The sequence below is a fragment of the Gymnoscopelus braueri genome (assembly GCF_963280865.1).
Source record: "Gymnoscopelus braueri genome assembly, chromosome: 10".
NCBI classification, from domain to species: Eukaryota; Metazoa; Chordata; class Actinopteri; order Myctophiformes; family Myctophidae; genus Gymnoscopelus; species Gymnoscopelus braueri.
In genome coordinates this window covers 54,121,075-54,182,022 of record NC_137611.1, presented here as the reverse complement: position 1 = coordinate 54,182,022, position 60,948 = coordinate 54,121,075, and the positions used below count along the sequence as shown (strand labels likewise).

The 60,948-nt window shown below is 41.4% G+C and overlaps 2 protein-coding genes across 5 annotated transcripts; one reads left to right on the top strand and one right to left on the bottom strand.

Annotated features, from left to right (window-relative positions):
• Positions 1-13,121: 13,121 nt before the first annotated feature.
• Positions 13,122-16,006, bottom strand: LOC308093895 (cold-inducible RNA-binding protein A-like). Its single transcript, XM_080440291.1, has 5 exons — positions 15,936-16,006; positions 14,929-15,035; positions 14,250-14,356; positions 14,001-14,106; positions 13,122-13,483 (listed from the first exon to the last, which is right to left on the bottom strand). Exons 2-5 carry the CDS (start codon positions 15,026-15,028, stop codon positions 13,338-13,340), a joined length of 459 nt encoding a protein of 152 aa, XP_080296417.1. The 5' UTR covers positions 15,029-15,035; positions 15,936-16,006; the 3' UTR covers positions 13,122-13,337.
• On the top strand, positions 15,293-25,268 carry LOC308093894 (cold-inducible RNA-binding protein A-like). Of its 4 annotated transcripts, none has more exons than XM_080440290.1 (6): positions 15,293-15,773; positions 22,509-22,615; positions 23,163-23,269; positions 23,416-23,509; positions 24,250-24,369; positions 24,406-25,268. In XM_080440290.1, the coding sequence occupies exons 2-6, from the start codon at positions 22,516-22,518 to the stop codon at positions 24,555-24,557; spliced, it is 573 nt and encodes a 190-aa protein (XP_080296416.1). In that variant the 5' UTR covers positions 15,293-15,773; positions 22,509-22,515; the 3' UTR covers positions 24,558-25,268. The 4 variants fall into 4 exon arrangements, with proteins under 4 accessions (XP_080296416.1, XP_080296415.1, XP_080296414.1 ...); XM_080440289.1 differs by adding an exon at positions 22,054-22,098 and having other exon boundaries at positions 24,250-25,268; XM_080440288.1 differs by having other exon boundaries at positions 15,293-15,739; positions 24,250-25,268.
• The last annotated feature ends 35,680 nt before the right edge of the window (positions 25,269-60,948 follow it).

Here is a 60,948-nt window from a genome sequence, read left to right as displayed (position 1 = left end):
CCAGGAGAGGGCGCCAAAACGCTTCTGCCTTTCAGGGCCCTCTCAAGATGGCCGCTCGGTTTGCTAAACACCTCCGTTTCCGACCGGATACGGAGAGGGGGCGTTTCCAATCGGATATGGGCACCGGGGAGGCACAGCGTGCAGGGTCACGTGACCTCCTCGAATCCGTTTGTCAGTCAGGTTACGTCCGTGCTGCCTCTAGCGAGCGTCACACGTATGGCACCGCCAGAGCATGTGAGCACGACACTAGTTTCCATGACAACGCTCAGACAGTCAGGGCAGCGAGCAGCTTGTGTAGCTCGCCCCAACCCCTTAGCTCGCTATCTAACGCAATGGAAAGCTTGCCACCCCTCTCCCTGGGTACTACGCACCATACAGAAGGGTTACAAATTGCAATTTTGCGCAAAGCCCCCTATGACAGACAAAGTGGTATTCTCCAGCGCAAAGGGCGCAGCGGCGATCACGTTAAGGGAAGAGGTTTTCTCTCTCCTAAACAAGGGCGCCATAAGAGAGTTATCCCCAGATCAGAAACGCCTGGGTTTTTACTCAAAGTATTTTCTGGTCAAGAAAAAGGGGGGGTGGTGTACGTCCCATACTGGACCTGAGAGGTCTCAACAGATTTCTAACGAAATTCAAGTTTCGCATGCTGACGAACGAGATGCTTTTACGCACTGTGCGTCAGGGCGAATGGTGGACCAGTATAGACCTGAAGGATGCGTATTTCCACATCCCCATCTATCCACCGCACAGAAAATGTATGCGCTTCGGTTTCGAGGGACAGGTGTACGAATACACGGTTCTCCCGTTCGGGATGTCCCTGAGCCCCCGTGTTTTCGTGAAATGCACTCAGGCGGCTATAGCCCCCCTGAGGAGATGGGGAATACACCTGTCGACTTACATCGACGACTGGCTCCTGGCAGGGGATTCCAGCCAGGAGGTGGTGCGTCACACGGAGATGGTCATCTCCCATCTGACGTCACTGGGTTTCACCGTGAATTTTCAGAAGAGCGTGCTGGTCCCGAGCCAACAAACCTCTTTCATAGGGATTGCTTTGGACTCGGACAAGATGGTGGCACGCCTATCCAGGGACAGAATAGTCAGTTTCCTAGCTTGTGTGAGGTCTTTTCAAGTAGGAAAGAAAGTCACGTACAGGCTGTGTTTGCAGGCGGCGGGTCTCATGGCTTCAGCCATACACCTGATCCGCCTGGGCAGACTGTTCATGAGACCTTTTCAGCGGTGGGTGCGGGATCTCCGCATTCCACCTACCAAGGGGTCTCGACGAGTGCTAGTGTCTCCACAGTGTATGGAGGCACTCGAACCCTGGTCACAAGCACCCTTTCTGTCAGAAGGTGTCAGACTGGGTGTGGTGCTCTCATGGAAGGTGGTCACAACGGACGCCAGCATGACGGGCTGGGGCGCCGTCTACGAAGGCTGTGCGGCCAGGGGTGTGTGGGGCCCCGATCTGCGAGTGGCCCACATAAACTACCTGGAGCTGATGGCGGTTTTTCTCGCACTGAAGCAGTTCGAGGCGCACATCAGCGGTTGTCATGTCCTGGTGAGGACGGACAACACCACGACCATGTGCTACATCAACAAACAGGAAGGCTTAGGCTCCCGTGTGTTGGACGACCTGGCCCGGGAGTTGACGATGTGGTGCGATTCGCATCTACTGTCGGTGCGGGCGGTCCACGTTCCGGGTCTCCAGAACGGCGGAGCGGATCTACTGTCCAGGGGCAGGCTTTGGTATTCGAATTGGTCTCTCAATCCGAAAACAGTGCGCGAGATCTGGTCCAGGTTCGGTCGACCTCAGGTCGACTTGTTTGCCTCAGCAGAGAACGCGAAGTGCTCTCGCTTTTTCTCAATGAAGGCAACGGATCTCTCGTTGGGGTTGGATGCGATGGCTCACAGGTGGCCGAGGGAACTGCTCTATGCATTCCCGCCGCTGGAGCTGATCCGCCCAACGTTGGAGAGAGTCAGGCTCCAGGGCCTGACTGTGCTGCTGGTTGCTCCGGGATGGGGCGTGTGGAGATCGGAGATATCTCCTCTACTCTACGCCGAGCCCTGGTCCCTCCCTCCGATAACGGACCTGCTGACGCAGGTGGGGACCGAGATCAACCACCCCAGCCCCCGGGACCTAGACCTATGGGTCTGGCCCGTGAGAGGGCAAATCTAGATGCCTACGGCTTGCCCCCTGATGTGGTAGCTACTATTCAGGGGGCCAGGGCTGCTTCCACTAGGGCTGCCTATGACATAAAATGGAATATTTTTGTGTCATGGTGCCAGGAACAGTCGCCACCGATAGTGGCTTTTAGGGCGCCGGCACGCAACATTCTGATTTTCCTGCAGAGCAGGTTGAATCAGGGCTTGACCTTCTCGACGGTCAAGGTATACTTGCGGGCCATCTCCGCCTGTCACGAAGGTTTCGAGGTCGGGACGGTTGGCAAGCATTACATGGTACGGCGGTTCATGAGCGGGGCTAGACGGGGCAGGCCGACTAACAGGCCTCTGTTTCCGACCTGGGATCTAGCGGTGGTGCTGAATGCACTCTGCCTCCCCCCCTTTGAACCCCTCGAGACTGTGAGCCTCGAGGTGTTAAGTTTGAAGACTATCCTCCTGGTGGCCCTGGCTACGGCCAAGAGGGTCGGTGACCTGCAGGCACTCTCGGTGAGTTCAGAGTGCTTGAGGTTCTCGGGGGATGGCAGACGGGTTCTGCTGAAACCAAACTTGGCGTTCGTTACCAAGACCGGAGTGGTTGCACCGGCTCCGGTCGAATTGGCTGCTTTTCATCCTCCTCCTTTCGCTTCGGCGGAGGATGAGCGGTTGCACTGTCTCTGTCCAGTAAGGGCGCTGAAGCTCTACTGTCAGAGGACGGTGTCCAGTAGGTCGTCAACACAGTTGTTTGTCTCCTACGGACGGGGTAACCAGCGGAAGGCGGTTGCCAAGCCAACGCTTTCCAGATGGATTGTTGAAGCCATAAAGCTCGCCTATACTAGTAGTGGGGCCCCAGTACCTGTTGGACTGAGGGCACACTCGACTAGGGGAGAGGCTACCTCCTGGGCCCTCTCTAGAGGGGCTTCGATCCAGGAGATTTGCACGGCTGCTGATTGGTCGTCTCCTTCGACTTTTGCAGCTTTCTACAGCCTGGACGTGGCGGCCTCCTCAGTGGCGCACGCAGTCCTGGGCGTGGCAGCCTCATCTACTTGAGGTGCCTTTCTCCTCCTGATGTGATCCCGTGGGGCTAACGATCTGTTGGGCCTCTGGGAGCAGGGGGGCCCTGTTCCCTTATTATATGGTTGGTAGGTGACGGACCTTGTCTTCTATTAGCTGAATGAGGCAGACTTCGGTCTGTCAGGGTCTCTTTTATCTCATCCCCTGTGCCGTGTCCAGGCCCGGTGGGCCTGGGCGTCCCTGAGGCGGGGGCCGGCCGTGTGCGGGTCCCTGAGCCGGTGGGGGACGTGCGTTTTTTTCTGGGGGTAGGATGGTTTTAACGCTTCCGGGGGGTTTATAGATCCCATAGGGAGTGTCCCACTCCAAAAACGAAGAAGAACTAAAGGTTACGTAGGTAACCAGATTCTTTTAGTTTAGGAGTGGGACACTCCCCATACACCCCTTTTGTTTCGCCACTGCGAACAGAGGACCTGTGTGAAAGAGGAAGTCAATGTCACGGCCGGTGCCTCTTATGCCCTCTGCTGGAGGGGAGGACTTGACCGGTCACGTGACATACCCTCTAGCCCAATGAATGGGCCCCGGGAGCGTATTGTGTAGCTCTGTACTCATCACCAGATGGCGCTGTTTCCCATAGGGAGTGTCCCACTCCTAAACTAAAAGAACCTGGTTACCTACGTAACCTTTAGTTCTCATTCATTTTACATGGAACCTCTTGTTATTATAGTACATTTGATTTGCTGAATTGCTGTAAATACTGTATTTAGGATTAGCACACAACGCAGTATGGCTTCGGAGGTTAATAATTCTGAATTGATCTACCAACAACCTAAAGGCTCCTTTAAGAGCCACCCACACTTTCTCTACAGAGTTGATTCCATGTGTATTTAAACATGAACTTTAGGAGAATATTATTTAGGCTAATTGCCTCGTATCAAGGTGAGACAAAAGGAGACCATGGAGTAGAGCTTAATACATTTGCTCAAACATAAACATCCTAGTGGTGCAGACAGAATCTTGAATGGCCTTACTATACTATCATTTAAATAAAATGCAATACAGACAAATTGTGATCCTCCAAATATTTTTAACAGCCAACATATTTGCATATATAGCAATTTAATGTATGCATGCTATTCAGAGTCACCAGCAGAGGGAAGTGTAGACTGAGGTGGCCACTTAAAACTGATTATCTATCACTAGACCATACCCAGTGAAGTGCGCAGGCGAAAGTAGTTGCAAACGTGGGGTTATTGCAGTCCTGTCAGTCTAAATGTCCAGTGGCGTGTAGTTGAAGGGGGGGGGGGGGGGGGGTCAGTTCGCTGAAGTCAAGGCATAGACTACTGTGTTGTTGATGGACAACGGATGCACGCTTATGAGAAACAACAAAAATAAAACCTGGCAGAACAGTTGCGTGCATTAGCGCAAGATGAGGATAAAGGAAACAGTCTAAATGTCCAGTTTGCTAAAGGTAACTCCAGACCAAACAGACTCGTCCAGACTATTGCAGACTACTCCAGACTGCAACAGACTGGTATTCGGTTGGCAAAAGTTGGCATTTAAGTCTGTCAGCCGACTGGCCATTCATGTGCTAATTTGACTTTTAGCCTGCCAGCGTTGCCAGGTCTGCTTATTATAAGCGACTTTGGGCTTGTTTCCCTGCAAAGCCACTTGGACATAGGGATGTTCCCAGCGTTTTTTCTTCACTGACGTTCAGTGGTGTAAAGTAACTAGTACATTTACTTAAGTACAATTTTGAGGTACTTTTACTTTACTGGAGTATTTCCAATTGTCTATACTTGTACTCCACAACAATTATTTTAAATGTTTAGTTACTAGTTACTTTGCAGATATAAATCATTATGAAACATACATTAACCACTTTAGCTCTATTTTATACCTATAAGCTATTTGAAAATAGCAGATCTACAAGCTCACAATGTGTTGCGATGCACGCGTTCTGAGCTTGTAGATCTGCTATTTTCAAACATTTTTGTACTTTTACTTTTGGTACTTTAAGTACATTTTTATACCAATACTTTAGTACTTTTACTCAAGTAAATGTTGAATTCCTGACTTTTACTTGTAACAGACTCAGAGTACATCTATTGCATTCAAGCCTGGAATTTCGTCATTTTAGGGGCAAGGCCACTTGGCCTTTGGTGTTGTAATTTTTTGGAGGGCACAAAGGCCAAATGCCAGGGCAGGAAGGCCATCCAAAGAAATAATAAATATTTTTAAGTCCAAAAATGATTTTTAAGTCCACGGAAATAATGCATTTAACTTGAAGGTTAAGGATGATTGTATTTTTATATATTATAAGAATAGTATAACTATCTGTGAAATATAACCCATTTATTTCACAAAATAATGTGTTGGCAAATGACCAATATTTAGTTATATAGGTCTCAATATGTCACATTCAGCCCTGGACTTCACTGACTGAAGTAGGGGTCACATTAATCACATTATATTCACAGAATGTTTACCCACAAGTTATTTTCATTCAAATGAAATGTGAATGAACTTGCACTAATAATGACTTTAGTTGATTTTTCACTCTTTAAAATATAGTATTTCTTAATTATTAATAATTACAGCTTGTAGATTGGCTATTTTCACGATTTTAAATTGTTTTTAAATAATAATAAAAAAGGAACATACAAGATTTCCACCCGACAGCCATAATATATAGCCAATATATGGTTCTGTATCAGTATATGAGTCCTTTTTTGCAGATTTCATTCTAATTGGCTACTATGCCTGAATATGAATTTCATGAGCCTGGGTAGGTCACCCTGGCTTGGCGGAGATATGCCCTGTAGCGCATGCACACTCCGCACAGCATGCACACTCCGCACAGCAGCAGCAGGTGAAAGCAATTCACTTAAACGAGGGTCGTGTTGCACACCAAAAAACGGACTGAAACTGTCACATTGTTGACAAATGAACAGGGGACTGGTGTCTAAAAAAAAAACGTATTGACAGGAAAATCGCGCATTGATACTTTTACTCAAGTAAAACATTTGAGTACTTTTTCCACCACTGCTGACATGTACACAACATTTTTGAAAACTAATTTACCAGTGGTGTAAAGTAACTAAGTACATTTACTTAAGTACTGTACTTAAGTACAATGTTGAGGTATTTGTGCTTTACTTGAGTATTTCCAATTGCCAATACTTTTACTTCTACTCCACTGTATCTCAGAGGCAAATATTGTACTTTTACTCCACTACAATTATTTTAAAACTTTAGTTACTAGTTACTTTGCAGATATAAATTATGATATTATGAAACATACATTAACCACTTTAGCTCTATTTTATGCCTAGTCTATTTGAAAATAGCAGATCTACAAGCTCACAACGCTGTGAGCTTGTAGATCTGCAATTTTCAAACATTAGTACTTTTACTTTTAGTACATTTTGATACTAATACTTTTGTTCTTTTACTCAAGTAAATTTTGCATTGAGGACTTTTACTTGTAACAGAGTACTTCTACATTGCGGTATTGATACTTTTACTTAAGTAAAACATTTGAGTACTTTTTCCACCGCCGTAATTTACACACCTGCTCCCAATAAATTACATCACCACAGCGCAAAGTAGGTCAAATCAATCAATCTCTCTCTCTCTGGGAGCAACAACAAGAAACAGTGAATGTAGGTTTTCATAGACATGGTCGCTTGTTTCTCTCACATAATCTGGCAACAGCCCTCTGTTGCCACTTCTCTACCAGTCGGCTAAAAAGCTGAACATGTTCGGTCGGCTCTGGGTCGGCCGAAAAGGTCCCGACGGACCCCCCGACGGACCCCTAACCGACTGGCCGACGCTTCCCGAAGCCAATTCGGCCCAAAATCGGGCCGACTAGGATTGGTCTGGAGAGGGCTTAATTCACAACTACTGTGCCAGATAATCACCAAGAGATTAAAAAAAGAAAAAACGTTTCAGTCATTCAGTACGACTTCACTGTAGCCTATATTAGCCTTTTCATAAATTATATTTGTATTAAGCTGTTCTGAAAGTTTATAATTTTTAGAGAAAAACGGGCTTCGCAGTCCCATGCACATGGTAATGGTCAATGGCTGTGTAGTGATCCTAGCCTCCTCTTCCTCTTGTAGAAAGTGATCTAGCTTCTTAAACTGTTCCTTAATCTGCTTCATTGTGTTCTGAGTCCGGACCTTAATGTGTTCTGCTGGAGGAGCAGTGATGTGGAAATACTTGTTTATAATGTATGGACTCCTGTCTAAAAGTCTGGCGGAATTGAAACTCTCGAATGATCAGAAAATACCTTGACTCAGATACGATATTAAATGATAATAGAAAGATTTATTTACAGCGCTGTAACAGTCGCACAACATATACGTACATCACACACCATAGCAAAGCACACAGATAGACTGACTGCTGGCAGCTGTGTGACCTGCGATCTGTACTCCTTGCATTATGGCCCTTATCTAAGCAGATAGCAGACTAACGCCTGCTTCTCAGTTCACAGCTTTTTAGGAAAACAAGCTTGTCATCAATGCTAAGCAACATCATAATATATTTTCGTTCCATCAGTAGCCACCGCCTCCTCCGCCGCTCCTCCATCCGCCATCACCGCCGTAGCTTCTCTCTCCTCCGCCGCCGGAGCTCCTGTCACCGCCATAACCTCTGTCTCCCCCACCATAGCTCCTGTCCCCGTAGCTCCTGTCACTTCCGTATCCTCCACCACCTACACAGATACGAGAGGGGGGGATACTACATTTAACATGCCATCGATCAAGAATAAATGTACCAGAGCTGGGAAATCCTAATTCACCCATTGAGACCGGGAACACATCTGTGTGTCATCTTTAGATTTCTTTGGCTATTAAAAAAATTGCAGATATACAAGCTCATAGCGCGGCACTGCCGCAGAACAGCGGCACTGCCGCGCTGTGAGCTTGTAGATCTGAAAAATCTTGAACATTTGTGCAAATCCTTGAATAAATATTTTAACTCAAATCTTTGCTTCTTCAAAAGTCTTAACAGTTTGAAAAACTTATGTTGCTATAATATCAGTGGTTCTCAAACTTTTTTCATGTCAAGGACCCCCAAAATTATATGTATTTGGCTGTGGACCCCCACCCCCAATGGTTAAAGTGATTAAAATCTAAAATGACACAGATGCGTTCCCGGTCTTAATGGGTTAAGGAGTTTTGGGTAAAAAAAAACACCTTTACCTCTTCCGCCGCCTCCATATCCTCCCCCTGAGCCTCTGGATCCACCACCACCTCCGGAACGTCCATTCCCAGCGTCATCGACACGGATCGTCCTGCCATCCAGACTCTGAAATGATAGCCAATATGGCTGACATTTAATGTGGCTCACATTAAACACATTAAACACGCTATGGGCCAGAGCTAGAATTCACAGTAAAGCTGATTTTAGTTTTGCTCCGAAAGTGTATGAATGAGTTAAATTAACATCTGATGTTATTGTGTTGACATGCAGTATCATTCCTGCTGTTAAGCTCCCACACCCACTTTGTATTATATAAATAACACTGCTCCGTTTTTTTTTTGTTTTTTTAATAGAAATGCACTACTCAGCCTGATTATGGAGAACATTGGCTTGCACATATGTATGCATTCAAACCATTTAGGAGAGAATATCTCCAAAAATCTAGACTAACATGAATGTATTAGTGTTGACAGCTACAGTAAAAATGCCAACATTCAGAAAACATCCAGTAAATAAGGTTGTGTGATGGCAGAAGTGGAAGATCCACCTGGTAAAACTCACTCAAGCTCCATTTAAACAAATGTGGATTAGGCAAGATGCTTAGGGGGGAAAATAATGTAATTTGATTCAAATTATTAAAAGCAATTCTGACCCCCCCCCCTTTAAAAAACAAAGTTTGTTTTTACAACAACAAAAAGTGAAAATAACTTGCACCTTCATAAATATTTTAAAGATGTTCTGAACTCCCCCCAGACAAAATGCTGAGACCCAACCAACCCCCACCTCCACTTTGAGAAGCCACTGATAGACATGTTGATTACATTTACACTAAAACACTTTTTTTTTAACACTGTTTTTCTAAATAGTGTCCTAGCAGGGAGTTGTCATTGTCTCTCATTGTTCTACTATATTCCACATGAATATCTAGTATCTTAGCAGGGAGTTGTCATTGTCTTAAGGTGGCTGCATGCTACCATTTTAGGTTATCACCCTTTCACCTTTTAGGTGAAAGGTGATTATGATACCAGGCTGATACCAAGGCTAGGAAGGACCCAACACCCCCAAGCCCAACCCAGCCCCCCCCCCCCCCCCCCCACACACACACACCCAGACATTTCACATTGTAATGCCTTTCATTCACATTTGAATGAATCAAAGTGACTTTGTTTGTAAGAATGATTTGCATTCACACGAGCACGTTTTGACTGTGAATACCATCATTCTAGGCCAGGTCTCAAATCCCCATTAAACTTCATCTTGTCTTTTGTTATACCTTGTCTGTCAATGCTAGACTTGAGCGCCGCGTTATTTTGGCATATACATTAATAGTTCTATCATAGGCCAACTAATAACCAGTCGTGGAAAAATAATCAATACCACAAACTCTAGTTGAAAAATCTAGTTGAGTAAAAGTAGGCCTACAAAGGTATTGGCATCAAAAGAACATATAGGCTAGTATAAGGTACAAAATAGACAGAGAATAGCTGTAAAGTTTACATTATTTGAACATGCATGATACATCATTAAAATACCTATATTTACCCTTCCACGTCAACCCCAACATTACATTAATGGTTTTGAAGCAATTAGTACAATTTGTAGAAATATTAAATGCAATATTAAAGGTATTAAACAGTCTTGAAATTTTTTAATACTCCAGTAAAGTAAAAGTAAAGTGTACTCAAGTACAGTACTTTCCACCACTATAGCCTACAAGAGTGTAAAATGCATGACAAATATGATAGGCTCCTCTTCACAACATCACTTTAATATAACTTCTTCTACCTTGAAATGGATACTATGTGCTCGTCGTTGTTGATTTCAATTGCTCATTTTCTATTAAGGAGAATAAAAAACCTGCCATAGCTTCTGTACCTATAATAGACCTTACATGTTGGCTGACATACCATTTTTTTTTAAGGATGCATTTATCTATTTTGAAAATAAAAATATTAGTGTAAGAGCAGCCTTCATAGTTATCCACCCTTTCTTCTTTGATATTAAGAAATGCTATATAAAATGTTGTTGTTGGAATTTAGCCCAAAAGGGATGCCAGGGTTAATGTGGTTAAAGTACAATCTCAATAGACGGCCTAGTTCAACTCCAACTGGGAGCTGGCCTTCAGTTTGTTGGCATCCCCTGTGTGTTCATGTTCTCTCTAGGCTCAAGGTTCAAGATGTCCTTATCAGTACCCGATGCTAGAGTAGATTTGTTGTTTTAAAAGTATCATCTTAGTTCAAAAGCAGCGTTAAATTATAAAAAGAAGAAAGGTCATGACAAAGTGCTTCCACGCACGCACGCACGCACGCACGCACACACACACACACACACACACACACACACGCTAATAAGAGGGTCGTTGTGGTTTTATCAGAGTAAAAGCTGGACAGTTTTGTGAGACAAAACAAACGATGTTGTTCCTTTTTACCAGTTTGTGAAAAAAGTACTCAAATTCTTTACTTAAAGGAGTATTTTGGACTACGGTTTTATACCTTTTCTATGATGTTATGATATCTTAGGATGAATGGTAACAGTAGAAAAAAATCATAACTCCATCCCGGGTCCGCCACAGCTTAAAACGTCCGGGGATAGGCCTTGCGTTAGATCGCATATTTTAATTGCTTTTCTTTTTTTTTAGATCTGACGTTCATAGTGACAAAACACTATGCAAAAAAAAAAAACTAAGTCTCGCTAGACGAGATTGAAATCTTGAGATTTCAATCTCGTCTAGCGAGACTTCTTTTTTTTATTATTATTATTATTTTTTTAGACAGTGTCAGATTAGAGCAACCCAGTCTTGATTAGAGAGAGTCAGTTTGCTGAAGTCAAGGCACAGACTACTGTGTTGTTGACGGACAACGGATGCACGCTTATGAGAAACAACAAAAATAAAACCTGACAGAACAGTTGCGTGCATTAGCGCAAGATGAGGATAAAGGAAACATTCAGTCTAAATGTCCAGTTTGCTAATTCACAATACTGTGCCAGATAATCACCAAGAGAGTAAAAAAAGAAAAAACGTTTCAGTCATTCAGTCCGACTTCACTGTAGTCTATAGTAGCCTTTTCATAAATTATATTTGTATTAGGCTGTAGTGGTAGTAGTTGTTTAACTTATAACTGAAAAAAGCTGTATCTCCCTTCCTAAGCACTTTTTTTTTTACTTTGGAAAAAAAAAATCGCACTGGCCAGAAATAATTCTGGCACTCAGTGAGTTAAACTGTTCCTTGTTCTGCTTCATTGTGTTCTGAGTGGTCACCAGAGAATTCGACCCGGTCAGGTCGACCCGCTTTCGACCCGCTTGGACCGGACAATTCGAGAGAGAGAGAGAGACAGAGAGAGAGAGAGAGAGACAGAGACATAATAATAATATGTACATTGATTTACCAAACAATTATTATTTGTCTGTCAGGGTGAAACAAGCCCAAAGGCTTTCAAGCACAGCCATTGAGATAGACACCTCCTTACCTCAAGCCCTATTGTCTTCTTGAGGTGATAATTAATGAGCACCGAATACACTATATTATTTGTATGTGTTATGGAAATGATTATTTTGTCATTCAGTCATAAAGTGACGTTCAGTCTACACATTAGCAGCAGCTCTGTGTTGTCTGACAATTATTCTTGCACTCATTTTATTCTCCCATATAGAACGACACAATGTAACATAGCTCTGTTTACACAATGCTGTACCCCCCTCCAACTGTATATGTTCCCCATCTTAAATCTTGAATATGGAGAATTAGGCATCATATATGAGATGCAAATATTATAATTGGGATTTCATTTATATTGCATATTTCATCTTACTTACATTTTGTTTACACGGTGAATATGTACACAGCATATGACCGTGTCCTTAATCATGTTTAAGGAGGATAGGCTATCATAAGCTTTTAGCTTCAGCCTATTTCCTTTTGATCACCTCAAACACTGATGGATGTAATACTTGTATAAATGTATGCTTGTACTGTGAGTTGATCAAATAAACTAAAACAGTGCCCCACCTCCGCCTCCAATTAAGTGTGAGAATACCACCTTATTCAAGCACAGTCATTGAGATGGATCTCCCTTTAAAGTTAAAACTGTATATAGAATGCAGCTATATGCAGAGAAACACAGAGACACAGGACATCAACGATCACATTCCTAAGGCTAGCAGCCACCATCATCCCCATAGCAGAGTATGACGTTTTTTGCTACACTACCTTTATTGTGGTTGAGTGGTTAATCCATGTTTTATAATATTGTAATTTATGTCTGCAAAGTAACTAGAGTTACTATAGGCTTTTTTTTGGTTATATCATTTTAGTTGACCTTGTAACAGTAGAAAAGAAGGTTTACAAAAAAACTTCTTTAAAAAAAAAAAGTATGCAACTGGGGGAGCATGCTTACAATATTTACTCAGGACCTCACCGTCACCTTGTACCTTCAGGACCTCACCACTGTCACCTTGTACTCTACTACCCTCTAGGGGTTACACAGATAATTCGACCCGGTCGATTTGGGTCGAGCTGACTCAAATTCGCGGCTGGGCGAATTGTCCTGGGTCGAATTCTCTGGTGACCTTCTGAGTCCGGACCTTAATGTGTTCTGCTGGAGGAGCAGTGATGTGGAAATACTTGTTTATAATGTATGGACTCCAGTCTAAAAGTCTGGCGGAATTCAAACTCTCGAATGATCAGAAAATACCTCGACTCAGATACGATATTAAATGATAATAGAAAGATTTATTTACAGCACTGTAACAGTCACACAACATATACGTACATCACACACCATAGCAAAGCACACAGATAGACTGACTGCTGGCAGCTGTGTGACCTGCGATCTGTACTCCTTGCATTATGGCCCTTATCTAAGCAGATAGCAGACTAACGCCTGCTTCTCAGTTCACAGCTTTTTAGGAAAACAAGCTCGTCATCAATGCTAAGCAACATAACATAATATAATTTCGTTCCATCAGTAGCCACCGCCTCCTCCTCCGCCGCTCCTCCATCCGCCATCACCGCCGTAGCTTCTCTCTCCTCCGCCGCCGGAGCTCCTGTCACCGCCATAACCTCTGTCTCCACCGCCATAGCTCCTGTCACTTCCGTATCCTCCACCACCTACACAGATACGAGAGGGGGGGGGATAATACATTTAACATGCCATCGATCAAGAAAAAATGAGCCACAGCTGGGAAATCCTAATAGACCCATTGAGACCGGGAACACATCTGTGTGTCATTTTTAGATTTCTTTGGCTATTAAAAAAATTGCAGACATACAAGCTCATAGCGCGGCACTGCCGCAGAACAGCGGCACTGCCGCGCTATGAGCTTGTAGATCTGAAAAATCTTGAACATTTGTGCAAATCCTTGAATAAAGATTTTTTAAATCGAACATTTTAACTCAAATCTTTGCTTCTTCAAAAGTCTTAACAGTTTGAAAAACTTATGTTGCTATAATATCAGTGGTTCTCAAACTTTTTTCATGTCAAGGACCCCCAAAATTATTTAATTATTAAATTATTTGGCTGTGGACCCCCACCCCCAATGGTTAAAGTGATTAAAATCTAAAATGACACAGATGCGTTCCCGGTCTTAATGGGTTAGAGTTTTGGGTAAAAAAAAAACACCTTTACCTCTTCCGCCGCCTCCATATCCTCCCCCTGAGCCTCTGGATCCACCACCACCTCCGGAACGTCCATTCCCAGCGTCATCGACACGGATCGTCCTGCCATCCAGACTCTGAAATGATATCAATAAATTATAACAGTTAGCCATTGTTTAGTTGAGTTGTATTTGGTGCAGTACCGTGTTGCGCCACCAGGCCACCATGTGCCTTAAAAAATGGCTACCCAGCCATCTGTGCCAATATTTCATCAACTCACCTGTCCATTCATTGCTTCCATTGCATTCTTTGCATCGTCTACGCTGTCGTACTTTACAAAGCCGAATCCACGAGACCTGCCTGTCTCTCTGTCTTTGATGACATCAACTGTAGACACAAATCAATAAAAAAAAGATGAACACATTGAAGGTAAATTAAATCATGAATGTGAATGACAGTGGTGTAAAGTAACTAAGTACATTCACACAAGTACTGTACTTAAGTACACTTTTGAGGAAGTTTTTACTTTACTGGAGTGTTTTAGTGGAAAAGTGGAATTTTCAGTGCTTTTACTTCTACTCCACTACATCTCAGAGGCAAATATTGTACTTTTACTCCACTACAATTATTTGAAAACTTTAGTTACTTTGCAGGTATAAATTATTACATTACATTAACCACTTAGCCCTATTTTATACCTAGGCTATTTGAACAAGCTCACAACGAGTCGCGGTGCGACGCATTGTGAGCTTGTAGCTCTGCTATTTCCAAACATTATAGTACTTTTACTTTTGGTACTTTAAGTAGGCTACATTTTGATACCAATACGTTTGTACTTTTACTCAAGTAAATGTTGATTTCCGGACTTTTACTTTAGTACTTAAATAAACATTCGAGTACTTTTTCCACCACTGGTGAGTGAATGTGTGGTTGCTCATATGGATTTGCAAGTGGTTTACCTTTGGAAATGTTTCCGTATTTGGAGAACGCTCCGGCCAGAGAGTCCTCGTCCGTGTCGAAGCTCAGTCCACCAATGAACAGCTTACCCTCGTCCGACATGTTTCGTCTAAAGAGAACATAAAAGAACGGTCACATCATCAAAATCATGCAAAATGTGTGTAACCCAGCTATAAAATAAGTTATACTTTAAATAGTGTTAAAATCATTTAATGAATGGTTTGTTTAAAAAGTGTTAAAGGTATGTGTTTTTGTTTAAAAGTAATGTTTTCCTGTTTATTCTGACCAGCACTTATGGGGTTAACATTCCTGTAGGGAACGTAGCTAGGAGAGTGTGTTGCTACCCGGACGGGAGAGAGGGGGACACATGAAGAAAGAGAGGAAACGTAACGTCACCGAGTGGTTTCTTTCAGAGATATTCTGTATGATATTATAAGTTTGCAGTGCACATTCCTGCGTGTAATTTGTGTCTTACATGAGTGTTGGCACAACAGTCAGCATAAGAGGACAAGCTGCACGTTTGGGACAACAAGAAGACTTTCTACACGAAATTCAGAGACTGTTTTAGGTTGTGCTAAATGCTAACGCCAATGCTAACAAGCTCATAGCACGTGAACAGTCGTTTGTAGGCCCAGTTTAACTTCCACAGTTGGGCTGTTGATGTGAGAGTCTGCTGTTCTTTACTGGAGGACACAAAGAGGACAATCCAATTAGAGTTTCAGCAACCAGGGCTTCACAAATAGTTCTCTGGCAACGTGGGAGAAGATTGTGTCTGGACTGCACGTGCTAGTCTGCTACTAACCTCCTGCACCAGTGAGTGACTGTTGGAGTAACAAGGAACATTAAGGTATCACGCTTAGCCGAAGACAACACGCACCATGAAAGCTTTCGTTTTGCTTCAACGAAGCAGGTTAAATAGGCTATTGTCTGCCGAATACACCAAAAACGAAATAATTAAACACATTATGTTAAACATTAAACATACGTTTCAGAAAGCAGAAATAATTACCTTTAGTTTGTTTAACGTCTTGCTGCGAGAGGGAAATGGAAGTGAGTGCTCTGCTTTTGACTGCAACCTATTTAAATGCTTCTCAGTGGGAGGGTCCAGTGCTATGCATTGTGGCCCGTTTAATTATATGTATGAATGGGAGGGGTCAGCACTGGCAGGTTTTTTAGTTTTACCCTTTTAACTTTATTTGCAAATATGGAATAGGGCTACATTTTATTTCTCAAACGCTCGACGTCAACATACAATGCAAAAATACAACATGGAAAATGAATGCAATGACACATTTTTAAATGATAGTACTTTTTCTTTTGCCAAAAGGTAATGCAATTAAAAAATAAAATGATGTTAACCCATTAAGACCAGGAACACATATATGTGTCATTTTAGATTTTATTTTAGCCATAACCATTATTTTATACTTTGGGTTATTCAAAAATAGCAGATCTACAAGCTCATAGTGAGGCACTGCCGCGCTATGAGCTTGTAGATCTGCTATTTTCTTTTTTGAAAAATCGTGAAAGATGTGTGCAAATATTTGAATATATATATTTAAAGCGAACTCAAATCTTTGCTTCTGGGTATTCGGGAAGACCGAACAGTTCTTTTGAATAAAACTCATGTTTCTATGATTTCATATATCATATACAAATATTTAATGAATATATAGGTGTGTGTGTGTGCGTGCGTGCGTGCAGGGGTTGACACTAAGGTCTCAGAGGCACTTGCCCGAGTACAGGTCATTTTCTACTTGCCCACAGGTCTTGCCGACTTGCCCGAAAAGTAAATCGTCCTTTATAAAAATGATATAGGTTAAAATGTAATTACCGTTCAATTAAACACATTCTTTTACTTTCTACTTTAGAATTATGGGGCTGTCCGATAAAAAAATGTCATACCTCAATATTTATGCCAAATATCTAAATAGCTATGAATATGACTATGCGTTTGAAACACTTGAGACAGTGAAAATGACACATTATAGGCCAACAGTGCTCTTATTTTACATTCCACAGACCATTTTGAAGTCCATACAAAAACATAAATAATGTTTTGATGGATAAATGCAAATTATTAAATATATATATTGTCGCTGTCGGGCAGAAACCTTATTTCAACTTTTAAAGTTTTTTCATAAATGCCTTACTTCATCATTCAAGAGTGTCGCACTATAAGAGTAAAAATAGCAGATCTACAAGCTCCCAACGTGTTGAGATATAATGCATTGTGAGCTTGTAGATCGGCTATTTTCACTATTTTAATTTTTGTTCTTTTTTTTAAAGGATAAGGTTTCCACCTGACAGCGACGTTATATAGCCTATATTTTAGAAGATTTCATTCCAATTGGCTACCTATGAATTTTACAGGCCTGGGTAGACAACCTGGCCTGGCGGGGATCTGCGCACGGTGCACATCAACACAGCAGCTGCACACAATTAACTTAACGAGGGAGCTTGCAACTAGTTTTGCGCACCAAAAACTGCTCAAACAATGTCAAACTGTCATGATTCTAGCTGCTGAAAAATTCCCATTTGGATCATTGTTTAAAAAAGGAATGGAACATGGATGTCTTTTGCAAAAGGATTATATTTATTTCTTGTCCGTCAGAGCCTGAGGTCACAACATTATTTGAATGATAGCATAAACTTCTATTGCTGGCTGGATCTCTCATAAGTTTGGGATTTTACTGTATTTAGTCACATTTATTAATCTATATGCTGCTGTTGATAAAACGTTGGGTTGAACTGTTTAGCCTACGGTTTGATCTGCACATATGCACTGGCACTGCCATTGACAATAAATGTGACAGCTGCTAAGCAGTTCACTTGTGTTAAACCTCTACTGGTTAGTTCTAGTAAAATGGCAGTTCCAACGCTCTAAAAGACAAGTGTAGGGGTAATTAATGATGATAAAAAAAACATCGGGCCACCATGCCATATCAGTGAAATAATGACCAATGTATCAGTTGGGCTCTACTCCTAAGAACCACTGCACGTAGAGTGTGTGTGTGTTTGTTACACACAGTGTGTGTGCGTGGGAGGGAAGGAGAGGGAGAGAGAACGGGGCAGAGTGCTCTGGCCACGTTCATGTGTTTAGACAGATATCTCGTGTTGTGTTTATAGCGAACTAAAGATGGTTGCGTCCCTACTGCCACTCAAATGCGCACCTGCCCGGTAGGGCAGGCTGAAGGCAAACTCCACCTGCCCGCAAGTTTTATTTACCTGCACCGGGCAGGCGGGCAGGCGTTAGTGTCAACCCCTTGTGTGTGTGTGTGTGTGTGTGTGTGTGTGTGTGTGTGTGTGTGTTTGTGTCATAGCCTTGGCATACCTATTACACTGATATGACACGGAAACGGAAACTACAATAAACTACCATTACACAGCAGCGTATAGGGCCAGGCTCATTAAACTACCATTACACACTTACACAGCAGTGTAGGCTCATTAAACTACCATTACACAGTAGTGTAGGCTCAATTTACTGATTACTGTTGATACTGTTACAACTTAATGTAATAAAACAATGAACTGCTGTTGCTGCAAAGACATGTGGAATGTGGACACGAGAACAAACGAAATGTGTGCCTTGCAGTTTAATAGGCATACTGTAATCCAAGGCTTGTGATTACAATGTCTTATTACCAATGATGTTACCAATATAATTTTCAATATTAAACTATTTGATACGGCCTATTCTATCCAGAAAACAAATAAGCCCAGTAGCTGTAATGTTATATAAACCGGATATGTGGGACAGCAGTGAATCAATAAAGAAAGTGGTTTTTCAAGGAAGGGGGTTAGGGTTGAGATAGAAAGAAAACGGGTCAGATATATCAATCTGAGTGGAGTAAAATGTGCATGTTTAAGCATTTAGGGATAGCATGAGAGAACTCACATTAAACACGCTATGGGCCAGAGCTAGAATTCACAGTAAAGCTTTTAATTTTAATTTAGCGCCGAAAGTGTATGAATGATCCCTACAGGCTCACTTTCAGAGTTAAACTAACATCTGATGTTATTGTGTGGACATGCAGTATCATTCCTGCAGTTAAGCTCCCACACCCACTTTGTATTATATAAATAACACTGCTCCGTTTTTTTTATATATAATAATGCACTACTCAGCCTGATTATGGAGAACATTGGCTTGCACATATGTATGCATTCAAACCATTTAGGAGAGAATATCTCCAAAAATCTAGACTAACATGAATGTATTAGTTTTGACAGCTACAGTAAAAATGCCAACATTCAGAAAACATCCAGTAAATAAGGTTGTGTGATGGCAGGAGTGGAAGATCCACCTGGTAAAACTCACTCAAGCTCCATTTAAACAAATGTGGATTAGGCAAGATGCTTAGGGGGGAAAACATAATGTAATTTGATTCAAATTATTAAAAGCAATTCTGACCCCCCCCCCCCCCTTTAAAAACAAAGTTTGTTTTTACAACAACAAAAAGTGAAAATAACTTGCACCTTCATAAATATTTTAAAGATGTTCTGAACTCCCCCCAGACAAAATGCTGAGACCCAACCAACCCCCACCTCCACTTTGAGAAGCCACTGATAGACATGTTGATTACATTTACACTAAAACACCTTTTTTTTTTACACTGTTTTTCTAAATAGTGTCCTAGCAGGGAGTTGTCATTGTCTCTCATTGTTCTACTATATTCCATATGAATATCTAGTATCTTAGCAGGGAGTTGTCATTGTCTTAAGGTGGCTGCATGCTACCATTTTAGGTTATCACCCTTTCACCGAAAGGTGATTATGATACCAGGCTGATACCAAGGCTAGGAAGGACCCAACACCCCCAAGCCCAACCCAGCCCCCCCCCCCCCCACACACACACACCCAGACATTTCACATTGTAATGCCTTTCATTCACATTTGAATGAATCAAAGTGACTTTGTTTGTAAGAATGATTTGCATTCACACGAGCACGTTTTGACTGTGAATACCATCATTCTAGGCCAGGTCTCAAATCCCCATTAAACTTCATCTTGTCTTTTGTTATACCTTGTTTGTCAATGCTAGACTTGAGCGCCGCGTTATTTTGGCATATACATTAATAGTTCTATCATAGGCCAACTAATAACCAGTCGTGGAAAAATAATCAATACCACAAACTCCGTTAAAAAATCTAGTTGAGTAAAAGTAGGCCTACAAAAGTATTGGCATCAAAACAACATAATAGGCTACTTACAGTATAAGGTACAAAATAGACAGAGAATAGCTGTAAAGTTTACATTATTTGAACACGCATGATACATCATTAAAATACCTACATTTACCCTTCCACTTCAACCCCAACATTACATTGGTTTTGTAGCAATATGTACAATTTGTAGAAATATTAAATGCAATAATAAAGGTATTAAACAGTCTTGACATTTTTTTATACTCCAGTAAAGTAAAAGTAAAGTGTACTCAAGTACAGTACTTTCCACCACTACTAATAACCTACAAGAGTGTAAAATGCATGACAAATATGATAGGCTTCTCTTCACAACATCACTTTAACATAACTCCTTCTACCTTGAAATGGATCCATATGTGCTCGTCAACTAAGTTGTTGATTTCAATTGCTCATTTTCTATTGCAGAGAATAAAAAAACCTGCCATAGCTTCTGTACCTATAATAGACCTTACATGTTGGCTGATATACCATTTATTTTTAAGGATGCATTTATCTATTTTGAAAAAAAAAATATTAGTGTAAGAGCAGCCTTCATAGTTATCCAGCCCTTCTTCTCTGGTATTAAGAAATGCTATTTAAAATGTTATTGTTGGAATTTAGCCCAACAGGGATGCCAGGGTTAATGTGGTTAAAGAAGTAGTTCACCCAAAAAATTACTTATTTTCTATCAATTGCACACACCATGAAGCCTTGAATTCATGGATTTATTTGAGTTTTTGTCGCATTCCTAAGCCAATAATTTGATGGCCGACGGAAAGATGCTAATGTTTCCGGTAGGAGACACAAAGTAGATTCTTTGTGTCTCTTCTACCGGAAATACACCCGTCATCAAATTATTGGCTCAGGAATGCGACAAAAACTAAAATAAATCCATGAATTCAAGGCTTCATGGGGTGTTCAATTGATAGAAAATAAGTAATTTTTGGGTGAACTACTCCTTTAAAGTACAATCTCAATAGACGGCCTAGTTCAACTCCAACTGGGAGCTGGCCCATTCCAATTCAAATAAAACTATAGGCTGCATGTTGCAGGTTCTTACAGCAGCTTGTTCTGGAAATGCACTGAAAGAGTCAGACCCCCCCCCCTCGTCCCCCCGTCCTCCACGCCACACCCCACCCCACCCAGACATTTCATTTGTTAATGAACTTTCATTCACATTTGAAGTCATGTTGTGAGAAGTATTTGCATTCACACAAGCATGTTTGACTGTGAAGTCCAGCAGGCCTCCACCCTGGGTTTGGGAGGTTGGGGTTCAATCCCTGGCCGAATCATACCAAAGATGATACAAAATGAATCCAATGCATCACGGCTGTGGGATTCATGTACATCAAGCCGACCTATATGGGCCACATGCAGGGTCAGGGGTGAGCCATTAACCCATTAAGACCTGAGGCCGATTCTACACTATGCCTTCTAAATCAGTCCTTCTCAAACCTTTTCGGACCGCCCAAGTTTGACCCACCATCTGAATTGTCTTTGTGCCCCGGAGCCCCCCCCCCCCTGTGTTTAATTATTCACTCTTCCTCAATCAGTAGCTTACATACATACATGTAGAAGTAGGCAAAATTATACCCAGCTATGCTTCACCTGTCCCTCAGTCACCGGGCCTGATCCTACATTTTAAAAGTCTGTACCCAGATTAACATAATTTTATTTTTTTATTGCATTACCTTTTGGTGGAAAAAAATTGCATATTGTATTTTTGCATTGTATGTTGAGAAATAAAATGTAGGCCTATTCCATAGTTTGCAAATAAAGTTAAAAGGGTAAAACAAAAAAAACCTGCCAGTGCTGACCTCTCCCATTCATACATATTTAAACAGGCCACAGTGAAATGCATAGCAGTGGCCCCACCCACTGAGACGCATTTAAATAGGTTGCAGTCAAAAGCAAAGCACTCACTTCCGTTCCTCCCAGTTCCCTCTCACTCGACCGAGCAGCAAGACGTTAAACGAACTAAAGGTAATTATTTCCGCTTTATGAAACGTATGTTGTGATGCATTTCAACTGCTTATAGCTCTCTATCTACAATGTGTTTAATTATTTAGTTTCTGGTGTATTCGGCAGACAATAGCCTATATAACATGCTTCGTTGAAGCAAAACGAAAGCTTTCACGGTGCGTGTTGTCTTCGGCTACCGTGACTCTATTTAGCAACAGATTCTTCTTCTTTATGCTTACTGAACGAGATCATAATAGCACAGCTAATGCTAGGCTAACCAGGCCTAACCAGGCATACACATTTGACCTACTTATTTGATCAATATTGTTGATCTATGTATTGCTACGGTTTTATCTGCTTATGTAAAGCACATTTTGCATGATGGAAGGGGTTGATTCAGAAATGTGACCGTTCTGTTATGTTCTCTTTAGACAAAACATGTCGGACGAGGGTAAGCTGTTCATTGGTGGGCTGAGCTTTGACACGGATGAGGACTCCTTGACCGCAGCGTTCTCCAAATACGGAAACATTTCCAAAGGTAAACTACTATGAGCAACCACACATTCATTCACAATCATGATTCATTCATGCTATGCATTCATTCATGCTATTCACATTCCTGCTATGCAACAAAAATGTGGAATGCCCTACCAAGAGTAGTGAAGGAGTGCTAAACCCTACTCACTTTCAAAACTGCCCTATAAAAATACCTCCAGGAGGCTGCAATTCCAAACTGGCCCCTGTAAAAGTCACACCTAGCCCTCCCCCCTCTCGAACTGCTGTTTACTGTCTTTTTTTGTTTTTATTTTTTTCTTGTCTTTTTGTTTTTCTTACTTAAAAAAAAAGTTCATAATGTTCTGCATAGTAGTGTATACTGTCTGTCTTTTAATGTCTCCATGAATTGAGTACGTGAGGATCCCATTTGAAACAAACCTTTCCTGAGCAATCCATTTTATTTGACCGTGTATTGTAAACTGTACTTCTATGTGCCTTTTCTCTGCAAACTTCTAAATAAAGCATTCAATCAATCAACGATTTAATTTATCTTCAATGTAAAACATTTTTTAATTGATTTGTGTCTACAGTTGACGTCATCAAAGACAGAGAGACAGGCAGGTCTCGTGGATTCGGCTTTGTAAAGTACGACAGCGTAGACGATGCAAAGGATGCAATGGAAGCAATGAATGGAAAGGTGAGTAAATGAAATATTGTCACAGATGTCTTGCTGGTAGCCATTTTTTAAGGCACACAGTGACCTGGTGGCGCAGCGCGGTACTGCACCGAATACATCGCAACTAAACAATGGCTAACTGTTATGATTTATTGATATCGTTTCAGAGTCTGGATGGCAGGACGATCCGTGTCGATGACGCTGGGAATCGTTCCGGAGGTGGTCGTGGTGGTTCCAGAGGAGGATACGGTGGCGGAAGAGGTAACGGTGTTTTTGTTTCACCCAAAACCCTTTAACCCATTAAGACCGGGAAGGCGTCTGTGTCATTTTAGATTTGAACCACTTTAACCATTACTTTATACTTTGGCTATTAAAAAATAGCAGATATAAAAGCTCACCGAGTGCCGTGCTATGAGCTTGTAGATCTGCTATTTTTGAAAAAATCGTAGCAAGTTCTTGAATATATATATTTTTAAAGCAAACATTTTTTTTACTCAAATCTGTGCTTGTTAGGGTCCCTGGAACAAAATATTTTGAGATGGGGGGTCCACAGCCAAATACATATCATTTTGGGGGTCCTTGACATGAAAAAAGTTTGAGAACCACTGATATTTAGCAACATAAAGTTTTTTTTTAAACAAAAAACTGTTAGGAGAAGACTTTTGAAGAATGCCCAGAGGCAAAGATTTGAGTTAACATGTTCGCTTTAAAAACATATATTCAAAGATTTGCACACATTTTCATGATTTTTCCAAAAAATAGCAGATCTACAAGCTCGTAGTGCGGCACTCGGTGCCGCGCTATGAGCTTGTAGATCTGCAAAAAAAAAAATTATGAGCTTGTGTATCTGCTATTTTGTTTTATGGCCAAAGAAATATAAAAATGACACACAGACACGTTCCCGGTCTTAATGGGTCAATTAGGCTTTCCCAGCTGTGGCACATTTATTCTTGATCGATGGCATGTTAAATGTATTATCCCCCCCTCTCGTATTTGTGTAGGTGGTGGAGGATACGGAAGTGACAGGAGCTACGGGGACAGGAGCTATGGTGGGGGAGACAGAGACAGAGGTTATGGCGGTGACAGGAGCTATGGTGGCGGAGACAGAGACAGGAGCTATGGTGGCGGAGACAGAGACAGGAGCTATGGTGGCGGAGACCGAGACAGGAGCCATGGTGGCGGAGACAGAGACAGGAGCTATGGCGGCGGAGACAAAGACAGGAGCTATGGCGGCGGTGGAGGAGAGAGAAGCTACGGCGGTGGTGGTGGTGGCGGATACAGGAGCGGCGGAGGAGGCGGTGGCTACTGATGAAGCGGAAAATAATTATTATTATTATGTTGCTTAGCATTGATGAGCTTGTTTTCCTAAAAAGCTGTGAACTGAGAAACAGCTGGGGTTAGTCTGCTATCTGCTTAGATAAGGGCATTGGTGTAAAGTAACTGAGCCCATTTACTCAAGTACTGTACTTAGAAACAATTTTGAGATATTTTTACTTTACTTGAGTATTTCCAATTTTCAATACTTTTACTTCTACTCCATTGCATCTCAGAGGCAAATGTTATACTCTTACTCCACTACAATTATTTCAAAACTTCAGTTACTAATTACTCTGTATACATTTCGGCCATTTGAAAATAGCCGATCTACAAGCTCACAATTGTGAGCTTGTAGATCTGCTATTTTCAGATTTCAGATTTTTATACAATGTGGGACATTCTGCGTACTTTCTACTTGACATTTTGATACCAATTTTTGTACTTTTACTCAAGTAAATTTTGAATTCCGGACTTTTACTTGTATTTTTACATTGCAGTATTGGTACTTTTACTTAAGTAAAACATGCGAGTACTTTTTCCACCACTGGATAAGGGCCATAAATGCAAGGAGTACATATCGCAGGTCACACAGCTGCCAGCAGTCAGTCTATCTGTGTGCTTTGCTATGGTGTATGATATACGTATTATGTTGTGTGACTGTTCCAGCGCTGTAAATAAATCTTTCTATTATCATTTAATATCGTATCTGAGTCGAGGTATTTTCTGATCTTTTGAGAGGATGGATTTCCTCGTCACTACTCCTCCAGCGGAGGATGTGCTCAAACAGCAGTGGTGGAAAGTAACTAAGTACATTTACTTAAGTACAATTTTGAGGACTTTTATTTGTAACAGAGTATTTCTATATTGCAGTATTGGTACTTTTATTGAAGTTCAGTCAGATAACTCATGTCATTTTTGTTGCCTATGCTATACGTGCACGGACCACGGTTTGGTGCCCCCCGGGAGCGTTTTGTCAACGGGGGGAGGGGGGTGGGGGGAAGGGGGTGCTGCGCGGAGCCCTGCTTCTAAATTTCGCAGATTTCGTTTTTTTCTTATTCACGCCGTTTGGTGCCCCCCCCAGGTTGGTGCCCTGTGCAGCACCTCAAGTATCGTTGGATAAGCCACCACTGGGCCCTCAGACGCGGCGTGCTTGGCCAGCTCACCGGGAAGCAGCAGGCGGACGGCGGTCTGATGCCCCATTTACACGACAACGGTCTCTACAGAAAACGGCAAAATGAAGTAGTTTAGACGGCAACGGTGTTATCAGGGGTTGAAAACGCAATAAAGTGAAACCTCCTTCCAGAGTGGAATTCTTTGAAAACGCTGCGCCTCGCGTCTCCATGTAAATCGGCAAGACGGTGTTAACCAGTGTTGCCAGATTCTGCGAGAGAAATAAGCAAACAAGTCTATGAAAACTCATAACAAGCGACTAGGCTACGGCTATTTTATGCCGATCTACAAGCTGAGATCGGCATAAATAGCCGATCTACAAGCTCACAACGCATCGCATCGCGACGCGTTGTGAGCTTGTAGATCTGCTATTTTCAAAAAAGAAAAAATCTCGAGAACATAAAAAGAGGTAATTCTAGAACATTTTTTAAACATTTTAACAATCTTGTATGGGGGTCCCTGACACAAAATATTTTCAGAAGGGGTGGGTAATTTGACATGAAGATGTTTAAGAACCGCTGGTTTAGACAACATTAGGAAACAAGTCCAAATAAGCAACTACACTTTAGAAACAAGCCCGAAGTCACTTAATAATAATAATAAACGGACATGGCAACTAAACAAACGGTTGTGATAAGAAGAAGACACGTCACCGCCACCTAGCCACCTGGCATGCACACTACAGCATTTTAAATCACTGGAGCGTCTTCGTGTAAGTGCATAATAAGAAGTGACAACGCAACGGCACTTTGTTGTTTTCTGCTCTGATCGTTGCTGTGTAAACGTGGCCTGAATCTCCCTGAATGAGATAGTGCGGCGCTTGTTGTAAATGAGCCAGTTTGGAGGCTTCACCGGCGATGCGCTCAAAGATGTCGTTGACAAAGGAGTTCATGATGGCCATGGCCTTGGAAGAGATAGTGGTGTCAGGGTGGACCTGCTTCAGGACCTTGTACACGTAGATGGCATAGATCTACTTTCTGCGCTTCTTCTTGGTGACGGCCTTCTTGGCTTAGCGACCTTTTACTTAAGTAACAAATGTGAGTACTTTTTCCACCACTGCTCATGATAGATAATCAGTAAGAATGATGGTGACTGTTATAAAACATTAAGCTGCCACCCCGGTCTACACTGCCCCCTGCTGGTGACTCTGAATAGCATGCATAAATCACATGGTATGTTGGCTGTTAAAATGTTTGGAGGATCACAATTTGTCTGTATTGCATTTTATTTAAATGATAGTATAGTATGACCCTGCAAGATTCTGTCTGCACCACTAGGATGTTTATGTTTGAGCAAATGTATTAAGCTCTACTCCATGGTCTCCTTTTCTCTCACCTTGATACGAGGCAATTAGCCTAAATAATATTCTCCTAAAGTTCACATTTAAATAAACATGTAATGAACTCTGTAGAGAAAGTGTGGGTGGCTCTTAAAAGAGCCTTTGGGTTGTTGGTACTGTAGATCAAGTCAGCATTATAACCTCCGAAGCCATTCAGCGTTGTGTGCTAATCCTAAATACATTATTTACAGCAAACCAGCAAATCAGATGTACTAAGTAATAAGAAGGTGTTCCATGTTGAGAACCACTGGTACACAACTGCAATTCAAAGATTTATTAATTCAAGCAATAAGCGTTTATCACTGTAAACAATGTGCACCTCAAGGACAAATACACCCAGACATTTACATTGATCATATTATTGATTGATGATGGTCCATTGCATAATTACAGATGGTCCATTGCTTTTCTTTTGTTTTGTTGCATGTAAAAACCTTTTAAAATGGTGAAAATAGCCAATCTACAAGCTCGCAACGTGTCTCACTGCAACATGTTGTGAGCTTGTAGATCTGCTATTTTCACTACTTTTGTGTGACACTCTTGCATGATGAAGTAGTGCATACATTTTTGATAACATAAAAAGTTGAAATATGAAGATACAAGGTTTCTGCCCGATTAGTTGTAGGAGGTGGGGTGGTCCTTGAGGTGTAGATGACAACTAAACATCAGTTTACAGCGTAGTTGGCAGCAATGGATCGGTTCATCATGCACGCAGATCAGTGATGTGGACGTACTGGACACACCAGGTATGATGGTGATGCTGGAGGGTCACAGCCTGAAGGGACACACATAGAGACACAACATTATGGTAAAACACTTCATTACTTCAATACATTATGGTAAAACACTTCATTACTTCAATACATTATGGTAAAACACTTCATTACTTCAATACATTATGGTAAAACACTTCATTACTGCTGTTTGAAATCAATCCAACCTACTAAGGTGTATGTGGAATTACGGATTACGGTATTGCAGAGCATTCTGGAATTATCTGCCTATATAACTGCAAAAACAAACCAAAAAAAAAAAAACCCAACTAGGATTGATGTAGCTCTATCGATCCTGTAGAGAAACTGTATTATGTGAAATAAAACGACATCATATGGTTTCTATAGTAGACATTCTATGAATGCAGTATACGCTACGTACAGCATGTGATGTATTGGTGCTATGTAATTTATTTGACTATTTGTGTTTTATTACGCTTGTGTATATCCTGGGTTTAAATTATATTGTGTTTACTTGTATTTCTTTTACCAAAAATTCAATTAAATACAATATGTATTTATTATCATAGAGTACATGAAGAGACTTTGACTCTTATGGTCCAGGTTGGTTTGTTATGTAATGTTCTTGATTAGATAACATCTTGTGAATTTAAACACTTTCAACCTGTCATCCCTATTGTGGGCATGTGATCATAAGTGTAGATGTTCTAAAATGTATTGCATTTCATCACTGCAAACAGTTTCCACATCAAGGACCCAGGCATTTGCATTGATTGATTGATTATTATTGATTGATGGTGAAGATGACAGTTCGAGTAACAGCTGCTCACAGTTTACTTGTCAGCCATGGTCCGGTCCATCCAGGTACGCAGTGCAGTGATGCGGGCCAACCCAGCAGGCTTGCTGTGAACGCCTTTCACGTCCCAGGAGGTCACACCAACCAGGGTCCAGGGTTCTGTTCCTTTCTTACACACCAGGGGGCCTCCAGAGTCACCCTGAAACAACAAGCGGATGTGTTTTAACGTGTTTCATGTCTAAATGTCATCCTCTGTTTTTAGTTTAATAATAATAATAATGTATTTTATTTATAACGCACTTTACATTTACAAGAAATCTCAAAGTGCTACAGAAGGCAATTGCATAAAAACAGAAACATCACACCAATAAAAGAAAACAATAACTAGGAAACTAGAAGAAAACTATTAAAACATGGGGGCATAAAGCCTAGAGGTAAAACCAGCTAAAAAAATGCTTTGTTAAAAAGGTAGGTCTTTAGTCCTCTCTTAAAACAATCAACTGACTGTGGAGCTCTCAGGTGGACAGGGAGGGCGTTCCACAGTTCGGGGGAGGCCGAGCAGAAAGCCTGGTCGCACATGGTACGAAGATTTGCCTAGTTTAAGTGTGTGTCACTCACCTTGCAGGTTACAGCTCCAGAGGCTCCAGCACAGATCATCTGACTGGTGATGTTGAATTGGCTGAGGAAGCATCTCTGGCAGTCGTCGTTGGTGAGGAGGGGCAGACAAGCCTGCTGGAGTTTGTCAGGTTTCTCATTAGCTGGAAAAATACACAGCAGTCAAACGTTAGGTTAGTGCTATAGACACCAATGTGCCACTGAGAATGACACATTGTCTTTAAATAGTTAGTGGCTGTCATGTAATTGTCCTGTTTGAGAAGAGGGCATTTGATGTTTGTTAGAAAATTTGAAGGTGATGACCAAAAATATGTAGTAGCCCTAATATTGTTATTTTTGTATTAAATCGTCTGGAAGCTTTGCAGTTTGTACAGCTATATTATGAACAAGATGTTTAAAAACTGATAAAAATGATTGCCAATTGTTGATAAATCCTACTGTGAATGTTGTTGGTCTGCTATATTAGTTTGCTCAGCTTTAGCTTACTGACATCCTACTCTATTCGAAATCCATGAAGTGGCTGGTGAAATAGTCAAAGAGTGTGTTTCCTGTCATTCACTCACGGGTCCAGCCCCAGCCAGTGGTCACACACTCTGTGCCAGGAGGGAAGTTGTCAGTGTCAGCCAGACACACAGGGGACACATGACTACTCATCTGGGCAGGGCTTTGCAGCTTGATCAGTGTGATGTCATAGTCACAAGTGTTGGGGTTATATTTGGGGTGCTTGAAGACCTATCAGTGACATTTTAACTGTTAGGAGATGTATTAAATATAAAGAAGGAAAAAAACAAACAAAACAAAAGCATTTAGCTTGTTGATTGAATGCCTGCATGGAGAGGACTGTGTACAGCACCCTGATAACACATGTGACAAAATGATGTTGCGTCCCTATTATACATATTACAAAACAGAGCACCTACCTCTCCAATGCTCCTGACATGGAAGTTGTTTGTGTTTCTGTCTGTGCGGTCGTGCAGGCCCAGGACTACTTCATGTTCAGATTCACTGAAAATAAATAATAAAAAAAAAGGTGGTTGAGGCTGCTTATCTCACAGAGGTGAGAAAGAGTAATACCTGATTTATAAATGAAGTAAGCCTATTATAACAGAGATAACTGAGATCTGATTGGGTCACACAGGCTCAGTTAAGTTTAGATTTAATAAAAAAATCCCAGGAGGAGTAAAGATGTACATGTTTTTCAAACTACTGAAAACGGTGGAGTAAGGTGTTTTTTTCCCAAGTCATTGGCATTCTACTATTCTGCAAAGTTGTGTATACAATACGGTGACTACACACTACGTGCTTGGACCCCTAAAAACAAGTAATACTTGCTATGTTATCTTCTTAAAAAAGAAATGGTGAAGTCAAACGTAAAAATTATAAGTTATAGCAGACTGAGACGTGTGTGTGTGTGTGTGTGTGTGTGTGTGTGTGTGTGTGTGTGTGTGTGTGTGTGTGTGTGTGTGTGTGTGTGTGTGTGTGTGTGTGTGTGTGTGTGTGTGTGTGTGTGTGTGTGTGTGTGTGTGTGTGTGTGTGTGTGTGTGTGTGTGTGTGTGTGTGTGTGTGTGTGTGTGTGTGTGTGTGTGTGTGTGTGTGTGCGCGCGCGCGCGTGCGTTATGGCCCCGATGAAGTCACATCTTTCCCCTGACCTAAAATGGTTTCACAGTCCTGCTGTATAGCCTACTTTAGTTACTATATTCAGTACAGAGAGAGACATTATACATCATTGACTACTGTACCTGACATCGCAGTGGGCAGCAGTCACAACCCAGTTCTCCTTGATCAGTGCTCCACCACAGAAATGAAAACCGGTGCTGTTCTGAATTCACATTGTTTTTTATTAGCAACAGTAAGATTGATCTAACTTGTGATTAAGCCTATAGGCTTCCTAGCCTATAGGCTTAATTAGTCAATCACAAGACGCCATGTTGCTGCTTGCTTGTTTTTATGCTCTGATCTTCCTCAATAAAAAGTCTATACTTCACCCTGAGTGAAGTATGTTTCCCATTACAGTTGAACATAGTAAAGAAAATATACCATAGGCGTTTCCAACTTCATTATTGAATAAATAAAAGTAACACAGTAGATAGACTGTGTGTGGAGGATGAGAGTGATGATGTTGTATATATTTACCTGCAGGGACACCTGCCAGGGCCAGGAGTGAGGTTTAGCATTCTCACCGTTGATTAATCCATCACGGGGACATCCACTGACCACTGGTTTGATGGCAGGAACACCACAGCCTGAATAACCTACATAGACACACACACACACACACACACACACACACACACACACACACACACACACACACACACACACACACACACACATACGTCCGAAAGTTTGGTGCGAAGTTAAAGTGGGCGGATCAAATTCACATACGTGTATTTGGTCTGTTTTTGGACAGATGGGAACTTCAGGATTGGGAAGCGTGCTTGGGCGGCGACTGATGACGTATCACAAGTTCTTAAGGACGGAAGTACAGACAAGAACGCATATTGAGAAACGGCCTATAAGTGTCTCCAAGGACTGTCTCCTCCTCCATGGACTGGCTCCTCCTCCATGGCTGGCTCCTCCTCCATGTTTATATGAGATCATGTTCAGCTGATTGAATTCACAATCATGTATTGAATGTTCATTCACATGCATTGAGACAGACAGACAGACAGACAGACAGACAGACAGACAGACAGACAGACAGACAGACAGACAGACAGACAGACAGACAGACAGACAGACAGACAGACAAAGAGAGGGAGAGAGACAAAGAGAGGGAGCACGCACACACTCGCACATGCACGCACGCACGCACGCACACACACACACACACACACACACACACACACACACACACACACACACACACTCACACACAGAGCAACAGATCAATAATGATTGACTTTGAATAAGAAAAACGAATCACACGTTGATCAAATCACACAAAATATGCTAATAGATAACATACAGACATAAACAAATATAATTACTGATGCCAGGTTCATGTGATAATTTGTTGACCTGACCTAGGGTTTGTATAGTTTCAATTCAATTCAATTCAATTTTATTAAAGTGTCAAAAAACAAGTTGTCTCAAGACACTTTACATGTAGAGCAGAGACCCGACAGTCCCACCCTGAGCAAGCAATTTTGCGACAGTGGCAACGACAAACTCCCCCTTAACTGGAAGAAACGTCAGGCAGACCCTAGGCTCTAATCCCCCCGACACGGTCGGGGGGATTATACAATGTACAGATTATACATGTTTTCATATTATACTGTTTAGACTGCGGGCAATGTTTGCAAAACACATGTCTTGCTACAGACTACAGACTTTGAATGAAGCCTCATGTAGAGACAAAGATAAAGAAATAAAGAGAAAAAATACAATAATAAATAAAATAGGTACTGTAAAAGTTGACACAGAATTAAACATGAAAGCAGCAGATTAGGCTAAAAGAGAAATGGAGCTTTTGTAGGTCTAACATGGACAGATGATTTACAAGAAGGCTTTTCTGAACATAATTTTTTTTATGTTTTCAGAAGTGATTTAAAGGATATCGTTGCTGTCGGGCAGAAACCTCTTATCTCTATTATTATTATTATTATTATTATTATTATTATTTGGCATTATTAGTAATATTTGTTTTGGTGAGTTGTTTCATTGGATTATTTGTGGGCACCAAAGGCCTCTCCAGGGCATAATGTAGGACAGGTTTGGCCAATGTTTGAGTATTTTTATAGTATAGCTTTCTTTTGATGCATGTAAGGGTTTTATTTTCATTTTAGAGGTATTAAAAAGCTCTTAAAAGTCCTTAAATGGTCAGTTTATAAATGTGCAGATACCTTGTATATACACTTATACTGTATGTTGGTGTGTTTACTGTTGAGTGAGAAAACAATGTTGCACGTTAAGCTAATCATCTGATGGACCCCCCTGGGGTCCCGACCCACAGTTTGAGATCCACTGCTCTAACTCCTGAGCTAATGCAACAGTGACATCACTGTCAGGAACCAGAGTCGTGTAAACATGAACTAATCAATAAATGTTTAGTAACACTTGATTTTCTCCTATAGGCTGTATGCCCTCATGTGATCTGAATTCTAATATCTTCTTCTTTTTGATGTTTTATGCAACGTTTTTCACTGTTTTAGCACTTTGGGGTTTGTTTCAAATGTAAAGTGCATTTTAAATAGCATGATTTATATTATTATTAAAGGAAAATGTCACTGCTACTGTAGAAGAACCTGCATTCACTCAAAGATAATAGTATTAGTAGTCGGGTTAGTAGTAACATTTGAAATCTGCACCCTATGGCCAGAAAAATAATGTAGTCTGTGTGTTAGACTAGGGTTTGACTGGACTGCTGAATTACTACAATGCCCAGAATGCTTTGGTGCACTTTGGCACTGCCCCTCCTTGTGGGGAGGGGGAGGCTGCGTGGGGGTGTGGTCTACATGTAACTTTCTCCTCCCAGTTCCCACAAAAAAATGAAATAACATGCAGCATGCTGACCAGTGTTGCCATGACTGCTTATTATAAGCGACTTTGGGCTTCTTTTTCTGTAAAGTTGCTTGTAAATATTGGTGGTTGCATTTTTTTGGGTTTGTTTTTTAAAGTGTAGTTGCTTATTTTGGCTTGCTTCAAAAAAGAACATTGATTATTATTTAAATCAGTGGTTCAGTGTCAAGGACCCCCAAATGAATATGTATTGGTCCACGGTATTTTTTAGACCAGTGGTTCTTAAACATTTTCATGTCAAGGACCCCCAAATTAATGTGTATAAAGCCACACTAGCTGCTTTTAACTCATTTCACCATTTGTGTTCTAGGCCATGGTCCTTGGAGTGCTTGCAGAGCATTCGCTCCCCTTTGCCATTGCACCGGTAGTTGTAGAGCTTGCTCAGACTCTGGCTCTGGACAAAGTGGTTTTGAAGGGACTCAAGCTTTCGAGGACAGCAGCCACATACAAAATGGTCCATGGTCTAGGGCGGACGTACTCTGAAAGGACCAACCCTGCTCGACGTCGATGGAGACTCGTGTCACCACACGCACAACTCTGCAAAGAAGTTTACAGAGCCCTTTGAGAACTATCTGGAGCAGCTGTTCAGGGATGTGCAGATGGATCATCAGTGGTGTCCAGATCAGGTAAAAATAAATTGAATACATTTGCATATGTTTCTTTTATTTCTTTTATTACAAATCTATTGTCTGGCACATAGCCTCGTCCTCATAACCTAAACAAACGCTATAGTGGGGAGGGCCTGGGACGTTTAACAATGAGAACATTTAGGGGCAATGTAAAGAAATGCATCATTTCGTAGTCTCTCTTTTTGACAGGTGATGTATTTCAAGGAGTTATGCAGCATGCGCAACATCCCTGCCTCCAGCCCTCAGAGAGGGTTTGTTTCCCACCAGTGGCTGTAAGCATATGATACCAGTATGGCAACATTATACACCATGTTTCCAGCATACTGCTTTGTGAAAGCTGAACACATCACCCAAGTGTCACTTCGGACTCTGGTGGAGCTGGTACTGGTGGATGACATGCTGCTGTCTGCCAGGGAGATGTACGTGGGGAAGGAAGCAGACACATTCAGGACCACCAATCCCAATCAGGCTGTAAGTATGTAAGTCTCTTCTATTAATTTGAGCCTTGACATTTTTTTCTCATTGTTTTGGAAAACCTGTATTAATGTCCAGTTTTGTGTTTAACTGCATTTCAGCTGCTGAAGCCATTCATGCAGAAGGTGAGAAAAGCCTACACCACTACTGCTTGCTATTATCCAGAAGAAGCTCCCCTTGGCCAGCCAGACACTGAGGGCCCTGTCTGCTCTGGGCCCACTTCTGAGAGGCCAATCACAGGCAGCCATCCAGCTGAAGAAGTTAGGTGGAATGCTGGGCCACCTCTTACCAGCTGATGGAGACATCCACAAAGAGCTCACACGGTACAACACAGATCTGAGCCTGTCCACGTTCAAGGAGGGAGAGAGCATGGTGGAGTGGTGGGGTCAGGTATTTGATAAGGGGGATAAATACCCAGCCCTCAGTGCAATGGTCAGATGTGCTCTCTCCATCTTTCATGGACCCACCGTTTAAGTCGTCTTTCAGCCTGATGAATGAGATCATCGACGCCAGAAGTGGAAAGATGAACATCTCAACGTTTAATGCCATCCAAACAGTGAAATACACCCTCCTGTCAAGGGAGAAGACTGCTGTTGAGATGTTCAGAAGCGAGGATGTTAAGTACGGTGAGGTGGATGTCGCTCTCTGCAAATATATCCGGTCAGCAGGAGCCACTGACAAACGCCAGCGTCAACAGAATCTCCTGGAAAAGCGACAGCAGCAGAGCAAATATGATATATTATGACATGATATAAATATGACAAATATGTGCTCAGGGGAGCAAAAAGCAGGCAGCTGAACAGGAGAAGAGGGCAAGGCTGGAGCATGCAGCAAAGCAGAGAAAGCAGGCCCTTGAAACACTGGTCCAGGCCAAAAAAGCAAAAATGGCAGCAGGCCAGGATAAAACAAAGGCACCCAGGCCTCCGCACTGACAGAACTGTTCCCAACATTATTTTATATATTTGTACTTGTTTATTTTGCTGATATATTTATACACACACACACACACACACACGCGCACGCGCACGCGCACGCGCACACACACACACACACACACACACACACACACACACACACACACACACACACACACACACACACACACACACACACACACACACACACACACACACAATTGCCATACAATCCTATTGATGGAGACAATAAAGTGTCCTGGCTGAATAAGAAGGGTGTTCTCCTGGTGTTTTACATACACTGTAGCTAATACATTGCAGGCCTCAGTTCCCAGGCAAAGCAGCACTGGCTGAGGCGTCAAATTAGCCACAAATATATTCTCTGTGGGCCTTTCTATACAGCTACTGTACATATGGAACCACAGGCCAATGCAGGGGATGAACAGAAACTTAGCTGTCGGTCAGAAATCTTTCCAAAACCTCTACTGTTCAGGAAATGGAAGAAAGAACATTGTGTAACTTCAATGTAGTTATAGGTCACAAGCTCTTTTAAGTGTTACCTGTTACTTGCAGAAACACGTTGACCTGTGATTTAAATAAAAGACTGTTGTAATTTTTTCTATGATCTCATTAGGGAAATAATGTTAATATCTTGCTCAATACTGAGTATAGATTTGAGTATAGACACACCACATTGTCACCTTTTTCATCTTGGGCCTGTTTACATGCCTGAGTATAGTATGACCCTTCAAGATTCTGTCTGCACTACTAGGATGTTTATGTTTGAGTGAATTTAGTAAGATCTACTCCATGGTCTCCTTTTCTCTCACCTTGATAGGTCCGTAACTCTGAGAGTGTGCAAATGGAACCCATAAGGGTCCATTTGGTTCCATTTGTACACTCTCAGAGTTAAATAAGCACTGAGGATTTTACGGTGTAGATTCTGGTTCCAGTTAGGCCACTAATAGTTCAGTTCAGTGATTCTCAAAATGTTTAATTTCAAGGACCCCAGTTTGATATGCATTAGGCCACGTACCCTCCTTTGATACCATTTGTATCTCTGGGACTTTGTCCCTTATATGCCCATATAATATGATGCTCATATCAGCATGCCCATAGAAGCATATCGGTCGGATCGGCGGTTCTGGACAACCGCATAATCCGAATGACTCGATGGCGGGCACCACACTCCCTCGAGTCCTTGCCAACTTGTGCGCCGAGTTTGAAGTCAGTCAGTACCGTGTTTGGGTATGACCATATATGGGCATAGTGGCGGTAGGCTCTATGGCTCTGGACAACCGGACCTCCATATATGCCAATATATGGGTGTATCGGTTTTGTTCATGGTTATGTCTGAGTCATAGTGACATGGCTATGGGCATATCGGGTTGTTTAGGGTTCAAGGTTACTTTATTTTGTCTCCCTTGGGAGAAATGTGTCTTGTTGGACCAGCTGCATAAGCACACAATACAATACAGTATACAACAAGACCAGGAGACCTGGTTCTGCCAGACCCAGAATGTGTCCATATATGGTTAAAAAGGGACAAGATGGACATACTTTTATGCCCATGTATGGACGAAATGGGTCAAAGCCTCATGTAGGCCGACCCCTTGGGTCTGGCAAAAAACGATAAGACACACGGTAACAGGTAGAACCATAACAGTCAATTAGGCCTATACATCACCCTCCAGCATAATATATCACTCCAGCCAACATACCTAGTGCATCCAGAGCAACACCTTAGCACAGTGCAAATATAATTACTGATGCCAGGTTCATGTGATAATTTGTTGACCTGACCTAGGGTTTGTATAGTTTCAATTCAATTCAATTCAATTTTATTAAAGTGTCAAAAAACAAGTTGTCTCAAGACACTTTACATGTAGAGCAGAGACCCGACAGTCCCACCCTGAGCAAGCAATTTTGCGACAGTGGCAACGACAAACTCCCCCTTAACTGGAAGAAACGTCAGGCAGACCCTAGGCTCTAATCCCCCCGACACGGTCGGGGGGATTATACAATGTACAGATTATACATGTTTTCATATTATACTGTTTAGACTGCGGGCAATGTTTGCAAAACACATGTCTTGCTACAGACTACAGACTTTGAATGAAGCCTCATGTAGAGACAAAGATAAAGAAATAAAGAGAAAAAATACAATAATAAATAAAATAGGTACTGTAAAAGTTGACACAGAATTAAACATGAAAGCAGCAGATTAGGCTAAAAGAGAAATGGAGCTTTTGTAGGTCTAACATGGACAGATGATTTACAAGAAGGCTTTTCTGAACATAATTTTTTTTATGTTTTCAGAAGTGATTTAAAGGATATCGTTGCTGTCGGGCAGAAACCTCTTATCTCTATTATTATTATTATTATTATTATTATTATTATTTGGCATTATTAGTAATATTTGTTTTGGTGAGTTGTTTCATTGGATTATTTGTGGGCACCAAAGGCCTCTCCAGGGCATAATGTAGGACAGGTTTGGCCAATGTTTGAGTATTTTTATAGTATAGCTTTCTTTTGATGCATGTAAGGGTTTTATTTTCATTTTAGAGGTATTAAAAAGCTCTTAAAAGTCCTTAAATGGTCAGTTTATAAATGTGCAGATACCTTGTATATACACTTATACTGTATGTTGGTGTGTTTACTGTTGAGTGAGAAAACAATGTTGCACGTTAAGCTAATCATCTGATGGACCCCCCTGGGGTCCCGACCCACAGTTTGAGATCCACTGCTCTAACTCCTGAGCTAATGCAACAGTGACATCACTGTCAGGAACCAGAGTCGTGTAAACATGAACTAATCAATAAATGTTTAGTAACACTTGATTTTCTCCTATAGGCTGTATGCCCTCATGTGATCTGAATTCTAATATCTTCTTCTTTTTGATGTTTTATGCAACGTTTTTCACTGTTTTAGCACTTTGGGGTTTGTTTCAAATGTAAAGTGCATTTTAAATAGCATGATTTATATTATTATTAAAGGAAAATGTCACTGCTACTGTAGAAGAACCTGCATTCACTCAAAGATAATAGTATTAGTAGTCGGGTTAGTAGTAACATTTGAAATCTGCACCCTATGGCCAGAAAAATAATGTAGTCTGTGTGTTAGACTAGGGTTTGACTGGACTGCTGAATTACTACAATGCCCAGAATGCTTTGGTGCACTTTGGCACTGCCCCTCCTTGTGGGGAGGGGGAGGCTGCGTGGGGGTGTGGTCTACATGTAACTTTCTCCTCCCAGTTCCCACAAAAAAATGAAATAACATGCAGCATGCTGACCAGTGTTGCCATGACTGCTTATTATAAGCGACTTTGGGCTTCTTTTTCTGTAAAGTTGCTTGTAAATATTGGTGGTTGCATTTTTTTGGGTTTGTTTTTTAAAGTGTAGTTGCTTATTTTGGCTTGCTTCAAAAAAGAACATTGATTATTATTTAAATCAGTGGTTCAGTGTCAAGGACCCCCAAATGAATATGTATTGGTCCACGGTATTTTTTAGACCAGTGGTTCTTAAACATTTTCATGTCAAGGACCCCCAAATTAATGTGTATAAAGCCACACTAGCTGCTTTTAACTCATTTCACCATTTGTGTTCTAGGCCATGGTCCTTGGAGTGCTTGCAGAGCATTCGCTCCCCTTTGCCATTGCACCGGTAGTTGTAGAGCTTGCTCAGACTCTGGCTCTGGACAAAGTGGTTTTGAAGGGACTCAAGCTTTCGAGGACAGCAGCCACATACAAAATGGTCCATGGTCTAGGGCGGACGTACTCTGAAAGGACCAACCCTGCTCGACGTCGATGGAGACTCGTGTCACCACACGCACAACTCTGCAAAGAAGTTTACAGAGCCCTTTGAGAACTATCTGGAGCAGCTGTTCAGGGATGTGCAGATGGATCATCAGTGGTGTCCAGATCAGGTAAAAATAAATTGAATACATTTGCATATGTTTCTTTTATTTCTTTTATTACAAATCTATTGTCTGGCACATAGCCTCGTCCTCATAACCTAAACAAACGCTATAGTGGGGAGGGCCTGGGACGTTTAACAATGAGAACATTTAGGGGCAATGTAAAGAAATGCATCATTTCGTAGTCTCTCTTTTTGACAGGTGATGTATTTCAAGGAGTTATGCAGCATGCGCAACATCCCTGCCTCCAGCCCTCAGAGAGGGTTTGTTTCCCACCAGTGGCTGTAAGCATATGATACCAGTATGGCAACATTATACACCATGTTTCCAGCATACTGCTTTGTGAAAGCTGAACACATCACCCAAGTGTCACTTCGGACTCTGGTGGAGCTGGTACTGGTGGATGACATGCTGCTGTCTGCCAGGGAGATGTACGTGGGGAAGGAAGCAGACACATTCAGGACCACCAATCCCAATCAGGCTGTAAGTATGTAAGTCTCTTCTATTAATTTGAGCCTTGACATTTTTTTCTCATTGTTTTGGAAAACCTGTATTAATGTCCAGTTTTGTGTTTAACTGCATTTCAGCTGCTGAAGCCATTCATGCAGAAGGTGAGAAAAGCCTACACCACTACTGCTTGCTATTATCCAGAAGAAGCTCCCCTTGGCCAGCCAGACACTGAGGGCCCTGTCTGCTCTGGGCCCACTTCTGAGAGGCCAATCACAGGCAGCCATCCAGCTGAAGAAGTTAGGTGGAATGCTGGGCCACCTCTTACCAGCTGATGGAGACATCCACAAAGAGCTCACACGGTACAACACAGATCTGAGCCTGTCCACGTTCAAGGAGGGAGAGAGCATGGTGGAGTGGTGGGGTCAGGTATTTGATAAGGGGGATAAATACCCAGCCCTCAGTGCAATGGTCAGATGTGCTCTCTCCATCTTTCATGGACCCACCGTTTAAGTCGTCTTTCAGCCTGATGAATGAGATCATCGACGCCAGAAGTGGAAAGATGAACATCTCAACGTTTAATGCCATCCAAACAGTGAAATACACCCTCCTGTCAAGGGAGAAGACTGCTGTTGAGATGTTCAGAAGCGAGGATGTTAAGTACGGTGAGGTGGATGTCGCTCTCTGCAAATATATCCGGTCAGCAGGAGCCACTGACAAACGCCAGCGTCAACAGAATCTCCTGGAAAAGCGACAGCAGCAGAGCAAATATGATATATTATGACATGATATAAATATGACAAATATGTGCTCAGGGGAGCAAAAAGCAGGCAGCTGAACAGGAGAAGAGGGCAAGGCTGGAGCATGCAGCAAAGCAGAGAAAGCAGGCCCTTGAAACACTGGTCCAGGCCAAAAAAGCAAAAATGGCAGCAGGCCAGGATAAAACAAAGGCACCCAGGCCTCCGCACTGACAGAACTGTTCCCAACATTATTTTATATATTTGTACTTGTTTATTTTGCTGATATATTTATACACACACACACACACACACACGCGCACGCGCACGCGCACGCGCACACACACACACACACACACACACACACACACACACACACACACACACACACACACACACACACACACACACACACACACACACACACACACACAATTGCCATACAATCCTATTGATGGAGACAATAAAGTGTCCTGGCTGAATAAGAAGGGTGTTCTCCTGGTGTTTTACATACACTGTAGCTAATACATTGCAGGCCTCAGTTCCCAGGCAAAGCAGCACTGGCTGAGGCGTCAAATTAGCCACAAATATATTCTCTGTGGGCCTTTCTATACAGCTACTGTACATATGGAACCACAGGCCAATGCAGGGGATGAACAGAAACTTAGCTGTCGGTCAGAAATCTTTCCAAAACCTCTACTGTTCAGGAAATGGAAGAAAGAACATTGTGTAACTTCAATGTAGTTATAGGTCACAAGCTCTTTTAAGTGTTACCTGTTACTTGCAGAAACACGTTGACCTGTGATTTAAATAAAAGACTGTTGTAATTTTTTCTATGATCTCATTAGGGAAATAATGTTAATATCTTGCTCAATACTGAGTATAGATTTGAGTATAGACACACCACATTGTCACCTTTTTCATCTTGGGCCTGTTTACATGCCTGAGTATAGTATGACCCTTCAAGATTCTGTCTGCACTACTAGGATGTTTATGTTTGAGTGAATTTAGTAAGATCTACTCCATGGTCTCCTTTTCTCTCACCTTGATAGGTCCGTAACTCTGAGAGTGTGCAAATGGAACCCATAAGGGTCCATTTGGTTCCATTTGTACACTCTCAGAGTTAAATAAGCACTGAGGATTTTACGGTGTAGATTCTGGTTCCAGTTAGGCCACTAATAGTTCAGTTCAGTGATTCTCAAAATGTTTAATTTCAAGGACCCCAGTTTGATATGCATTAGGCCACGTACCCTCCTTTGATACCATTTGTATCTCTGGGACTTTGTCCCTTATATGCCCATATAATATGATGCTCATATCAGCATGCCCATAGAAGCATATCGGTCGGATCGGCGGTTCTGGACAACCGCATAATCCGAATGACTCGATGGCGGGCACCACACTCCCTCGAGTCCTTGCCAACTTGTGCGCCGAGTTTGAAGTCAGTCAGTACCGTGTTTGGGTATGACCATATATGGGCATAGTGGCGGTAGGCTCTATGGCTCTGGACAACCGGACCTCCATATATGCCAATATATGGGTGTATCGGTTTTGTTCATGGTTATGTCTGAGTCATAGTGACATGGCTATGGGCATATCGGGTTGTTTAGGGTTCAAGGTTACTTTATTTTGTCTCCCTTGGGAGAAATGTGTCTTGTTGGACCAGCTGCATAAGCACACAATACAATACAGTATACAACAAGACCAGGAGACCTGGTTCTGCCAGACCCAGAATGTGTCCATATATGGTTAAAAAGGGACAAGATGGACATACTTTTATGCCCATGTATGGACGAAATGGGTCAAAGCCTCATGTAGGCCGACCCCTTGGGTCTGGCAAAAAACGATAAGACACACGGTAACAGGTAGAACCATAACAGTCAATTAGGCCTATACATCACCCTCCAGCATAATATATCACTCCAGCCAACATACCTAGTGCATCCAGAGCAACACCTTAGCACAGTGCCACAGGGGCGGGCAGCATTTATTTCCAGACGTAAGTAGCACAGATTAAAGTAGCACGGATTTACCACTGTGAAGTTATGGAAGGTGGAAGGTTTCCAAAAGATGAAATCCCAGGAATAATGGAGTTTTAAATCGAAACTGGATTACGCTACGTAACAGGTAGGATCTAATTATTTGTTGACACGGAAGACCAGCAGTAATTAACAATAAACGTATGCTTACATTCTCTTGCATTAAAACAAGCAGCGGAACAATTGCTATGTTTGCCAATCGGAGATTCGAGAGGATTTATTTGTCACTCTGACTCACAAAAGTCACTCATACAGGTGAAATTGCAAACACTGCTGTGTTTCATTTGGGATGGTAATGGTAACATGATAGGTTTTCAAAGCCGTAGTCGGAGGTTTATCCAGTGACCTCTATATTGGATTGTTTCTCGAGAGAAGATGCATTAAATTACTTCCATTTGTAATCGTGGTCCAGTCAAACTATATCATCGTGGTGGCGTTGGTGATAAAAGAAGGTTTGGACGTGACTGTCATTGACAGTTAAACATGAATGGAGATGAGCATGGCTGAATGAAAAAGTTGAAACGGGAAAGCTGTTCAGGTCATGGTGCCAATCCTGTGGGTGCTCGGGAGCTCATGCACCCACGGGAGACAGCGAGCACCCACTGGGAATGCGCCGGTCGGACTGTTAAAATGCTTTGTAACGTGCTCACTGTGCAGGATGCATGATACCCAGTCAGATTTGTATCGGAGGAACGCGTTGTGCACTTACATAATTAAGCTTTAATAGTTGTGCTGCCTACAACTGGTTCCAGAAACGGGCACACGCATGCACTTTTCGAATGACACCGTTTTCTTTCTTTTTCTCCTCGCCGCGGGTGTAGGGGCTGGTGGGTTGAGCACCCAACGGTGAAATCATAAATTAGCGCCCCTTTCATCAGTTTTGTGTCAATTCATTTTAGTTTGTTTGTTTTATATTCTTTCTATTAAAGGTAGGGTAAGTGATTTTCTTTGGTTAAATTAAGTGTTAAATAGCTCTATATTCTGAAATTACTCATTGCTATAGTGTGAGGTTTAAATTGTCCCCTGGAAGCATGAGGCTTACTCGTTCGCTCACTTTCATACTTCCCAAAAAACTGTCTTCTTTAAATAATTCACTCCAGACGGTTGTAAAAATGTACATGAAGTTTTACTTCTCAAAAGACAAAAAATAATATTCCACAGGTTACAATTGTGTGAGATGAAGATGGTAAGAAAACTGTATGCTTCCAAACTCCAAACTGACAGCAGCTGAGTCTAATGGGACTGTACCTATGTTCCCCAGGTTCTATGTTCCCCAGGTTCTATGTTCCCCTCCCCCCCAAAAAAAGGTTCTATGTTCCCCGGGTTCTATGTTCCCCGCTCAACCAAAAAAGGGTTCTATGTTCCCCACTCATCCAAAAAAAGGTTCTATGTTCCCCACTCAACCAAAAAAGGTTCTAAAAAAGGTTCTATGTTCCCCACTCAACCAAAAAAAGGTTCTATGTTCCCCGCTCACCCAAAAATGCAGGAAATGGTGAGACATTTAAAAAAGTTTAAATACATGCATTTATACCCATTAGTTATTTGTAATTTTTCAGTTTTTAAAGTGTCAAAATATCATGTTTTTAAAACTTCTTTGACATGACTCAAAATCTATTTAGGGGTGTCACAATACATTAATTTCACGGTACATATGATACGATACACGATATTGGGCTCACGATATCGATACGATATTATTATCATTTTTACTATCATCAACATTGGCCATCATCTTCAGTTTCAAAGTGCTTAATTTATAAAGCATATAAAAAAAGTTAAAAAGTTTTTTACACACAAACATACTAGAAAACTAGAAAAAGTGCTCCTCGGAGCACAGGTCTACGCTAGGTCAGGTACGTTATTGTGGCTTCCTGGTGGCGGTATAATAGGCCAATGTGAAAAGGGTGCCATTTCTTCCTAGGCCTTTCACCGCAATCGGACACTGCATTTATGATTTGTGGCATTTTGTTCCAAAAATTTGTTTTGCTAAATTAGACCTGCTGGTGGCGCTATAACAGGCCAATGTGAAATGGGTGGCATTTCTTCCTCGGCCTAGTGGGAATGTGCGTGTGAAATCGAGGGAGTGTGTGTGCACAGTGATATTGACATGATACTGACCATGATACTGACCATGATACTACCATGATACTACCATGATACTACCATGATACTGACATGATATTGACATGATACTGACCATGATACTGACCATGATACTGACCATGATACTGACCATGATACTAACATGATACTGACCATGATACTACCATGATACTACCATGATACTGACATGATATTGACATGATACTGACATGATACTGACATGGTACTGACCATGATACTGACCATGATACTAACATGATACTGACACTTGCCATGAAACTGAGCATGATGCTGACCATGACACTGACCATGATACTGATACTGATTATAAGATGTAACACTTTTCTCAACAATTTGACCAGTTATGGCCCGGACGGCTGGCGTGGCGGTCCGGGCACAGCGTGTCGCGGGTTCGACTCCCGATCCCGACAGACTTGCTGCGTGTCACTTCCATCTCTCTCTCCCCAATTCCTCTCAGACTACTGTATACTATCTAATAAAAGGCAGATAAAGCCAAAAACAATTATATAAAAAAAAATCTTAATGTAACAAATTATTACGTTATTATATTATGCAAAAACCCGTTATTGCGCTATCGCTCATGATTTTATTACATTATGAGCTTTTAAGACATTTAGTTTATTATATTATGAACTGTTATTACGCCGTTATTACATTATGAGTTGCTACAAGGTGCTCTATATCACCAAGATGGCCGCCAGGGGAAAGGGGCGGGCAAGTTTCTGATAGTAATTTCTCCCCATTATGTTCAGTTGTGTGTGTTCAGAGATGTAATTAATGATTGGAAATAAAAAATGTATGTTTCCTGCATTTTTGGGTGAGCGGGGAACATAGAACCTTTTTTTTGTTAATGGGGAACATAGAACCTTTTTTGGGGTAAACGGGGAACATAGAACCTTTTTTTAGGTAAAAGGGGAACATAGAACCCAGGGAACATAGAACCTTTTTTGGTAAGTGGGGAACATAGAACCTTTTTTGCGGGGAACATAGAACCTGGGGAACATAGGTACGGTCCCAGTCTAATCATCAAAATGTGAAGGTGACACAATACAGTCCTGTTCTTACTCAACCTTAATTATCAAAGGCCTTAATTATCAAAGGTACTCTCTGATGTTCTCTTAAAGCAAAAGTCCTCTTATGTCAATACTTGTACATACATATACAATGAAATAAACATTTTTTTATTGTTTATTTCCATTTTCCATGTTTACTCAATACACATAATTATGAAATATCAAAAAGAAACGTTATCTCTGTGGTTTGGCTTCCACAGTGTTTGTTCAGTAACAGGAGTCGCCATGTCTCTCCAGCTCTTTATTTAACAGAAACAGCATTTTCAGGTCAGGATACCAATTTTATCCAATCAGAATAAAGAACTCAGACAGGATACAGATTAAACAAGTTAAATTGGAAGTGATGACACAAATAAATGAGACACAATTGGAACTAGAACACTATACAAATGAAGAGATTTTGTCACCTACCTGAAAATGTATGTTCTGTTTATTAAAGAGCTGGAGAGACAAAGAGACTCCTGTTACTAAACAAACACTCTATTCCTATCAGAATATAGAGCTTTAACCTTTTAACAAAAAGCTTTTTGTTTTAATCTAAAAATATCACTTACCCTACCTTTAATATGTTGAATTCACGTTAGTATATTTTCAGACATTTGCACACAATGCTTAGTAAACTTGACCTTTGGCTCTGTACTTGGTCTGCTCTTTTTCCACTCTACACCAAATATCTATGCCAAAAGTAGCAGATCTACAATCTCATTGTGAACTTGTAGATCTGCTATTTTTGGCAAATGTAGGGATGCTAGGGTTCAAATAGTTTATGTAAAAAAAAAGTAGTTCCCCCCTGGAGAAAAGGGAAAAACGGCAGTGAATTACGCCTCCTTTCTATGGGAAATTGCATTTACCTCCCCTTGTGGTCTCCTGATAGATGATTTTTCAGGGTTGTTTTGAAAGAAACCAGTGATTTACATTTTTAAATGGATGGTGTCGGGGCATTCCACATTTTGGTGCCAGAGTAGTAGAATGAGACCATGTTTGTTCTATTCACCTGTTTCCTAGGCTGTGTGTTTTCCACTTCCTGTCGATTTCATTGGATATCATTGGTCATCTGACCAGTTTCATTGGATTTCATTGGATCAAATCGACAGGAAGTGGAAAACACACAGCCTAGGAAACAGGTGAATAGATGGCTAGTACCAGATTGTTGTCGACCCCTCTTGTGTTGTGGCTGTGGGTGTGACTCACTTTGGAGAAGTAGTTAGTCAGGTTTGAGGTCATTGAGGGCATTAAGGGCACTGCCCCTTTGACTATCTTAAACTAGACCATACCCGTCGGGGGATATGAGAACCCAAAGTGCGTCATGGTGCGTTTGTTTTTCACGGATGGTCCGCTTGTTTCACGGATGTGGCAACACCGGTGCTTGTTTCACACACATGATTTGGCAACCCGGGAGCCAGTGAACACAAAAACGCTAATAAACAGCTGACATTTGGGGAAAGCGAAAAACGGGCTCCGGTGTTCCGTGCACTTGGTAATGGTCAATGGCTGTGTGCATTTGCAGATCAATTGCTGCATCCACTGAGGAGAACCGGGCAGAAGTGATTTTGGGGACGTGCTCACTTTGTAGAATTATAGGAGGATACCAATCCCATTTTATTTTAAGCCTGTCTTCTACCCTGAGCCATCCCAGATTAGCACAGTGTGTTGGAATTAGGAGGGTCGTGGGCTTTAGGCAGAAAAGTAGTCCAATCAATTTGTTTCGGGAGGTCTGATGCTTAGTTTTTAGTGACATTGCGATGTTGGAGAACCAAAAGGTGCAAGCAAAGTGGCATTGAATGAGGGCTCCAGTGAGAGTCTTGAGAGCACTTTTGTTGACAAAACTTTGGACATTCTGCCCCAAAATCTTGTTCTTTGATTTACTTTCTTGATCACTTGTGATAGTTCAGTAGAACCCGTACAAAATGTTCAGTACAGAATCAACCAAAAACTGTGTTGGATGCATATTGGGTCAAAGTATACTGGATCCTGGTGAAATATTACTCAACTAAGTGAAAGTACTTGCTTAAAAAAAATAAACTCAAGTATTCAAACATAGAAATTACAAAGTGCATTGTTTTATATCAATATATATGTATTGAAATAGACCTTTTCCAAAGAATTCAAAGATTTTCCAGAAATCACATTTCAATAATAGTGAATGTTCCAGATCTACAAGCTTGCAACGCGCTGTGAGCTTGTTATTTTCACTATATTTGAAATACAGAATGTTGTGGAGTCAAAAGTGCATTATTTGTCTTTGAAATAATGGAGTGAAAGTCATAAGTATCCAATAATACAAATACTCAAGTAAAGTACAGATACTCTAAGCTTGTCATAACCATTCCTCAACCAGTGTATGAGTCGTATTTCTTTTGCCTTATTAGTCCCCAGGCCAGGTTGAGAGACAGACCGGAACAGACATTGCGTCTTCAGGTTGATTGTGTCTCCGGTGTGAGATAACCAGAGACAGAGGGAGGTGAGAAACAGAAGGGCATTGTTACATTGTTTTGTTTTGATTGTTTTGTTCCACTTTTTCTTTGGCAATGTAAATGTGTCTTTTCTCAAGCTAAGAAAGCCCCTATGAATTTAATTGACAGAATGGCAAGCTCATTTAATCAGTGCAGTGTTGCGAAATTCACTGACACGTTTGTTCTGTAGCGATGTCTGTTAGGCTCAGAGTTGGTTCCAAAGCACAGTTTATCGCCTCAGAGTGGACCTCATGACCATATGCCAGAGATGCCCACGAGTAGTGGGGTGCCAGGACACTCAGTCATTTCAAATTAATGTGAAAGTAAATTTTTCACTTCAAATTTGTAGATAATGGTCTATAGAACAATTTTGGTTTGAGTGTCAAGAGACCAGATTAAAAAAAAAAGAAAAAAGTTTTTGCCCCATCTCCAAAATGGCCAAAATCGGATCCATGATGTTTTGAATTTTTTTCCCCCACAATTGCTGTGTAAATTATGTTTTTATTGCTATATTAAGTCTATACTGTGTGAGGAATCAACTGGAGTTCAAACATTGATGTTTTGAATATCCTGGTATGGAAAAAAATTAAGATGACTGCCAATTTACATCAAATTACTTCAAATTACACCTAACTTCTATCCTATTGGACCTAGAATGGTGATGTTGGTGCCTATACCTATTATCATGAATGAGTAATTGTATAAAAATAAAATATGATTGGAGCATATCTTATATGATATTTCACACAAATGAGACAGTAGTTTCAGGTGGCTGCAATTCAAAACTGGCCCCTGTAAAAGTCATATAGCTTTTTTTGGGCTTGAAAAGCTGTTTCGCCATAGAGCTGCCTGGTAGTTGGCTCGAGGTGTGTGCTGCATGGCGTAAGCTGTCACGTGACTCACGTCATAGTGGAAGTGATGATGATGATTGCTGACCTCCATACCCTCCTGGCCAGCATAAGTGTCTTGAGCTCTGCAGTGTTGTTAACTCTGCTGTCGCGCCGCAGTGTATCTACGTAGGTGGTGCTCCTGGTATGCCTTACGCATGGTATGCTCCAGAAAGGCATCTGCCCTATCAGTCTTTGAGCTCGAGTCTGAGTCAAGTCTCGAGTCTTTGAGGGTAGAGTCCGAGTCGAGTCTCAAGTCGCATGTATGGTGACTCGAGTGCAACTCGAGTGTGAGTCATTCACTCGAGTCCCCATCTCTACCATATGCAGTGCCGCCTTAACCCATTAAGACCTGAAACACATGTGTCATTTTAGATCTACAAGCTCATAGCGTGGCACCGAGTGCCGCGCTACGAGCTTGTAGATCTGCTATTTTTGTAAAATCGTGAAAATGTGTGCACATCTGTGAATGTTCTTTTAAAGTGTTTACATTTTTAACACTATTCTTTGCTTCTGGAGGTCCCTGGATCCCTTTGAGATGGGGGTCCGCGGCCAAATACATATAATTTTGGGGGTCCTTGACAATTTTTTAGAAAACTGTTGTGATTTAGAAGACATTGTAGAATCGGCTTCAGGTCAATGGGTTAAAGGGCTAGACCACTTTGGTAAAGGTTTTTGTTGTGTAGTTACCTTGCCATGATGTAACTCCAAAGGTGGGCAAGGAATCAAAAGTAATTGCTCCATTTATTAGAAATTGATAATCCAATACAGGCTCTTCATTGACTTCCATTGTGAAGAGGCTCAGGAGAAGCTCTTTTGGCCCGTAAACAAATGCAAACCAAGTTGATCCTGACCATTTTTTCCCTGACATTTTTTCTTCATTTTACAAACAAAAATTCTCTGTGACTTAAAGACATCACCTAGTAGGTAAATGATAGAAATAGTCAGTACTTGGATGAAGTACTCCTTTAATCCCATGTACGATGAGCTGATATTTATTATTCTTGCAACTTAACTAACGTCCATATCATGTACAGCAGGGGTCTTCAACAGGGGGTCTGCGACCCCTGAGGGGGTCCTCAGAGTTACTACAGGGGGGCCGCCAAATCTTTGTGTGATATGAACTTTTTTTCTTTTTTACATTAAACACTTGAACCCTATAGCATCCAAATTCTGAGGAGAATTTTTGCCAAAAATAGCTGATCTACAAGCTCACAACGCCTCACAGATCGGCTATTTTCTGCAAAGCGTTTTGGTGTAGACGGAAAAAAGAGCAGACTAAGTACAGAGCCAAAGGCCAAGAGTGAAAGGTAAAGTTTATTAAGTATTGACGGTTTAAGTGGTTAAATGTTTGAAAATACACATTAACATGAATCCAAAATACACTGAAGATCGTGATATCAAGCAATGAATGGAATCTATGAAAAAGGTGTGGGGGTCCATGCTTCATCTCTCTCTCAACTAAGGGGTCCTTGGCCTGAAAAAAAGTTATCCCAAAACAAACTAGTAAGGCTACTTCTTGGCCTCAATCACAAAACCCATCTAACCCCTGCTCATTTTGCTAGGATTGGATGGCTCAGGGTTGAGGACAGAGTACAGCAACTTGCTATGGGCCTGGTCTTCAAGATACACCACAACATTGGGATCCCACATACTATATGATGCAACATGACACTGAACCACCTTGATATAAATAAATAAAAGGTAAATCCTCCAATTTAGCAGCAGTACATTTACTGACAGTGAATGGAGTTTTGTAAAAGAGGGTTTGGAATGCTCCACCCCCCCCCCCCCCCTTCTTCTTTATTTTTCTCTCTCATTGACCTCTATACAACACAGTACACCAAGTATATGTATACACAGCTCAGTGAAATTTGGAGTAGGCCAAGACTGAATAGGCTGCAGCCTATGTAAAGTAAAACAACTAATTGTAATACTTAAACATATGTGGCAGTTTAGAGAATACATCAAATTTACAAAAAGGAACTTAGATCCAGGCTTTCATTCAAGCCATGTGGTTCCATTGAATTCAATGTGAAGATCCAGTATGTTTCCCTTTGTAATAAAAGTTTTTTGTGGTCACCACCTCGAGGAGGCAGAGTGACCTTTTCAATGCCAATACATTTGAGTGTGGCTGCAGAGCCATGGGCCCTCTCCCTATAGTGCCTTGCTATGGCGTACTCCATATTGCCATTTCGTATGGCTGCCTTGTGTTCAGCTATACGTATCTTTAAGTTGCGTTTAGTTTGACCAATATTGATTGAAACCTTTATTTATTCTCGAAAAGAGCATTGAGGTTTACCCTCATTTGCAATGCTGACGAGATTACATACACAAAAATCTACAATTAAGGCACATACATGTATAAAACACTGAGACAACCAAATAAACCATAACAGAACATTTGTAAGTTAAAAACAATTACATTTTGTATTCCTGTCCTGTGTGTAGGTGAAAAAAGACCTTAGTGGTTGAAGTGTTAGAGCAATGTGTGCATCTCCCACACGGGTGGTTACCACATAGTTCCTCTCTTAACCAGTTAGAACTAGAACTAGGTGATCTATATAGTGATGTGACGACAGAGTCTCTAAGGTTCTTTCCTCTTGTGAAGCAAAACCTTGGTGGTGACAATGCCATGTTTTTCAAATTAGGATCACATTTAAGCAGATTCCAGTGTTTGTTAATGATGTTCTTGATAGTTTGGGATGAAGTGTTGTACTCCGAAACAAAAGTGACTCTGTTCCCCACAACATCTTTATGTGAGGGATCTAAGAGGGACTCTCTTTGTACAGTTCTGATTTTGTTCATTGCTGTGCGTATCACAGGTTCTTTGTAACCCCGGTCTCTGAATCTGTCATGCATGTCCTCTGCCTTCACGTCATAGTCTGCAGGGTTATTGCAGATGCGTTTAAGACGCAGGAACTGTCCATATGGGATGTTCTCAATAAGACGTTTAGGATGATGGCTATTTGCATGTAAAATACTGTTTCTGTCAGTAGGTTTGCGGAAAATCGTGGTGTTGAGGTGTCCATCATCACCCACTGATATACGTAAATCTAAGAAATTAATCTGTTTTTTACTGAACTCTATTGAGAATTTCAGAGTGGGATGTGTGTTGTTGATGTAATGCCTGAATTCAACCAGTTCATCTTCCGAACCAACAAATACCATCAAAATGTCATCAATATATCGCTTCCACAAAATCACCTTGTCTAACAGGGGGGAGGCAGTCTTGTCCTGAATAAACTGGGATTCCCAGTGGCCCATGAATAAATTAGCATAATTGGGTGCAAAGGTTGAACCCATGGCAGTGCCCTGAATCTGGATATAGAAGTTATTATCAAACATAAAATAATTCGATTTCAGGATGAAATTCGTCATGTTGAGTAACAAATCTATGGGCATCCCATCTCTTGAATTGAGATAATGTGACATAGCCGCCAGGCCATCCTCATGTGGTATATTGGTGTATAAACTTTCGACATCAAATGTTACTAAAAAATAATCATGTGGGATGGATATATTCAGTGATTTAATCACATCCCTAGTGTCTGCAACATAAGAAGGTAATGTTTTGACAATATTTTTGATGAAGTGGTCAACAAATTGACTTAATGGTTCTGACAAAGAGTTGTTGCCAGAGACAATGGGTCGGCCTGGCGGATTGGTCAAACCTTTATGTATTTTGGGCAATAAATACAAGACTGGTATGGTAGGGAATTCAACCTTCAGGAACTCATATTGCTTTTTTGTGATATGTTTATCACGGAGCGCAACATCCAGAATCTTTGAGTAACTGTTCAGTGGGATTTTGTGGGAGGGATTTATAGAAAGCAATGTTACCCAATTGTCGCATCGCTTCAGTTATATAATCCTTAATGTTCTGTACCACAATAGAACCACCTTTGTCGGCAGGTTTGACAATAATCTTGTTGTTTTGTTTTAACTCGAGAGCTTTTCTTTCAAGTACACACAGATTATGATGTTTATGTACATGATCTGATTTGGAAAGTATCTGGATATCTTGCTCCACCATTTTACTAAACGTAACTAAAGTAGGATTCTGAGTGCTAGTTAAAGGATAGAAAGAGGAGGATTTATTCAATTTGTACATCGGGTTAACAGGTATAGACTGATCTGCATTTCTAAAATGGTGCTTGAGATGTAGTAATCTGAAAAACTTGTAACAGTCCACTTTGAGTTTGAATGCATTAACCTTGTTAGTGGGGACAAAAGAAAGACCTTTTCCTAATACTGAAACTTGAGCAGGGGTAAGGTTACAGTCTGAGATATTAATTACTGCCCGTTGCTCTGGCTTCTGGTGACGACTGTAAACGGGCTGAAGTTTCTTCTTCCCCCGCCTCGTCCTCTTCCTCTCTTTCGTGGGTCGTGGGGGGGTCGTGCGTCTAAAAACCGATCATCTTGAGAGTAGGTGGAATCGCTGGATTGAGCAGGGTCGGAGTCGTCCGCCGGGTGCTGGACCTCCTGGTTCCATGAGCTGCGTGTGGAGTTCTCTCTCTGATGGTGTGGGGCCCCACGGCGTAAGATTAAAGATGATCTTTTAAAGTTCGAAATTGAACTCAAAGCCCTTAAGAGAAGCAAATTCGAAAAAAACGCTGAGGACTACAGGAAGGGCATTGTCTACAACTGGCACCAACCAGGATGGAATGAGCAGAAGCGACGCCGTTTGAGAAGCGAACGCTTCTCAAAGAAGCTTCTCAAGAAGCGAACGCTTCTTTTTCGTTTCAGAAGCGACGCCCCGACGCCTAGGGGGGGTAGGTTAAAACTTAGACAGGGGCCATTTTCGAATTGCAGCCTCCTGAAGGTGTATCTTTAGGGCAGTTTTGAAAGTGAGTAGGGTTTTACACTCCTTTACTCCTTTTGGTAGGGCATTCCACATTTTTGATGAATAGCATGAGAACGAGTTCATTCCCTTAGTTGAGCCAAATCTGGGTTGAACATGATTTGTGGAGCTGCCTCTGGTGTTATGATCATGGACTTCATTAACATTTTGGAAGTATTTTGACAAATACAGGGGGATCCCAATGTTGTGGTGTATCTTGAAGACCAGGCCCATAGCAAGTTGCTGTACTCTGTCATCAACCCTAAGCCATCCAATCCTAGCAAAATGAGCAGGGGTTAGATGGGTTTTGTGATTGAGGCCAAGAAGTAGCCTTACAAGTTTGTTTTGGGATGTTTGGAGCCTTGTTTTTAAGGCCTTGGAGGTGTTGTGATAACATGAAGTGCATGCATAATCATAATGACCTTGAATGAGGGCCCCTGCAAGAATCTTCAGAGTATTCTTACTGACTAGACGATCAATCCTCCACAAATAGCGTGTTGTTTGGTTGACATTTTTGATCACTTTTTCTGCGTTTTTGTTACCAGAGAGGTTTGCCTCCAAGATGGAGCCCAGGTAGGTAATTTCATCCTTTCTTTTGATGACATCATCACCCACTTTGATCGTGAAACTCTCTGCCTTGCAAAGGTTAGGACTGGACCCAAAGAGGATGGATTCAGTTTTACCCAGGTGTAATGAAAGTTTGTTGTCAGAGAGCCAGATGCAGATCTTGTTGAGTTCAGAGCTGAGAGTTTTCTCAACCTGCAGCCTGTCCCTGTCCGAGACTAGCAGGGCCGAGTCATCTGCGAACAGGAACAGTTTGCAGTTGCAGGCTGAAGACATATCATTCACATATATCAGGAACAGTAAAGGTCCTAGCATACTTCCTTGAGGAACACCACAAGTCACAGGGAGGGGGGGGGGACTGGGTGCCGTTTACTTCCACCACTTGCTCCCTCCCTTCCAGGTAGGATCTCATCCAGTTCACTGACGTATCATCAAAACCTATTGCTTTGAGCTTATTGATCATGATTGGGTGATTAACGGTGTCAAAGGCTTTAACCCTGACATTCCAATTTTGGGCATGTCATTATAGGCTAAAAAGTTACTGATCTACAAGCTCACAACATGCTGTGATGTGTTGTGAGCTTGTAGATCGGCTTTCCCCCCAAAATAATATTTTATTTATTTATTTGATGGCTTGTTTAAAAATGGCTTGTTTAAAAATGTGTAGCGCCCTGGAATAGAGTAGACAATATGGCACAGGAGTCCATTATTATATATTTAGGGCTAGGCCTATGTGATTTTATTCAAGTTATTCAAACGCATTTTTATACGGTTCTACATTATAATGAAGAAAATATATAGAATATATCTAGAATTTATTTTCAAAATAAAAAATGTGCCTCGGACAAAGACATGTCTTACCACGGAAATGTTTGTCTGTGTACGGACATGTTGATGACCCCTGGGAGGGCACTTGACATCACTGCATCAGGTGAAAAGTGAGACTAAAACTGACTGATGGCAGCCAGCTCATTTAGATTTTAATTATAAATAATAATTATGATTGTTGAAATTATAATTATTTGTCAAATGTTTGTCTTGATAAGGGCCACAGATGTTTGGCAGGCCATAAAAAATATATATATATATTTTTCAAATGGGTCTTTTGGGAAAAGGGCAATTTGAGGCAAACACCTCCCCTCTGCGGCATGCTTTAAACTGAAAATGCCTGGAGTCTGTTTCATTTCTCTCCAAAATACCTTGAATACGATGGAAGACATGATTCATAATTACTGTGATTATGATAAGATTTACATTTCATATTATACACCATACAGTAAGAACTCCTATAACTTTCACCAGCAAAAAAAAAGTTTTTTCTTTTATTAAAAAAATATTACGATACAGTATGACATCATGACAATACCTATCGTCACATTTTAATACCACAATAGGCTATATCGTGGGACACTCACTCCTAGGCGGGGAGGGTTAAAAAATTGTTTCGAATCACTTGGGGAGGGTCATTGATTTTTTTCTTTTAGTCTAAGGGAGGGTCATGGCATTTTAGATCAAGGTACATACATTTTCTCCAGGGGTACCCTTCTTTAAAAATCGACTTGTCCCTAAAAAGGTATATAAAAACTGACTATTTCATCAATTCAAAATTGCATGACCCTCCCTTGAATTTAAAGTAAAATTAGCTTGGACTAAAATTAGAAAGGCATGACCCTCCCCTATTTTCCTCCAGGGACCCCCTTCTGTAAATTTCGACTGGTCCCTAACAATCAATAAACATACAACACAATACAATACAATGAAATAAAACAAAACAATATGTACCTGGTAAGAATAGACACAATTCTCTGGTCAGAAACCTCTTTTGGTATAACACGCCTCAGCAGCACGTCTACAACAGAATTAACAGCTGTGTGTTGTAAACAATATACTGTTTGGTATGTCAAAATGACTAACTGAAAACATGTACAAAGCATCACTACTTCATGTAGGTACATTTAGCATGTATAGAATAACCAGTATTCATCACGGTATCACAGTAAACTCTTATTGAAAATATAGTGTGCTGAGGAACACATCTTACCTTGGGCAAATCTAATCAAGACTGGCACCCCTCTAACATGGACACCTGTGTTACTCAATGAGGTGCCGCCCACTAACCAATAAGAAATGCCCTTACTTAAGGAGCAAGTGGAACCCACTAATCTCTGTTACATAAGGGTTATGGCTTTAATGTATGTTCATTTTCGGGTTTTTTGATAAGAGGAGGCGCAGTCGGTAGCGCTGTCGCCTCACAGCTAGAAGGTCCTGGGTTCGATTCCCGCAGGGGACGCTGTGGGCGCTGGGGGCGTGTTCTCTCCTCCGCGTCATCAGTGCCCATACCCTAGGTGGGGTTGGCGAAAGGGCCTTTCTGTGTGGAGTTTGCATGTTCTCCCCGTGTCTCCTAGGGTAGGTACCCTCACAAAAACATGCAGTAATCCTGGTCACTATACTGCCTCCCCCTGGTCAGCCGGGGCGCCTAATGGAGGGGAAAGGAACTGGTTGGAATAACGTGTTCCTTCCACACGCTACGTCCAACCAGGGAAACTCTCCCCTGTCAGGTGACAAGAAGGTCAGTTGGCTCTCATGCATTGAAGGAGGCATGAGCTCGGCCCTGGCCTCCCTAGGTTGGCAGAGGGAAGGTAGTGCCCAGGATTACATAGACAATTGGCACTGGGTGTAAAAAATAGGGTTACAAAATCGTGGGATAAATATCAGGCTACAACTTCTTACCGCACGTATATAATGTCTGTGCGTTCCTGCCTACTAGTGCCTATTTGTCGGTGTACAATGGTGTCGCGCAGGGCACAGCAGACATACAAGCCCACACCGTGTCGCATCAGCAACGCTTTGTGGGGTTGCAGATTGGCTGAGGCGGAGCTACAGCTCATTGAGCTCAACTGCATGCTGAAAGGACGGGTTTGCGACAGACGGCGAGAAGCAGAGCTGACTAGCTGAGCTCCTCATTACAGATGGACAATGTTACATAAAAACTTTCGCTGTTGTCATAATTATTAAAGTTTCTAAAACGTAACTTTCAAGTGACGTTTATAGGGGGAAACTTTAAGGAAGGGAGGAGTCTTGCCTGAACCTCTGCACTGAACCATCGTGTGTTGTGTGTGTGGTGTGACAAGCGTGACCAGACACAAACGCACGCACGCACGCACGCACGCACGCACGCACGCACGCATGCACGCACTCACACACACACACACACAGGGTGGTATGGTAGTGACTATACTGTACGTTCTTAACTTTGTGTGCAGTGCATGCACTCAAACTTTATTGTTGATCATGCGTGACATTATGAAAGCCTTTGTTTTTGCATTGGTAGGTCAGGAAATTAAAATAAAAACATAAAAAAAATAAAAAAAATAAAACAATTAAATATATTATTTTAAAACTGCATTCGAATGGCAGTTTTAGAATTCGATTTTTTTTTTTCACTTAAGAATTATTTTTGAATACCGAAATTCGTTCTGACCATTATATTCTAATCCAATCCAAGAGTTGTCTGACTGAACTCTATCTATCTCTAAGCTAGTCCATGAGCCAGAGCCCCAAAATTGAGCAATGATTATCGAAAGAGTGGGAAAAACCAAACCTATATTAAATTGTTCATAGGGTCAATACGAGTAAATAAATATATGATAACCTTTCCACAGGAGCAGCTTTTTCATAGTTATCACACATTTTGTTATTTTCCCCATACGTACATGACAGGTGAAAAAATTACAAAATTTAAAAAAGAGTTATCATAATGAAACTTCCTGAGTTGATTACTTGCATGAAGACAATGATTTATCGTATTACAAGTTTTCTGAAATTGTATATTTAAATATGCAAATTAGGCATTTAGTCCATGAGCCAGAGCCCCAAAATTGAGCCAGATATTGAATATTCCCTCGTTAAAAACCTTTGACTCAAACATCTTAACAAAATGAAATAAGAATGTTCACTCTGGCTTTGTCCAATGTTCCAATGTTGATTCTGGAAAGTCATACAAATTCGGGCATATTTTCGTAATGCCTAATTTGCATATTTAAATATACAATTTCAGAAAACTTTTAATACGATAAATCATTGTCTTCATGTAAGTAATCAACTCAGGAAGTTTCATTATGATAACTCTTTTTAAAATGTTGTAATTTTTTCACCTGTCATGTACGTATGGGGAAAATAACAAAATGTGTGATAACCATGTAAAAGCTGCTCCTCGGAGAGGTTATCATATATTTATTTACTCGTATTGACCCTATGAACAATTTAATATAGGAATGGTTTTGCCCACTCTTTCGATAATGAAATCTTGTCTGGCTCATGGACTAAGCTGTCTAATGTGAGAGTCTCTTTTCCCGGTGTTTCGCCCAGGCGGACAGGGTTTTGAGGTTAGGTTTAGGCATAATTTCTGTGAGGTTAGGGTTAGGGTTAGGCAGTTTTAGTGAAGTTAAATGTTAGGGTTTAGACGCAATCAAGGCGAAACACCAAAGAGAGTCCCAAACAGACCAGTGCACTGCTGGAATACTTTTTTCCTAAAATCTCCACTAGAGGACACCATTACCAAGTAGACATTGCCTATTGATGCACTGTGCTTGATCATTGTGTCATTAAAAACTACTGGCATGAAGAGAACAACTCTCAAGACTGAATGTTGGCTTTCTATACAAAGGAAGCTGTGAGGAATCCATCTCTCCATTGTCTGATGCAGTCCTGACTTTGGAAGGAGACAGTGTTACTCTCTCCTGTAAATACTCGGGGTAAACCATGATAAAAACATTCAAATTCACCTGATAAAAAGATTTCAGATCTCTTCTGCTGCACTGACAGACTCTGCTCTGTACTATCTGTGCCCTGCAGCCCACAGTGAGAGGAAACACACACACACACACACACACGCACGCACACGCACACGCACACACACACAAACCTGAGGAGAGCTTTAAGAATCAGCCATGAAAGCACCAATGATGTTTGAAGAGGAGGAACCAACATAGAAACATAAGAGGTTGAATAGAAGGTTGAACCTCTTTAAGTTGACAGTTTGTCCTTGTTTCTTCCAACATGTTTTCATTCTATTTACTGTTTCTCATGTTTACATGTAAGGGTAAGTCACATTATTATTTATTTCAACTAGATACCACAAATCAAACATGTGTCAACTGTTTCCATTATGGTTGTTTAAGCTGACATGTGAATCATGACTTTCAGTATTTATATCATGGATATAAGTCAAATCTGTTTTTACAGATATTCATGGTCAAGATCTCACTCTGGTCAAAACTGAAGAGTTCAGTTTAGAAGACAGCACTGTCACACTGTCCTACAATATCTCCAAGACCGCTACTGGTTCAGATTATTTCTACTGGTATCGCCGATATACTGGAAAATCACCAGAATTCCTTGTGGTCATAACCGGATCAGAGACCAACACAACATCAGTGACTGAACCAAGGTGCTCAACTAAACTGTCTAAAGCAAAAACACGTGTGGATCTGGAGATCTCCTCTGCTGCACTGACAGACTCTGCTCTGTACTACTGTGCTGTGAGGCCCACAGTGACAGGAAACACTCACACACTGTACACAAACCTACACACTCTATCTATGTACATTACTCACACAATACATACCAACAACTTAAGTCATGAATTAAATACATAAATAATGTCACTGCATGCGTAAAAGGCCATTCTGTCTCTTCAGGTTGTTAATTAACAGCAGCATCAATATCAAGATACTCTAAAAGTGTTGTTGTACTTTGTATGAATATTCTATGGTAAATAGCTGTCACGAAGGACTTTTATCCTGACAGTAAACAACCATGATACACTTTTTACATTTAGTGTGTTGTTATTATTGTGCCAGTAGCTAGCATTGTATGATTCTCACATTACAATACACTGACACACACACATCCTGGTGGTTAGAGAGATTGTTTTATTCCCTCAAAACAAGACATCGACTGTCTTATGTCTTACGCTGAGTTTCAATCTATTCCCTCTATAAGTTAATGACGATAAGTTTGTCAGCTAAATGTTAAGAGTTGTCCAACAAATAAAGAGGAGGAGCCAGTTCATCAGAGAGTCCATGTTGTTGCTCTCTCTCCTCATCTC

Coding starts and splice junctions, on each gene's coding strand:
- LOC308093895 (XM_080440291.1), bottom strand. CDS start 15,028: ATGTCGGACGAGGGTAAGCTGTTCATTGGTGGACTGAGCTTCGACACG. Junction 14,107..14,249: donor TGGAAGCAATGAATGGACAG/GTGAGTTGATGA, acceptor ATATCATTTCAG/AGTCTGGATGGCAGGACGAT. Junction 13,484..14,000: donor ATATGGAGGCGGCGGAAGAG/GTAAAGGTGTTT, acceptor GTATCTGTGTAG/GTGGTGGAGGATACGGAAGT.
- LOC308093894 (XM_080440288.1), top strand. CDS start 22,516: ATGTCGGACGAGGGTAAGCTGTTCATTGGTGGGCTGAGCTTTGACACG. Junction 22,616..23,162: donor ATACGGAAACATTTCCAAAG/GTAAACTACTAT, acceptor TTGTGTCTACAG/TTGACGTCATCAAAGACAGA. Junction 23,270..23,415: donor TGGAAGCAATGAATGGAAAG/GTGAGTAAATGA, acceptor ATATCGTTTCAG/AGTCTGGATGGCAGGACGAT.